General features: G+C 44.1%; 1 protein-coding gene across 1 annotated transcript; it reads left to right on the top strand.

Annotated features, from left to right (window-relative positions):
- Nucleotides 1-51,209: 51,209 nt before the first annotated feature.
- Nucleotides 51,210-70,891, top strand: LOC124605284 (vegetative cell wall protein gp1-like). The gene is made up of 3 exons (XM_047136861.1): nucleotides 51,210-51,339; nucleotides 54,403-54,788; nucleotides 70,856-70,891. The coding sequence occupies exons 1-3, from the start codon at nucleotides 51,210-51,212 to the stop codon at nucleotides 70,889-70,891; spliced, it is 552 nt and encodes a 183-aa protein (XP_046992817.1).
- Nucleotides 70,892-72,089: the final 1,198 nt, after the last annotated feature.

Here is a 72,089-nt window from a genome sequence, read left to right as displayed (position 1 = left end):
TGCTTGAACTTTCTCATGTTTAGGTATAAGTTATAGCATTTGTTGCTGCTGTTCGCCAGGCATAATGTTACTGAATTTGACTTTGTATTACTCTGTTAAGCCAGTTTTACTACGGATTTATTTTTCTTGTTTGCTGCACAGTGCCTTATATTAGTTGTAATATTGCAATTGCTTTGCCCATTTGTATTTTTTGTTGTCATTGCTATTTGTATTAATTGTTTTGTGCTGCTGCATTGCCTCGTCCCTTAGTTTATGCATCTGAGCTCAGTAGTTTTAAGTTAGCTTAAGAGGGGGTAGACTATATAAGCGAATGCATTGAGAAGTTATACGAGAAAAGTACAGAAAGCAGGTATAGATAGGACTTTTTGGGAATAATGATGAACGAAGGGAGATCTCCAAGGAAAAAAAAAAAGGTTTTGTTTGTAAAATACTGCAGTACCAAATGTTACACTGAAAACAAACCCTGTCCTTTCCCTCTGTGTTATTCTGCTATGTGTTTGTGTACTCTTGTATGTTTGTGTTTTTCCTGTCTTTATGTGTTTAGCTAATAAGATTTATGTTGTAGAATTTTTCTGATAATATGTTATTTACTTTGTAAAGATGTTTAGACATTATTTATTCTGTTTTGTTTTAATGCTCATGTGTGAAGTTGATGTTTCGAAAGTTATTCTGATCTTTTATACACTCCTGGAAATTGAAATAAGAACACCGTGAATTCATTGTCCCAGGAAGGGGAAACTTTATTGACACGTTCCTGGGGTCAGATACATCACATGATCACACTGACAGAACCACAGGCACATAGACACAGGCAACAGAGCATGCACAATGTCGGCACTAGTACAGTGTATATCCACCTTTCGCAGGCAATGCAGGCTGCTATTCTCCCATGGAGACGATCGTAGAGATGCTGGATGTAGTCCTGTGGAACGGCTTGCCATGCCATTTCCACCTGGCGCCTCAGTTGGACCAGCGTTCGTGCTGGACGTGCAGACCGCGTGAGACGACGCTTCATCCAGTCCCAAACATGCTCAATGGGGGACAGATCCGGAGATCTTGCTGGCCAGGCTAGTTGACTTACACCTTCTAGAGCACGTTGGTTGGCACAGGATACATGCGGACGTGCATTGTCCTGTTGGAACAGCAAGTTCCCTTGCCGGTCTAGGAATGGTAGAACGATGGGTTCGATGACGGTTTGGATGTACTGTGCACTATTCAGTGTCCCCTCGACGATCACCAGTGGTGTACGGCCAGTGTAGGAGATCGCTCCCCACACCATGATGCCGGGTGTTGGCCCTGTGTGCCTCGGTCGTATGCAGTCCTGATTGTGGCGCTCACCTGCACGGCGCCAAACACGCATACGACCATCATTGGCACCAAGGCAGAAGCGACTCTCATCGCTGAAGACGACACGTCTCCATTCGTCCCTCCATTCACGCCTGTCGCGACACCACTGGAGGCGGGCTGCACGATGTTGGGGCGTGAGCGGAAGACAGCCTAACGGTGTGCGGGACCGTAGCCCTGCTTCATGGAGACGGTTGCGAATGGTCCTCGCCGATACCCCAGGAGCAACAGTGTCCCTAATTTGCTGGGAAGTGGCGGTGCGGTCCCCTACGGCACTGCGTAGGATCCTACGGTCTTGGCGTGCATCCGTGCGTCGCTGCGGTCCAGTCCCAGGTCGACGGGCACGTGCACCTTCCGCCGACCACTGGCGACAACATCGATGTACTGTGGAGACCTCACGCCCCACGTGTTGAGCAATTCGGCGGTACGTCCACCCGGCCTCTCGCATGCCCACTATACGCCCTCGCTCAAAGTCCGTCAACTGCACTTCCGGTTCACGTCCACGCTGTCGCGGCATGCTACCAGTGTTAAAGACTGCGATGGAGCTCCGTATGCCACGGCAAACTGGCCGACACTGACGGCGGCGGCGCACAAATGCTGCGCAGCTAGCGCCATTCGACGGCCAACACCGCGGTTCCTGGTTTGTCCGCTGTGCCGTGCGTGTGATCATTGCTTGTACAGCCCTCTCGCAGTGTCCGGAGCAAGTATGGTGGGTCTGACACACCGGTGTCAATGTGTTCTTTTTTCCATTTCCAGGAGTGTATATCTACTGATGTTATAATTCCTGTAACACTGATGTATATGTTAGTTCAATTCTTTTGTAAAGCCTGTTTTACCACAAATGTTATCTGTATTGTTATGTTCTTTAATGATACATTTTGTACCTTTGTTATTGTATTCTCATGTTATAATATTGTAATTGACACCAGTTCAGCAAATTAAGTAACTTGTAAGAATTCATTTCACTGCACACGTTTCTGTTGGTCATAGTATATGGACAATATGTGAGAAGTAGGGACTGATAGTGTTTGCACGTGTGTTAATAATTCAGCAAGGGACTGGATAACAGCATTGCTGGTTCTAAGGACATTTCAAACAAATTTTTTGTGAGTGGACAAGTGGTGGTATACGGACTTGCTATATTCTCCGCAAGACTCTTCGATGGTGATTGTGCATCTGCACAGTCACAACAGATGGCTGCTGGCCATCTCTACAAGGACTATAGTGGGTCTGCTTCTTTGATGGCACTCCAATACCATAATCTCTACCAGGACTACAGTGGGTCTGCTCTGTGATGACCTACCTACCAATATCCTTCAAAACTTCAACTGACTCTGCGGTGGGTTTACTCTGTTGTGGCCCATTACCTGTCTGCATGTCAAGAGTCAGCACTGTCTTTCCGTTGGAAGGACAACATTACTTCTTCAAGACTGCGTGGAAATCCACTACTTCCGTGTGCTTTCTCTTTTACTGCTCAGACTCTGAAAAAAAAAAACACTGCAATTTTACTGTGATGAATGATCAGGACTGTCCTTATGGACTGTGACAAAATTTTAGCTTTTGACCAACATTGTATCAATAAGTGTGTGCATTTGATATCTTTGTTATTGTAATTACGAAAAATTTTATCAAATCATTATTGGCCACTGCCCAAAACAATTTGTAAAATTTTTTGTGGGGAGCATGGGGGCTATGTAAGTAGGCTATTTAGGTTTTCTTATTGGTAACGCCACGTAGCGCTCTGTATGAAAATCACTGGCTGTGCTGTGTGCAGTCTGTGGCTAGTTTGCATTGTTGTCTGCCATTGTAGTGCTGGGCAGCTGGATGTTAACAGCACGTAGCGTTGCGCGGTTGGAGGTGAGCCGCCAGCAGTGGTGGATGTGGGGAGAGAAATGGCGGAGTTTGGAAATGTGTAAGACTGCATGTCATGAACTGCTATGTATCTTATGATTTTTCAACACTATTAAGGTAAATACATTGTTTGTTTTCTATTAAAATCTTTCATTTGCTAACTATGCCTATCAGTAGTTAGTGCCTTCTGTAGTTTGAATCTTTTATTTAGCTGGCAGTAGTGGCGTTCGCTGTATTGCAGTAGTTCGAGTAACGAAGATTTTTGTGAGGTAAGTGATTTGTGAAAGGTATAGGTTCATGTTAGTCAGGGCCGTTCTTTTGTAGGGATTTTTGAAAGTCAGATTGCGTTGCGCTTAAAATATTGTGTGTCAGTTTAAGCACAGTCATGTATAATTGCTCAAAGGGGACGTTTCAGTCCCTCTGCTCACCTCTCCCACTCCACTAACTCCTACCTTCTACATTATTCCTAAAGTCCATAAATCTAATCACCCAGGACGCCCCATTGTGGCTGGTTACTGAGAGAATCGCTGCTCTCATAGACCAACACCTTCAATCTATTACCCCTAACCTACCTTCCTATGTAAAAGATACCAACCATTTCCTCCACCGACACCCCACAGTTCCTGACCCTTTACCACAAAGTGTCCTTCTCGGCACTATTGATGCCACCTCCCTGTACACTAACGTTCCTAATGCCCATGGCCTTACTGCTGTTGAACACTACCTTTCCCAAAGATCGACAGATTCCAAACCAGCAACCTCTTTCCTAGTCGCCAGACCAACTTTATCCATACCCACAATTACTTCTCCTTTGAAGGCATTACCTACAAACAAATCTGGGGTACGGCTATGGGCAAACTCATAGCACCATTTAATGCCAACCTATTCATGGGCCATATAAAGGAACCCTTCCTAAAAACGGAGAATCCTAAACCCCTCCCCTGGTTCAGATTCTCTGATGACATCTTTGCTGTCTGGATCAAAGATGAGGACACCCTGTCCACATTCCTCCAGAACCTCAACTACTACTCCCCCATTTGCTTCACCTGGTCCTACTCAACCCAACAAGCTACCTTCCTAGATGTTAACCTCCACCTCAAAGATGGTTACATCAGTACCTCCATCCATATCGAACCTACTAACCACCACCAATACCTCCACTTCGACAGCTGCCACCCATTCCATACCAAGAAGTCCCTATATTACAGCCTAGCCCCACTTGGTCGTCGCATCTGCAGTGATGAGCAGTCCCCCTCGAAATATCTCACTGAAGCCTTCACTGACCATAATTATCCTCCCAACCTTGTACAATAACAAATCTTGCGTGCCTTATCTTTCCAGTCTCCCACCACCTCCCAAAGTCTGGCCACAGAGGAGCATTCCCCTCGTAACTCAGTACCATCGGGACTGGAGCAACTGAATTACATTCTCCACCAGAGTTTCGATTACCTCTCGTCGTGCCCTGAAATGAGAAATGTCCTGCCCACTATCCTTCCCACCCCTCCTACTGTGGTATTCCGCCATCCACTGAACCTACACAACATACTCATCCATCCTTACACAACCGCCAATCCCTTACCTCATTGCTCATACCCCTGTGATAGACCTGTCTCATACATCCTCCTACCACCACCTACTCCAGTCTAGTCACTAACATCACCTATCCCATCAAAGGCAGGGCTACCTGTGAAACCAGTCATGTGATTTACAAGCTAAGCTGCATCCTCTGTGCTGCATTCTATGTAGGTATGACAACCAACAAGCTTTCTGTCTGCATGAACGGCCACCAACAAACTGTGGCCAAGAAACAAGTGGACTACCCTGTTGCTGAACACGCTGCCAAACATGATATCCCTCATCTTAATGACTGCTTCACAGCCTGTGCCATATGGATCCTTCCCACCAACACCAGCTTTTCTGAATTGCGCAGGTGGGAACTTTCCCTGCAATGCATCCTACATTCCTGTAACCCTCCTGGCCTCAACCTTCGTTAGTCACTGTCCTCAACCATCCAGGCCCCTACCTGTTCCCATTCCAACACTACACAGCCGTCATATCACCTCCACACCCAGTCTTTTACTAATTTCTTTTATTTCTCTCCCGCTACTTAGCCCCTCTCCCCTGCGCATCTTCTCTCCTGCCCTCCATCTAAACTGCAACACTTGACTGTCTGCCACTCCCACCATACTGTCCCTCCCCCTCCCCATCCCAGCCTCCTCCTTCCCCCACCCAGTCGCCACTGCCATCATGCACTGGTGCTGCTATTTGCAGTGTGGTCTCAGCTCTCTGAGACTGCAGATGTGTGTGCAAGTTGCGTTTATGTATGTATGTGTGAGTTTGTGTGTGTGTGTGTGTGTGTGTGTGTGTGTGTGTGTGTGTGTGTCTACTGCTGACAAAGGCCTTAATGGCCGAAAGCTTTAATTGCGTAAATCTTTTTATTGTGCCTATCACGACTCAGCATCTGTGCTATATGGTGAGTAGCAAGTTTCCTTCTCTGGCACTGTTACATTCCATCCTGGATTTTCCATTGTATAATTAAGTAAGCAATGTATATGTACATTTTTTGAATTTAAAAACATTATAAAAGCCTTGTCATTCAATTTGTTATTTGCAGTCTACAGTGTGTAAAATTACTACAGACAGCCTTAGATACACTATGTGATCAAAAGTATCCGGACACCCCCAAAAAGATACGTTTTTCATATTAGGTGCATTATGCTGCCACCTACTGCCCGGTACTCCACATCAACGACCTCAGTAGCCAATACACATCGTCAGAGAGCAGAATGATCCACTCTGCAGAACTCACGGACTTCGAACGTGATCAGGTTTTTAGGTGTCACTTGTGTCATCCGTCTGTACGCGACAATTACACACTCCTAAACATCCCTAGGTCCGCTGTTTCCGATGCGATAGTGAAGTGGAAACGTGAAGAGACACATACAGCAAAAAAGCGTACAGGGCCGACCTCATCTGTTGACTGACAGAGACCGCTGACAGTTGAAGAGGGTCGTAATGTGTAATAGCCAACATCTATCCACACCATCATACAGGAATTCCAAACTGCATGAGGATCCATTGAAAGTACTATAGCAGTTAGGTGAGAGGTGAGAAAACTTAGATTTCATGGTCGAGCAGCTGTTCGTAAGCCACACATAACGCTAGTAAATGCCAAACGACGCCTCACTCGGTGTAAGGAGCGTAAACATTGGACGACTGAACTGTGGAAAAACGTTGTGTGGAGTGACGAATCACGGTACACAATGTGGCGATCCGGTGGAAGGGTGTGGGTATGGCGAATGCCCGGTAAACCTCGTCTGGAAGTGTGTGTAGTGCCAACAGTAAAATTCAGAGGCGGTGTTTTGGTGTGGTGTTATGGTGTGGTCGTGTTTTTCGTGGAGGGTACTTGCACCCCTTGTTTCACGTGGCACTATCACAGCACAGGCCTACACTGATGTTTTAAGCACCTTCTTGCTTCCCACTGTTGAAGAGAAATTCGGGGATGGCGATTGCATCTTTCAACAAGTTCGAGCACCTGTGCATTAACTTTCGGAGGAAAAGGAGAAACTATGTTATCACTTGTTGCAATGGTGAACGCAACTTTATTCCTGTGCTACGCAATTTGAAAGGTAAAAGAAAGAGGACATCCCTGGGGCAGCGCAGGGACAGAGTGCAGATGGTGTGTATAAGAAGCTATAAAGTGTGATCATATTTTTCAGTTCTACATGCAATGTAGCTCCTAGTGGAAAACAGTGTGTAACTATGGGTATGGAAGGACATCATGACTGAGACTCACTTGTGAGGGTAGAAACTGAAAATGCATCGAAGGGTGTTAAAGTCCCTGTTTCTAAGTTCGACTGGGACGAAATACGTCATGTGGAGTGCTATGTCGAACAGCAGATGACCATAGAGTGTTATCCAATTTGTTCCCCATCGAACATACGCCTTACTGGAGTGACGCTATCCGTTACAACAGCTGAATGACTCTGCACTATGTGTGAAATCAGGTGACGTGTGTTTATCTACAGCACGCTACAGGTATGAACTTATACATGTGGATACTACACTATACCTTGCACTGGAGAGACTAAGTAACTGGTTGCCAAGTGTAGAACCCACATACAACGATGCTGTAAACTTTCTGCGTGTGCATAGCGTACATGTTGATGATTTGGAACAACACCTCAGATTCTGCGTAACACAGAACCGAAAGAGAAACAGTTTAAATCTACTTGTGATAAACCAGAGTATTGTGAGGTGCCCATCGGTTTAAAGGAGATATGAGCGGAATTAATTGCATATCAAAAAGCTTTATTAGGAAAATATTGTACAGGTGCCAAGAAGATAAAGAAAGACTCTGATGATTTTTTTTGAAATACTATGTTCAATGTACAGTATTGAAATAAATATTGTGTATATATATAATCTCAAACCATGCTTGTGTTTCATTTCACACCTCTCTCATTATAGTTCATGGCTGAATTCTCTGAGTAGCCATTGTAGCTCATTTGGTTAAGTGATGGAGCTATAGTGGCTACACGTATTATTATAAGTGTGTGCGTGTCTTTCTATATACCCTCACTACTTGCCAGTATATATCCTCACTACTTGCCCAGCATTTTCAAAAACACTGTTCCAGCACAAGTATCATCTATTATCGGAGATATTGTACTGCCTAAAAGACGTTACATACACGACATTCAGTGAAAGCAGTGATATCCCCCCCCCCTCCACCTGAAAAAGAAAAGTCAAACACTGTCTTCATATTTGACGATTTTGCTGTATAAAACCAAGATCAAATTCGAAAATATTTCTCTTTCCGTCGTTATGTGGTGTAACATCCACGAGATAAATTTTAGCTACAGTGAGACGAGAGGAAATTATGCCTCTAACAGATATAAACATTATCTATCCGACATATGAAAAAACAGTGAAAATGGTGATAAATATTAATTATTTATATAATATTTTATGATGTAATTGGACATATCGATGTGTATCATAAAAAGACAATGATAACTGTAAATACCTTTTATGATCTGCTTTGTCTTCTTTTGTTTTTACCTTTTCTTGGTTGGCTTTTGTAGGTTCAGGACGCAAGACGCATATCAAACCAAGGTCTGTTAAGAAATTGTAATTATTTGTTAATTATTACATGAGAATAGACTTCATTATTACAATAAATATGAGTGAATAATTATTGGTAACTTTAATTCCTCTCTCAGAAAGCATTATCTGTGTTAATTCTTTCTTTCGCTGCAAGGAGCGCAGCCATTGATGATAGCGATTTTTGTCGCGTTTTTTGTCTATGTTTTCCTTAGAAAAAAATCAAATGTTTGCTTGATGAAGTCTAAATAGTGCACAGTACAAAAGTAAAGCTTAATAAGCATTTCAAATACTTATCCTATTTGCTCTAACAATAGAAAGTCTCTACCAATTGTCTGCCGCCATCTTAACAATTATCTCAGCGGCAAATTCAAATTACGCAACTCTGCAGACATAAATGCCGAAGGTATTACAAATGTGTAAAAATAAATGTGCATCGGTGGTCCCGAACTCATTTTAATGAAAATAATTCGAATCAGATTGGTTCTTTAAAAACAGTGCTCATAGCACGATCCTTATAACAAACTTTTCTAGCTGATGTATGGAGCCTAAATTAATTAAGCACGAGTTACGAAGAATATTGTTTCAGGAAACATACGTCAGTGTTGTGGGCGGCTATTATTCGGTGGTTTTAATGATCATTTTGCTAAAGATAATTGTTTCCATCATAATCAATAGTTCTATAGAATCTGTTGTATGAACTGTGATTTAGTGACACTTACACAACTTACAGACAACACCTTAACACGACGTTAACTTGGAGTTCTTTAGCAACTTGACCAAATATTTAGCCGGGAGAAAAATTATTTAGTAATTACTCAATGTAATAAAATCAGATTATCATTTTCATTTACAAGTTAATAAAATACCAAACCACCGAATAACACAGCGAACGCCACAGTGGGTACTGATGTATTTCATCTAAGCCAAACACATTCCAGAATCGTGAAACAGTTGGTTAGGGATAATGCAAACCTCATTATAGCCTTCAAACAAGAGAATCTGAATTTAAAACACATTTATCAAGCACATGTAGGAACTGACATATCGTTCAATGATTTCGTAAACATGTGTGCTGACTGCTGGAATCATTCACAGTATGAGTTTCTCTTTTTGTTAAAACAAGGAAACTGAATTATGGTAGGTATAGTCGAAACTTCCAAGAGTTTTTGTACATACAGCCTGGTAAGAGAGATGAATACATCAGTATACGATGCACTACGAAACAATTCACGCACATGTGTGGCTCTCAACCCGAGAGAATGTGTGTACATAGACAGAATATTCGCCTGTACATGGGTTCGAAAATTCAGACTATCGTGCATAGCGTTGGAGGTATGGGCAAGGAGCTAGAGCCGTATTACCAGATTCTTCTGAGAATGATCAACCCATTAAATGAGTTAATCAGTGAAATCGGTAAGAAAGTAACCGACTTAACTGTGAAGGTTGAGGCTATTGTGGGAGAAAACAGATGTAGAGACCCTTGTTTTTGAGAATGGGGAGCAACCGCATAATAAGAAAAAGAAGAGCGGCTATATAAAGCCTCGCGCTGTAGAGAAGTCTGATTAGTATATAACGACATGTCGACGAAGCAGATAGTCATTCAGGCGCGGAAAGCCGTTCGAGAGAAATTACGGTCGCTAAGGCTAGGGAATATGGATCGACAACAAACACTGAGAGAGACCTCTACGCGTGTTACTGAATATCTCAGGCAGCTCTCAGCAAAAACAAAACCACACGATAACGATGGTGTTGCCATTGACGAATTCAAATGGTGCAAATGGCTCTAAGCACTATGGGACTTAACATCAGAGGTCATCAGTCCCCTAGAACTTAGAACTACTTAAAGCTAACTAACCTACGGACATCACAAACATCCATGCCAGAGGCAGGATTCGAACCTGCGACCGTAGCAGCCGCGTTGTTCCGGACTGAAGCGCCTAGAACCGCTCGAACACAGAGGCCGGCCATTGACGAATTCATTATCCGTCATGTCCCTGGACATAGGACATTCGATGTCAGCAGGGGAAGACCGTACATACTGAGCAAGCAGCCTATAAATGTAACTGATGACACAATACAGACTGGTGATAGGCAATTTGAGAGAACACCTGGCTTAATGAATCTTGTCTTCCTAAGAATCACGAAAAAAACCATAAATTATTCTGTTAACGATAGGGAAATGTACCGAGAAATACTGCATTTGACTGATGTACATAAGATCGCAAAAAGCACAGAGCAATAAGAAATTCAAAACAATTATAAAACCAATACTCGATGGTGAATACAGCTCATTCGAATGAGGTTGTTTCAGTTATCTCCGAGCTTAGCCAGAGATTTATCATCGAATACGCATGGAGACAGTAGTTCGAGAACTGCACAAATCAACACGCAAAACACATACTTATAGGCATGTTATGCTTTAAGGTTTGAATGACTTACGGCAGGCTGAACTTGTAGATATTAGGGAATATTCACATGAGAATAATGGATTCAAATAAATTTTAACGGTTATTGATACATACACCAAATCTACCCGGACATTACCTGTTAAAACAAAAACAGGGAGAAATGTCGTGGATATGTTTGAGGCTTTGTTGCAGACAGGGACGAAACGATGCCCAGACAACCGCCATACCGATCACGGTGGAGAGATTTACAATAGGTATACAAGACCATGATGCAGCAGTATAGAATACTTCATTACTCAACATTCATCCACCTGAAGGCTAGTGTTGTGGAATGTCGGAACAGAACAATAAAAGGTGAAATGTGGATGCGTTTTAATCTTCACGGCTCGTACAGATGGAGAGATATCTTCCCAGAAATAATTGCACAGTGTAATCGAACCGCCGGACAATGTGGCCTAGCGGTTCTAGGCGCTTCAGTCCGGAACCGCGCGACCGCTACGGTAGCAGGTTCGAATCCTGCCTCGGGCATGAATGTGTGTGATACCGTTAGGTTTGTTAGGTTTAAGTAGTTCTAAGTTCTAGGGGACTGATTACCCCAGATGTTAAGTCCCATAGTGCTCAGAGCCATTTTTTTTTGTAATCGAATCAAGCATTGCCCAATAAAAATGAGACCAAGCGATCTTCGTGATAATGGATTCAGGAAACGGTGTACCATCGTATTAAAATGTTTGATCCATGCAAACAGAAATTTTATGTTGGTGGTTTAGTATGTATCTCAAAATATAAGACAGAATTTGAGAAATTATATCTGTCAAACTGGTCAACAGAGACATTTACAGTTTCTAAGGTGCAAAGAACGAATCTTAGAACTTATATCTTGAAGGATAGCTAAGGCGAGGATTAGAGGTTGCTTCTACACTGAGGAGTTGCAGAAAAGCTCAGAACCGGATATGTTTCTCGTGGAGAGAGTCCTAAGACGTCGAGGAAATAGAGCGCTCGTCAAAGGGCTTGGTTTTCCTGTACCACAAAACATTTGAACCGATGCTAACGATGTAGTATATATATATATATATATATATATATATATATATATATATATATATATATATATATATATATATAATGGGCGGCGCACAATCCACAACTACCGCAGTAGCGTAACATGCATGCTAGGAGACGCATTAAAGGAGGTGGTGGTATTCTAAGCAAACTGCCAGTTGAATGACACATCCCGGGATATAACTACTGTGGACCTGGAACAAAATTCCAGAAACGCTTGGCACAAGGTGACAAGCAATACTCACGACGTCCGGTGGTTTTCTTCCATGCGTCATTCCAGCCCTCTCCACTCGATCGGCGGTATGGTCCCTCGCTTGAACAGTCAAAAACGAGAAAAACTCACAATCGCTGTTAGAAGAAGCAAGAAGATGTAACCGCATGAGGGAAGCCGCAGACATCGGAAAAGGACTGTACTTGAAACTGTACAGAAAAGGAATTGGTCTATTCATTAACAAAAATAGAAGCCCGTAAGCTGTCCTACCAGACAGGGCACTCACAAATGCTGATGCTTAAGTTCGTTAGAAAAAAGTTCAACACTATAAGATGTGTCTATGCGGGATACGTTACCGATGACTGCGTGGAAAAGTAGTGGTATTGTGAATTTGGACGTTGCGAGGAGCCCGGCAAACAATGGGTGTCATGTAATATGAAAAACGCGGATACCTTCTACTCTACTGCTTCGACTCATTTAGTGATCCGCAACCGCCAGAAGAATTACGATATTTCACTCGCAGAAAACATGTGTTCTACAGTTTTCGATGCTATCAGGACTTCAATACACGCGGGCATCTAAGCATCATATTTCTCTTTATATTTAAAAAGAAGAAGAATAATAATATAAGGAGGAGCTTTAAACATTCCCTCATCAGTCTAGGTTCAGATGCAATGTAGTACACTTTGACTTTAAAAGAACGATAATCTGTGTTACGTATAAATTACATCCCATCAATTGATTTGAGCATTAGTGAATGGAGTACTGCATTCACTGGACTGGAGACGTTCTGCAGCATCCCAAATAGCATCGAGGCTAACAACAAGCTGCAGCTGGCTATTAATGACGAAAAAGACATTGTGGAAATACAACCTAGTGTATACGATATCGACGATTTAAATAAAGTCTTAAAACAGTCTGGAAAAGGTGTTGAGCTACGTGTAAACACCAATACACTTAAATCTGAAATAAGGACTGTAAATGCAACGATTGACTTTAACCAGAAAGGTTTTGATGAAGCGTCCTAGTAAACTTTACAAGTCAATTCATACTGCGGACGACCTGCCTGTCAGCACCATCCGAGTCATGTCTGAACCACAGTCTGATTCATACCATTTACGTATTCTTCCCCTCAGTTGGAACAAGGTATAAAATTGTTGAGACTCCCACCAATGCAAAATACCTTCCAGTAACAGTTCAGACATTGGACTAACAGAGTTGCCTATTGTGTACCAGAATAATCAGCTTGCTGATTTTCGTGGTGAGGAAATCATTGTGCGATTACCTCTAAGGCAGGATGTGCGTACGGCATAAAACAAGTCCACTCAGTCCACAGCACGTCACTTCGCTGCCGAACCACAAAGTGATAACATGTGCAAACTTCTTAAATCAAATGGCTTGAAACCTCGCAATGACGTCCTCACTCAATAAAACCTGTCCAGTCAGGAAAACTTGCAAAAACCTTATACTTCAAATATATTTAACAAACATGGTGAAATTAGGATTGCCATCCAGTACCAAGACGCAGTGACGCTCCCACCCAAGAGTTTCATATATTTAGAGGGATCATTCAAAAAAACCGACGGCAGCGATACAGTGGGATCTAAGTTTACATGTAATGCTTTGGCATTCTTGTTCCAGGAAATGCGATTTAAGCTTAATGGGGTAAAAATTGATCTTACACATAATGTTGGCACAGCATCAACTGTTAAAACATATGACTCTCCGACACCCATGGATCTGAATGGTTTAGAAAATGCAGGTTGGTTCATAGACTATCCAGTGAATGGAACATTTGCAGAGCACCAACGATTTACTGCTTATAAGTATTGGTACTAGGCTTCTTCTACCCCAAATTACCGATATCCAAGATGGCGGCGATGACGTCATCCAAGTTGGAGGCTGTGACTTCCTCCAAGATGGCGGCTTTTGGCGGGAAAGGGCACTACGCCCTCCCCTTCCCTCCCCAGAAAAATGGCGGGAAGTTCAAATTCCAACAGGATAACATATCACACCAAGGTTATCTCTACTAACCTAAGAAAATCGCGGGGAGATAGGCCACATGGGCTACCTCCACTAACCTAAATCATCCAACTGCCACCTCTTCCTAGGAACTGGCACCAAGTTGGAATTTTGGTGGTACAGAAAGGTCAAGTCGCGTACTTCTACTAAGCTAAGAAAATGGCGCAAAAGAAAGGACACTTGGGTTACCTCCACTAACCTATGTCACATGAGCGCCACCTCCTCCTTGGAACCTGCACGAAGTTTGAACTTTAGTGGTAAAGAAAGGTCACTTGTGGTTTCCCTACCAACCTAAGACACCTAGCCGCCACTTCTTCCTGTGAGCTGGTATGACAAGGACTCACCCTGCACTGGGCTGGTGGAGAGAGAAAGGAGTGTACTTTATTTATTTTGGATGAAGTATATTTATCACAGTGATACAGAACATACCACACAGCAGACAGACCTGCAAACTACTCCTCCATTACTCATGTATAATGATCTACACAAACACTTGCTAATTGTAAACTGTCAAAATAACGCATTGCACAGCCTGCACACATGCAAACCACTCATAAATAATGCAATAAATTACGTCCGGAGAGCGAAACAATTCGTAAATTGTCTAAATAATAATCCATCTAAAAGATTGTGGAAACATGCATGTTGTTTGTCAACTGTCAAAATCATGCTCCAGTCTTTATTTAACCAATTAGAGGCGACACACCTATCAAGTGTGTTCACCAAGAGGTCAGCACTCCAACTGACCTAGTACACAGTAGCACCACCAGAGCGCGCTGTCATCCAAGATGGTGGGGAGGGGGGGGGGGGGGGGAATGAAGGGAAAACGACCCTGCCTGTGCTGGGCATGAGTCTTTATTTTGCAGGCAGTGTCTCCACCACGAGATCTAGACTCCAACTGACTTAGTACACAGTACTACCACCAGAGGGTGCTCAGATCCATCATGTGACATAATCCGAGATGATGGTCTGGGGGGGAAAATGACGCAAAAATGACGCGAAAATTACTCAGCTGCCGGGAAGAGTGAGGAAGGAGTGTACTCTATTTATTTTGGAACATTTTATTTAGGGGTGGAGTATATTTGTCATACTGATGCAAAACACACGCCCTGATGGGCTTGGGGTCACAATGAACAGTCTGCAGACGTGTAAACTACTTCTAAATAATGCTCTGCAGACAACAAACAACACCTAATTTACCGAAATAATTTCAGCACAGAGCTGCAAACTGCTCCTAAATAATGCAGTACACAGATGTGCAGACACGAAATCAACTGCTAAACTGTCCAAATAGCTCATAGCACAGCCTACAGGCCCACTCGCAAAATAATGCAACAGACACACAATCAACGCATGCAAGCAGCCCCCCCCCCAGCCCCTGTCCAGTAGAGCGCACAGGAGGCCAGCGACAGCCCCTGCAAAGTGATGCAACCATCAGCTGTTGAGCCACACACAGACGCCCATTAGGGGCCCACACACAAGAGGTGGTGGCATCCCTTTCATACTTGACACCTGAAAAATTCAGATTGGAAGATGTGTTCACCTATACACTGGTGCTGGGGTGGCTGGGAGAGAACGCAGACAATCCAGGGTCGCGCCATCACAGCTGCGAGCCACAGCTGTGCACAGGTGAAAGTTGCTTCTATTTTCAAGTATACTGTAAATGTTATACTGACGTCACAGAACTCCAAGGCACGCTCACGCAGACCCCATACACGAGACCCTTCTGGCCAACATGTGCCTTTACCGTTGATGAGAGAGTAACACAGGGCTCATGGTTCCTAGCGCAACATGAGACACACGTTATCCCTGCTTAACTGCCCAGCATGACTGAAGCAACGCCGCAAAGTGCACATGACTAGCAACAAACATTTGCAAGCCCATCTAACATCATTCTCAATCTTATACTGATGTCACGTGACTATGAAAAAAATAAGAACCGAGTCAACCTTGTGGAAATTGTATAATGTCCCAGAAATAGTTAATGCTCGCTTTCTTGATGTCCCAGCTTGTATGCACGAAAAATCTTGCCCTAATAGAACCTGTTTACAAACGGAACACAGAATAATGTCGAATGCAGTCTTCCTCGCAGACATAATGTGGTAGCCAGTAAATCATGTGTTACCCTTCATGCTTTCAACACACACACACACACACACACACACACACACACACACACACACACACACAAACGTTCCCTCCCATATGTGGAGGCTCATGTATCCCAGCACAAATGATGTGAATGAATCGAGTATTATGATTGGCTCTTATCGAATTTACCCGCCAAATTACTGATGCCATCAGTATCGAAGCACCATCTACCTGTTCTTTCTTTCTGCAGATGGGACTTTCAGTGGTAAAATTATTTTGCAGAAGTCGCTAAATTGCATTCACAGTTAAACTGGCAAAGTCGTCTACAGATCATCAAATACATACAAGACTCACAAGAATATTGGAAGCCAGGAACATATTTACCAGTGTAACTACAATTAAATATTACGATTGCTGCTACAGTTTGACACCGATCAATGTACAGGTGATGTCTCCTCTTGACGACTGTGCTTCTGGAACGAATCTCAGTATCCATAGGACACATTATTTTCCATGTAAAAAAATCTCCATCTTACCCATGCGGTTATCAATGTGCTAATCTATACATCCTTCACGATAGTACACACAGTCATCCTCTCTAGTCATGCCACAACATAAACATGGTAACTTTGCAATCCAATATATATATACACATTTTACACAATGTAAGCCACAGTAACTTTACAAGACAATATATGCACATTTATCACAAATATTACGGTTATCTTTTATATCTGTACAGCACTCAAAAAATTGTAGTATGCATGCACTCACTTTGGCTACATGTCATGATGCTCCTCAGTTCTAGGGAAGGACCGTCAGCCTTAACTTTCTTTCTACAGACATGACATTCAGCAGCAATAAACAATTTTACACTGATCACCATATTGCACCGACAACAAAACCTCGCAGACTGTCATACATATCGTCAAATATGGAAAGGCTCTTACTCAATGAACTGCTCTCCCACTGAGGACAGGAGCTTGAATATTAGATCTTGAAACCGATCTCCAACCCAGCAATAGATCACCACATACCGTGATGATGTAGTAAACATACATGTCCTCCACCATACAAAATCATCCCTTTTACATCAGAGCACCCTCAGTGGAGCAAAGTTGCTCTGAGAACTGTTCTGCAAATTGGGGATCTTTTCCCCTCGGCACAAACACATTACTGTTTCTGCTCCGAACCTACTTCCTTGCTTGCTCGCCTTTCTACGCACATGTATAGACTCGGGGATTACAAGAACGCACGTATTTTCGCGGTACTTCTCGATACCAAACACTAGGCAGCATCCTACCAATTGCTAGCACAACATAATTTCCAATGTATTGACTGTAGATTATTTCTCTACAAACCTCAAACTAGGTCTTTCCCATGTCTAGAGAACAGGCAAACGTGTCTTCCACATGATAGATGAACACAACACAATCGATCTTCTCTCAACTAAATAAAGGCGCGAAATGTGCGCAAGCAGCCAACCTAACAACTGGCATGGCAGGGAATAACGGTCCAGAGCAAATGCACCTCCAAATTTCCACTTGTTCTCGAAAGCCGCCCAACACATATTAAGTATTAGTTCGCTATTCGGTCGCCTAGACGGCGGCAAAGTTAACTCAGATACATTCCTACACTCCAACAGGCCTCTGCATTCAGGCGGCTGCTGCCGTTAATGGGAAATATGAATCATTTCCACCACAGGCCATGCATACACGGAATATTTCTTGAAAACTGGTCACAAATAAGATTTATCATTATACTTACAGTTAAATGTTACGATCGCCGTCGCAATTGAATGGCATTCGACAATGAGCAAAGTATCGAAAAATACACCCTGCTGAAGGCTGTGGCTCTGGAAATGGAGATATCTGTATCTTCCTTATGACTGGACATAGTCATCTCCTTTACACATGCAGGAACACAAACATATACATTATAAGACTGATGCTTAAATGCAAACATATCATGCACCCCTGACCACTACTACGGTCCAGAGTACAATACCTGACCAATAAATGATTCCACATGATGCAAAATAATACTGACCGAAAATCAACGATGGGTGGGCATGTCTATTAGGTTTTTCTTGCGACTGCTACCACTGTGTCTTAGAAAGAGAGATGTAATCGGCCAGATGTTAAGAAAACCAGATCACAACAACTACTGTATGTTACTGTCACAAGCGGTCTTGGTTCTACAGATGCACACAAGTATCCATGTTAAAAACTATACCCCCTCGAAGTTGTGGCAGAAAAACCAAATGTTTGGCATTGTACAAAAGCTTGTTAGAAAACAGCGTTTCAAACAACTAAACAGGACCAGAGGGAGCGTCTTTTGCGACTTAGTGTAGTCTGTGTCATACGATCAGTCGCCTAGAATATAGGCGATCAAACTTTACAGTGGCCTCTGCAGTGCCCGTATATTTAATAGACTCGTTCCACACAGGCAGCAGTAGCAGCAGTTTGATATGCAAATTCGGTGAGGGATGGGATATACCGTTAGGAATGCTTGGAGGGCTGCATGCTGGGCTATTCTGGGAGGCACTGCGACATCTATTTCTCTGCACTGGACTGCAGCGCAGCTTTGCGTCGTTGCGCCACCATCGGTGCCTAGGTGACTTCTATATTGGATGAAGTTAATGGACCTCTGATAGCACGTAATTTTTCGCTGTTGGGGGGTAGAGAATAACGATGATACCATGTTGGGCTGATCGGTTTGAATGGATGCGTATCTGCTTCGGACTGTTGTATCTCTGTATCTAGTTTGGATGCATACCACATTGCGCGCATTTCAGCCGAATGGTCAAAACACGGTCCTGTTGCACTAACTCAGGTTCTTCTGTTTCTACACGGGTTGCAGAAGGTGGTGGATATGCCTTCCTCCGACCTCTGTTCAGCTCCAACTTAAATTGCGATGATCATATGTGGAAAGCTGTAGAAATGGGATCAGTTGCAAGATGCGTAGGGGGTGACTAAAACCACATTGGAATTTTACTGTAGCAGCTAGGCTCGGGAAAGGTGACTCGTTTCGAGATGTGGGAGTGCCAGAATTATGATCGAGTAGTGGTTGTTATCATTAAGGGTATTGTCAATAGGATCCAACGCAGGCGTGTGCTTGGATGGAATGACCTGTTTCCAAATCCCAGACATCAGATAACGTAACACTAGAGATCTGAGAAGCTAGTTTACGTTTTCTCCCGACCTCAATCAGCACATCATCTACTACTACTGCTTGTGTTCCTTCTCAATCAGTCATCGCCTATAACTCAGTGGATATATCACGAAATCTCTGATACGGTATCGTAACATAATGCATAACAAATACTATAGATTTATCTGGCTTTGGTGGTGCAGTGAATCGCAAATACCACTTACAGACCATGTTCCTTAGCCGAATCACTTTCAAAATGCGGTAAATTTATCACAAGGGCTTGCATTGTGTGCTATGTGTTGGTCTGATAATACACATTCCTACGATCACCGTCACAGTTTTTGTCTGGAAGAAAACCACCGCATTCAGAGGTAATGTCGTACCTCGATTTGTAAAGTGGGTATAGTTTTTAACATGGATACTTGTGTGCACCTGTAGAACCAAGACCGCTTGTGACAGTAAGATACAGTAGTTGTTACAATATGGTTTTTTTAACATTGGTTTTTTTTAGCACTCGCATGCAAAACCTAAGAGACATGGCAACCCATCATTGACTTTCGATTAGTATTATTTTGCATTGTGTTTAATCATTTATTGGTCAAGTATTATACTTAGTAGATGTAGTGAGGGGTGCGTGATATGGTCACATCTGAGCATCAGGCTTATAATGTATGTGTTTGTGTTCCTACATGTGTAAAGGAGATGATTATGTCCAGTCATAAGGGATGTACAGATATTTCCATTTCCAGAGCCACAGCCTTCAGCAGGGTGTATTTTTCGATACTTCGCTCATTGTCTAATGCCATTCAATTGCGACCACAATAATAACATTTAATTGTAAGTATAAAGATAAAACATATTTATGACCGGTTTTCTAGAATGATTCCGTGTATGCATGGCCTGTGGGGGGAATGATTTACATTTCCCGCTAACGGCAGCAGCCGTCCGAATGCAGAGGCCTGTTGGAGTATAGGAACGTATCTAACTTTGCTGTTGTCTAGACGACCGAATAGGGAACTAATACTTAGTATGTGTTGGACAGCTTTCGTGATCATGTGGAAATTTGTGAAGATAGTGTATAGAGGTGCGTTTGCTCTGGACCGTTATTCCCTTCCATGACTGCTTCTGCACATTTCGTGCCTTTATTTACTTGAGAGAAGATCGATTGTGTTGTGTGCATCTATCATGTGGAAGACACATTTGCCTGTTCTCCAGACATGGCAAAGAACTGAATTGGCTTGTAAATTATAGGGATGGTTTGGAATCTGTTACATCAGCGACGTTGGTGTTCGAGAGTGGAAATATCAGTTTCCTCTATTTTCTTTTAGTTACTCAGTGGTTTCCAGCACGCTGCACCTCGCAAAGGTTTGAAGTATGCAGAGAAATGATGTCCAGTCTATATCGTGGAAGTTATGTTGCTCTAGCGATCGGTAAGATACCTCCTAGTGCTTGATATCGTGAAGTACCGAGAAAACGGTGTAATATTATTGCGAATCATGCAAAACTACATGTGTTCTTGGAATCCCTGAGTCTTGAGATGTGCGTAGAAAAGCGAACAAGCAAGGACACAGGTTCGGAGCAGAAACAGTAACGCGTTTCTGCTGAGGGGAAACGATCCCGAATTTGTAGAACAGTACTGAAAGCGAATTCGGTCCACTCATGGTGCTAGGATGTTAAAGGGATGATTTTGTATTGTGGAGGATATGAATTGTACGTTTAGTACAACGAGACGGCACACGGTGATATATTGGTGGGTTGTAGATCGATTTCACACTCTAATATTCAAACTACTGTGCTCAGTGGGGGAACAGTGTAATTTAGTAAGAGTCTTTTCGCATTTGACGATGTGTATGGCACTTTGCGTGGTTTAGTTGTCAGTGCAATGTGGTGATCAGTGTAAAATTGTTTATCGCTGCTGATTGTCACGTCTGTAGAAAGAAAGTTAAGGCTGTCGGTCCTTCCCTAGGACTGAAGAGCATCGTGACATGTAGCCAGGGTGAGTGTAAGCATACTATAATTTTTGGAGTGCTGTACAGATATAAAAGATAACCGTAATATTTGTGATAAATGTGCGTATATTGTCTTGTAAAGTTACTGTGGCTTACATTGTGTAAAATGTGTATATATATATTGGATTGCAAAGTTACCATGTTTTATGTTGTGGCATGACTAGAGAGGATGACTGTGTGTACTATCGTGAAGGATGTATAGATTAGCACATCGATAACCGCAAGGGTAAGATGGAGATTTTTCTACATGGAAAATAATGTGTCCTATGGATACTGAGATTCGTTCCAGAAGCACAGTCGTCAAGAGGAGACATCACCTGTACATTGATCGGTGTCAAACTGTAGCAGCAATCGTAATATTTAATTGTAGTTACACTGGTAAATATGTTCCTGGCTTCCAATTTTCTTGTGAGTCTTGTATGTATTTGATGATCTGTAGACGACTTTGCCAGTTTAACTGTGAATGCAATTTAGCGACTTCTGCAAAATAATTTTGCCACTGAAAGTCCCATCTGCAGAAAGAAAGAACAGGTGGATGGTGCTTCGATACTGATGGCATCAGTAATTTGGCGGGTAAATTCGATAAGAGCCAATCATAATGCTCAATTCATTCACATCCTTTGTGCTGGGATACATGAGCCTCCACATAGCGGAGGGAACGTTTGTGTGTGTGTGTGTGTGTGTGTGTGTGTGTGTGTGTGTGTGTGTGTGTGTGTTGAAAGCATGAAGGGTAACACATGATTGACTAGCTACCACATTATGTCTGCGAGGAAGACTGCATTCGACATTATTCTGTGTTCCGTTTGTAAACAGGTTCTATTAGGGCAAGATTTTTCGTGTGTACCAGTTGGGACATCAAGAAAGCGAGCATTAACTATTTCTGGGACATTATACAATTTCCGCGAGGTCAACTCGGTTCTTATTTGTTATATAGCCACGTGACATCAATAAAAGATTGAGAATGTTGTTAGATGCACGTGCATAGGTTTGAAGCTACTCGCGTGGCCTTCGCGGCAGCGAGTGAGTCACGCTGGGTGGTTAAGCAGTGTTAGACGTGTGACTCATGGCGCGCTAGTAACAATGAGCCCTCTCTCTGTCATCAACGGTAAAGACACATGCGGCCTGGAGGCGTCTCCAGCATTGGGTCAGCATGAGTGCGCCTTGGAGTTCTGTGATGTCAATACAACAGTGACTGTATACTCGAAAATATATACAACTTTCACCAGCGTCCGATGGCGGCCCACGGCTCTGATGGCGTGCCCCTGGAGTGTCTGCGCTCTGGTGTCTAGGTGATCACGTATTTCGATCGGAATTTTTCAGGTGTCAAGTATGAAAGGGATGCTGCCGCCTCATGTGTGCGGGGCCCTAATGGGCATCTCTGCGTGGTTTGACAGCTGATGGTGACGTCACTTGGAAGGGGCTGTCACTAGCCTCCTGTGCGCTCTACTGGACAGGAGGTGGGTGGGTGTTGCTTGCGCATGTTGATTGTGTGTCCGTTGCATTGTTTTGTGAGCAGGCTTGTAGGTTGTGCTATGCGCTATTTGGACAGTTTACGAGTTGATTTTGTGACTGCACATCTGTGAACTGCATTACGTAGAAACAGTTTGCAGCTCTGTACTGAAATTATTTCGGTAAATTAGTTGTTTAGGTCTCTGGAGAGCGTTACTTAGAAGTAGTTTACAGGTCTGCAGACTGTGTATTGTGACCCCAAGCACATCGGGGCGTGTGTTTTGCTTCAGTGTGATAAATATACTCCACCCATAAATAACATGTTACTAAATAAATGGAGTACACTCCTTCCTCACTCTCCCCAGCAGCTCAGCGCAGGCTGTCATTTTCGCGCCATTTTCCCCCTCCAGACCACCATCTCATATTACATCACAGGATGGATGTGAACACCCTCTCGTGCCAGTACTGCGTACTGGGTCAGTTGGTGTGCGGACATCATGGTGAACACTCTTGATGGTGGGGCTGCCTCTAATTGTTTAAATAAAGACTGGTGCAAGATTTTGACAGTTGATGATTAGCATGCACATTTGCAGAGTCGTTTAGGTGGATTATTATTTTGACAATTTAGGTGTTGTTTGGCTCTCCAGACGTAAATATATTGCATTTTTGCGAGTGGTTTGAATGTCTGTAGGCTGTGCAATGCGTTATTTTGACAGTTTACAATTAGCAAGTGTTTGTGTGGATCATTATACATGAGTTATGTAGGAGTACTTTGCAGATCTGTCTGCTGTGTGGTATGTTCTGTATCACTGTGATAAATATACTTCGTCCCTAAGTAAATTGTTCGAAAATAAATAAAGTACACTGCTTCCTTTCTCTACCAGCCCAGTGCAGGCTGAGTTCTTTTCCCACCAGCCCCTAGGAAGAAGTGGCGGCCAGGTGACTTAGGTTAGTGGAGGTGAGCTTTGTTTCCCGCAATTTTCTTAGGTTGGTTGGGAAACCACAAGTGCCCTTTCTTTACTGCCAAAATTCAAACTTGATGCCAGTTCCTAGGAAGAGGTGGTAGTCGGATGATTTAGGTTAGTGGAGGTAGCCTAAGTCTACATCTACATTTATACTCCGCAAGCCACCCAACGTAGTGTGGCGGAGGGCACTTTACGCGCCACTGTCATTACCTCCCTTTCCTGTTCCAGTCGCGTATGGTTCGCGGGAAGAACGACTGTCTGAAAGCCTCTGTGCGCGCTCGAATCTCTCTAATTTTAAATTCGTGATCTCCTCGGGAGGTATAAGTAGGCGGAAGCAATATATTCGATACCTCATCCAGAAACACACCCTCTCGAAACTTGGACAGCAAGCTACACCGCGATGCAGAGCGCCTCTCTTGCAGAGTCTGCCACTTGAGTTTATTAAACATCTCCGTAACGCTATCACGGTTACCAAATAACCCTGTGACGAAACGCGCCGCTCTTCTTTGGATCTTCTCTATCTCCTCCGTCAACCCGATCTGGTACGGATCCCACACTGATGAGCAATACTCAAGTATAGGTCGAACGAGTGTTTTGTAAGCCACCTCCTTTGTTGATGGACTACATTTTTTAATGACTCTCCCAATGAATCTCAACCTGGCACCCGCCTTACCAATAATTAATTTTATATGGTCATTCCACTTCAAATCGTTCCGTACCCATACTCAAAGATATTTTACAGAAGTAACTGCTACTAGTGTTTGTTCCGCTATCATATAATCATACAATAAAGGATCCTTCTTTCTATGTATTCGCAATACATTAGATTTGTCTATGTTAAGGGACAGTTGCCACTCCCTGCACCAAGTGCCTATCCGCTGCAGATCGTCCCGCATTTCGCTACAATTTTCTAATGCTGCAACTTCTCTGTATACTACAGCATCATCCGCGAAAAGCCGCATGGAACTTCCGACACTATCTACTAGGTCATTTATATATATTGTGAAAAGCAATGGTCCCATAACACTCCCCTGTGGCACGCCAGAGGTTACTTTAACGTCTGTAGACGTCTCTCCATTGATAACAACATGCTGTGTTCTGTTTGCTAAAAACTCTTCAATCCAGCCACACAGCTGGTCTGATATTCCGTAGGCTCTTACTTTGTTTATCAGGCGACAGTGTGGAACTGTACCGAACACCTTCCGGAAGTCAAGAAAAATAGCATCTTCCTGGGAGCCTGTATCTAATATTTTCTGGATCTCATGAACAAATAAAGCGAGTTGGGTCTCACACGATCGCTGTTTCCGGAATCCATGTTGATTCCTACATAGTAGATTCTGGGTTTCCAAAAACGACATGATACTCGAGCAAAAAACATGTTCTAAAATTCTACAACAGATCAACGTCAGAGATATAGGTCTATAGTTTTGCGCATCTGCTCGACGACCCTTCTTGAAGACTGGGACTACCTGTGCTCTTTTCGAATCATTTGGAACCCTCCGTTCCTCTAGAGACTTGCGGTACACGGCTGTTAGAAGTGGGGCAAGTTCTTTCGCGTACTCTGTGTAGAATCGAATTGGTATCCCGTCAGGTCCAGTGGACTTTCCTCTGTTGAGTGATTCCAGTTGCTTTTCTATTCCTTGGACACTTATTTCGATGTCAGCCATTTTTTCGTCTGTGCGAGGATTTAGAGAAGGAACTGCAGTGCGGTCTTCCTTTGTGAAACAGATTTGGAAAAAGGTGTTTAGTATTTCAGCTTTACGCGGGTCATCCTCTGTTTCAATGCCATCATCATCCCGGAGTGTCTGGATATGCTGTTTCGAGCCACTTACTGATTTAACGTAAGACCAGAACTTCCTAGGATTTCCTGTCAAGTCGGTACATAGAATTTTACTTTCGAATTCACTGAACGCTTCACGCATAGCCCTCCTTACGCTAACTTTGACATCGTTTAGCTTCTGTTTGTCTGAGAGGTTTTGGCTGCGTTTAAACTTGGAGTGAAGCTCTCTTTGCTTTCGCAGTAGTTTCCTAACTTTGTTGTTGTACCACGGTGGGTTTTTCCCGTCTCTCACAGTTTTACTCGGCACGTACCTGTCTAAAACGCATTTTACGATTGCCTTGAACTTCTTCCATAAACACTCAACATTGTCAGTGTCGGAACAGAAATTTTCGTTTTGATCTGTTAGCTAGTCTGAAATCTGCCTTCTATTACTCTTGCTAAACAGATAAACCTTCCTCCCTTTTTTTATATTCCTATTAACTTCCATATTCAGGGATGCTGGAACGGCCTTATGATCACTGATTCCCTGTTCTGCACATGCAGAGTCGAAAAGTTCGGGTCTGTTTGTTATCAGTAGGTTCAAGATGTTATCTCCACGAGTCGGTTCTCTGTTTAATTGCTCGAGGTAATTTTCGTATAGTGCACTCAGCATAATGTCACTCGATGCTCTGTCCCTACCACCCGTCCTAAACATCTGAGTGTCCCAGTCTATATCTGGTAAATTAAAATCTCCGCCTAAGACTATAACATGCTGAGAAAATTTATGTGAAATGTATTCCAAATTTTCTCTCAGTTGTTCTGCCACTAACGCTGCTGAGTCGGGAGATCGGTAAAAGGAGCCAATTATTGAGCTAGCTCGGTTGTTGAGTGTAACCTCCACCCCTAATAATTCACAGGAACTATCCACTTCTACTTCACTATAGGATAAACTACTACTAACAGCGACGAACACTCCACCACCGGTTGCATGCAATCTATCCTTTCTAAACACCGTCTGTACCTTTGTAAAAATTTCGGCAGAATTTATCTCTGGCTTCAGCCAGCTTTCCGTACCTATAACGATTTCAGCTTCGGTGCTTTCTATCAGCGCCTGAAGTTCCGGTACTTTACCAACGCAGCTTCGACAGTTGACAATTACAATACCGATTGTTGCCTGGTCCCCGCATGTCCTGACTTTGCCCCGCACCCATTGAGCATTGAGGCTGTTGCCCTTTCTGTACTTGCCCAAGGCCATCTAACCTAAAAAACCGCCCAGCCCACGCCACACAACCCCTGCTACCCGTGTAGCCGCTTGTTGCGTGTAGTGGATTCCCGACCCATCCGGCGGAACCCGAAACCCCACCACCCTATGGCGCAAGTCGAGGAATCTGCAGCCCACATGGTCGCAGAACCGTCTCAGCCTCTGATTCAGACCCTCTACTCGGCTCTGTACCAAAGGTCCGCAGTCAGTCCTGTCGACGATGCTGCAGATGGTGAGCTCTGCTTTCATCCCGCTAGCGAGACTGGCAGTCTTCACCAAATCAGATAGCCGCCGGAAGCCAGAGAGGATTTCCTCCGATCCATAGCGACACACATCATTGGTGCCGACATGAGCGACCACCTGCAGATGGTTGCACCCTGTACCCTTCATGGCATCCGGAAGGACCCTTTCCACATCTGGAATGACTTCCCCCGGTATGCACACGGAGTGCACATTGGTTTTCTTCCCCTCTCTTGCTGCCATTTCCCTAAGTGGCCCCATTACGCGCCTGACGTTGGAGCTCCCAACTACCAGTAAGCCCACCCTCTGCGACCGCCCGGATCTTGCAGACTGAGGGGCAACCTCTGGAACAGGACAAGCAGCCATGTCAGACCGAAGGTCAGTATCAGCCTGAGACAGAGCCTGAAACCGGTTCGTCAGACAAACTGGAGAGGCCTTCCGTTCAGCCCTCCGGAATGTCTTTCGCCCCCTGCCACACCTTGAGACGACCTCCCACTCTACCACAGGTGAGGGATCAGCCTCAATGCGGGCAGTATCCCGGGCAACCACAGTCGTAGTCCGATCGGGGGATGCGTGGGACGAGCTGGCCGTCCCCGACAAACCCCCATCCGGACCCCCAAAGTGACGCCCATTGGCAACAGCCTCAAGCTGTGTGACCGAAACCAACACTGCCTGAAGCTGGGAGCGAAGGGATGCCAACTCAGCCTGCATCCGAACACAGCAGTTGCAGTCCCTATCCATGCTAAAAACTGATGTGCAAAGAACGTCGGAACTAATCTACAGAGAGCGCAAACATATCGACAAAATTTACACGGTTATTAAAATACAAGATTGCCTAGTAAATGCAGTAATGCTGCTACGTGCGCACTGCTGACACACTGCTCGGCGGCGGAAGGAGACTACGCGATTTTACACTATTCAGGTACTAAAACGCGATGCTACAACTCTCAAATACTATAATACGCCCGAAATTTATGAATTAAACAATGCAAGTACCAAAAACACCCAAAGAAATTAAGAATTAAACTATGTAACAAATGAGTGAGCTAGGAGTATACGACTTGCTGCTGCAGCTGCTTATCCAACGGCGGCAGGGAGCACACTGTGACCTATGTTCCCACGATTTTCTTAGGTTAGTAGAGATAATCTTGGTTTGATGCATTATCCTGATGGAATTTGAACTTCCCGCCATTTTCCTGGGGTGGGGGGGAGGGGGGGGGAGGGGCTCGTGGCACTTTCCCGGAAAAAGTCGCCATCTTGGATGACTTCATGGCTTCCATCTTAGATGACGTCATCGCCACCATGTTGGATAACAGTGCTTTGGGGTACAACTGGCCTAGTACCAATACTCATATATACCTCCAGAAATGCCTGTGGGGTACTTTGAGGACAAGAAACAGGTTATTATGAATGCTAAATAGGAACTCATGTCAGTAAAGAGTGCGAGGGATAATAACTCATACATTCAAGGAGCCCAAGAGGAGAGTATGATCACAGTCAGAAATATAATATGGAAAATGCCTCACATCATGTATCAGATGGCATCCAGAAAAATATGTACTATTAGAATCTGTGTCCTAGTGTAGACGACAAGATTCATCATACTTGCATTTCAGACTGCTAGATGGGGTAATATAGCAGCTGCTTCCTTTATATTCGACAACTGCAAGTTAACTAATGTCAGAATCTTCCTAAATTAAGATTTCTACCCATATTGCAGTTTACTTCTTCAATGGGATCAAAATGTTTCTATGAAAGTGCTAAAGAAGAAGGAGGACAGTATCTACTCGGTCCAAAGACATTCAAGGAGCTATCACCGATCATAGTGATAGACTGCTCAAAACTGAACGAGATAATTAAATATGGACATATAGATGTACGAACTGAATTTGAATCTTCAGTTAATTTCCCGGAACACACTACAGCGTATGCTCTAGTTCTACATGACCGTGTGCTTAACTACTGCCCCCTCACCAGTGTTATGCAACGAGCTGTATAAATGAGCAAGCACTGTGCCATACCCAGAGCATTCCAAAACGTTATTGCAAGATGTCAACATGATTCATATTTAAACATGTTGCATTCGTATCATATACAGAAGCTGCTGGGATAATAGAGACATTCTCAGCAAACATTGCACCTCCGAGTTCATTATTATTACGCAGAGCCTGTGAAGGATTACATTGGAGATGGCGAAGCTGGTCGAACGTTCACGTGCTACTGTCGTGAGCATTTCAGCGTCTATAGAAAGAAGTAGGACAGGGGAACTACCAATAGGTGCTAAATGATTGGACGTCCACTACTCTTCACGAAACTTGAGGTTCGGAGGCTTGCCTGCTCTATACAGTGGTTAGATGGTGATATGTGGCATCTCTGCCGAATGAGCACAATGCTGGCGCACACACAAGTGTTTCGGAGCACACCGTTCATTCTACATTGTTGAATATGGAGCTCTGCAGCAGATCACCGCCTGACGATCCGGCGACATAGTCAATTACGATTGCAGTGGATATGGGATCGTCCGAATTCGACCGTCGATCAATGGAAACGTGTCGGCTCTTTGAGTGAATCACATTGTTGCTAACTAGGTCGATGGTCGTCGCGACAAACGCCGTCATCGACGTGAACGGCTCTCGAAAGGCGCTGAGCACCATGGACGCAGGCTGGTCTGAGCAGTATTATGCTATGGGAGACATTCTCCTGCTCTTGCCTGGGACTGTGATAGTAATCGAAGACACTGACAGCTGCGATCCACCTGCACCCCTTCGCGGTGATGCATCTTTCAGCAGTATAATTGTACGTGTCTCGTAGCCACAATCGTCCTACAGTGCTTTGAGGAGCAATATAGCGAACTCACATTCATGTCTTGGCGACCAAACTCTCCTGATGTAAATCCTATGGAATCAGAATGGGTCGCTATCGGGGGCCATTACCGTGTACGCGAATCAGCGACCCATTATTTACATGACTGGTGCGTAGACACCTAACGCCACATACCTCGACAAACCTGCCAACAAACTGAAGGATCCCTCATACACAGAATCGGTGATGTATTTCGTTCCGAAGACGGACAAACAAGCCGAAACACTATGGCCACCAGCTTAGTAGGTGGCCATAGTGTTTCGGCTGATCAGTGTACTCCATGACAGGAAAGAAGAAATCGATAAGCAACAAGCAACAGCGCGATTTCTAAACAGCGAAAATAGAGGTTGTCCCAGGAGGAATGGTCAGTATTCAAGGATATGACAGGAACGATCATTGGAAGGAAGAAGTGTGTCAATGTGGGCTAAAAATGATACCTTAAGAGCTGAGCAGTTGTTCAGTGGAAGAGCAAAGATGGACAAGTATTAATAGCTCTTAATGTATGCATTTTAGAGCCACAGATTATCAGACTAGTTAGCTTCGAGTCGTCTCTCACCATGCGGGTCTTTTTAGAATTAATCTGCTTACAAGCCTGTCTAATATTTGCGAAAAATAACTTTCTATTGTTGTCTGGCTTTGGTTGGACAAGAATAAAACAAGAATTGTAACAGCGAATATCACCTCTGAAAAGTTACTTAAAATCACTTCTACATTTACCAGGGAGAACATAATTTACATCATATAAATTCCTATCAGTAGTACAGTTACTGGTAACAGTAAACTTGTTGTTTCATTTAATGTCAATAACAGTCACGTTAAAGCATAACCTAAAATGTTCGCAATTAAAATTAATCTGCCCAGTCACTCAATCGAGGCTATTTTCGAGCACAAAAGCACCGCAGAAAATCTCACAATGACGACACAGCATATTCACTTCAACAGAAATTGTCTCAAAAATAACGTCATTACAAATTGACAAATTAAACACAACTGCAAAGAAAACAATGGGAAACGCACGAAAACTCTGAGTGAAAAACGAACTGAAATAAATTTATATTGAAAACAAATGTTCAACACACAGCTTTATAATGCAGAATTACAGCTGGGCAAGTTGCTTCACAGACTAGAATACGATTGCGTAACCAAAAAAAGGCAGAAAGTACACCGAGTTCATCGTGCAGAAAGCCAAAGCCACACAGAAGAAAAACTAGCCAATCTCATAAAACAACGGATACCTCACAAAACGAAAAAAAAAAAAAATATCAAGAAAACCCGCATTCTACACACCTTTCCTCAGCAACACCAACATAATAGTCACTGCAGAAGAAGAGGGATTATTCCGCAAAGGATCAAAAAACAATGTTAAAATTCCAGTGGACCAAAAGAACCAAGAGAAGCTCATCCCTAGTATCACACAGATTTCAACCATCGCCTTTGTTGTTGTTGTGGTCTTCAGTCCTGAGACTGGTTTGATGCTCTCCATGCTACTCTATCCTGTGGAAGCTGCTTCATCTCTCAGTACCTACTGCAACCTACATCCTTTGAATCCGCTTGGTGTATTCATCTCTTGGTCTCCCTCTACGATTTTTACCCCCAACGCTGCCCTCCAATGCTAAAATGGTGATCCCTTGATGCCTCAGAACATGTCCCACCAACTGATCCCTTCTTCTAGTCAAGTTGTACCACAAACTCCTCTTCTCCCCAATTCTATTCAACACTTCCTCATTAGTTATGTGATCTACCCACCTAATCTTCAGCATTCTTCTGTAGCACCACATTTCGAAAGCTTCTATTCTCTTCTTGTCCAAACTATTTACCGTCCATGTTTCACTTCCATACATGGCTACACTCCATACAAATACTTTCAGAAATGACTTCCTGACACTTGAATCTATACTCGATGTTAACAAATTTCTCTTCTTCAGAAACGCTTTCCTTGCCATTGCCAGTCTACATATTATATCCTCTCTACTTCGACCATCATCAGTTATTTTGCTCCCCAAATAGCAAAACTCCTTTACTACTTTAAGTCATTTCCTGATCTAACATCCTCAGCATCTCCCGACTTAATTCGACTACATTCCATTATCCTCGTTTTGCTTTTGTTGATGTTCACCTTATATCCTCCTTTCAAGACACTATCGATTCCATTCAACTGCTCTTCCAAGTCCTTTGATGTCTCTAGAATTACTATGTCATCGGTGAACCTCACAGTTTTTATTTCTTCTCCCTGGATTTTAATACCTGCTCCGAATTTTTCTTTTGTTTCCTTTACTGCTTGCTCAATATACAGATTGAATAACATCGGGGAGAGGCTACAACCATGTCTCACTCCCTTCCCAGCCACTGCTTCCCTTTCATGCCCCTCAACTCTTATAACTGCCATCTGGTTTCTGTACAAATTGTAAATAGCCTTTCGCTCCCTGTATTTTACCCCTGCCACCTTCAGAATTTGAGAGAGTATTACAGTCCACATTGTCAAAAGCTTTCTCTAAGTCTACAAATGCTAGAAACGTAGGTTTACCTTTCCTTAACCTAGCTTCCAAGATAAGTCTTAGGGTCAGTATTGCCTCACGTGTTCCAATATTTCTACGGAATCCAAACTGATCTTCCCCGAGGTCGGCTCCTACTAGTTTTTCCACTCGTCTGTAAAGAATTCGCGTTAGTATTTTGCAGCTGTGGCTTATTAAACTTATTGTTCGGTAGTTTTCACATCTGGTGATACCTGCTTTCTTTGGGATTGGAATTATTATATTCTTCTTGAAGTCTGAGGGTATTTCGCCTGTCTCATACATCTTGCTCACCAGATGGTAGAGTTTTGTCAGGATTGGCTCTCCCAAGGCCGTCAGTAGTTCTAATGGAATGTTGTATACTCCCGGGGCCTTGTTTCGACTCAGGTCTTTCAGTGCTCTGTCAAACTTTTCACATACATCTTGCTCACCAGATGGTAGAGTTTTGTCAGGATTGGCTCTCCCAAGGCCGTCAGTAGTTCTAATTGAATGTTGTATACTCCCGGGGCCTTGTTTCGACTCAGGTCTTTCAGTGCTCTGTCAAACTTTTCACGCAGTATCATATCACGCATTTCATCTTCATCTACCTCCTTTTCCATTTCCATAATATTGTCCTCAAGAACATCGCCTCTGTATAGCTCCTCTATATACTCCTTCCACCTTTCTGCTTTCCCTTCTTTGCTTAGAACTGAGTTTCCATCTGAGCTCTTGATATTCATGCAAGTGGTTCTCCTTTCTCCAAAGGTCTCTTTAATTTTCCTGTACGCATAATCTATCTTACCCCTAGTGAGTTAAGCCCCTACATCGTTACATTTGTCCTCTAGCCATCCCTGCTTAGCCATTTTGCACTTCCTGTCGATCTCATTTTTGAGACGTTTGTATTCCTTTTTGCCTGCTTCATTTACTGAATTTTTATATTTTCTCCTTTCATCAATTAAATTCAATATTTCTTCTGTTACCCAAGGATTTCTACTAGCGCTCGTCTTTTTACCTACTTTATCCTCTGCTGCCTTCACTATTTCATCCCTCAAAGCTATCTTCTTCTACTGTATTTCTTTCCCCCATTCCTGCCATTTGTTCCCTTACGCTCTCACTGAAACTCAGTACAACCTCTGGATCTTTCAGTTTATCCAGGTCCCATCTCCTTAAATTCCCACCTTTTTGCAGTTTATTCAGTTTTAATCTACAGTTCATAACCAATAGATTGTGGTCAGATTCCACATCTGCCCCTGGAAATGTCTTACAATTTAAAACCTGGCTCCTAAATCTCTGTCTTACCATTATATAATCTATCTGAAATCTGCCAGTATCTCCAGGCTTCTTCCATGTATACAACAGTATACACTTGACATACAAAAGCTTTATTCATCTGTGCCAATAGATCCCACGCTACAGATAATTAATGCCCACCTACAAAAGCACAAAAAAGGCTTCAACCCACATTACTGAAGTAATGGACTTTCTCGAATTTACACTTTCGCAAAACTATTTTAAATTTATGAATAAAATCTACAAACAAACGGATGGCCTCACAGTGAGCTCAAACCTATCTGGATTGTTAGTTGAAGTATTTATAAGTCATTTAGAAGACAAAATCCTGAATTCTAGTCACTACCTCCTCAAAACCATCATCTACTACTACATATATGTAGACGATATCATCATTTTAATCAGTACAACAAGAGATGGGATGATAGAGTTGTGCCAGTTATTCAACAATTCCCCCGAAAACACAGAATTCTCAGTTGAATACGAAGCAAATGACAGCATAAATTATTTATATCTTACCATTAGAATAAAGAAAAACAGACATCAGTTTGAAATATATGGGAAGCCTATCGCAACACATACTACAATCCATAGCTCCTATTGTCACCCCACAGCCCACAAATTGGCGGCATTCCGGTACATTATCAATGGAGCTATCCAATTACCACACTCTCAAGACAAATATGAAAAAGAAATTGAAATAACAAAACAAACAGCTGTAGCAAATGGTTTTAACGATTCCACAGTAGACACCTTGAAACACTCAATAGTAGCAAAGCAATCACATCACAAAAATCGAAAAGAAAACAATGTGTTCCATACAGTTCCCTTTCTAGGTAACATTTCATATCAGTTTGCCAATGTCTTCAAACGAAAAGGCATAAACATATCCTTTACCGCAGAAAACAAGACTGGACAGAAGTTAACCCACAACATCAGCACAGAAAACCTACTTCATCACACAGGTATGTACAAAATTGATTGGTTGGATTGTGACTGCTTCTACATAGGCCAGACATGCAGATCATTTGAGACTGGGTTCAAAGAACACATGGCAGCACTAAAAAACAAAAAATATAACACATCAGCAGTAGTCACCCACCATGTTAACAACACAAGTATCAGCATCCTACACAGCCAACCTAAAGGCAAAAAACTAGACATCCTCAAAACGCTCCAAATATACAAACACCAACAAAACAATCTGAATCCATCTTAAATGACAGTATTTATAATAGTAGCATCTCCATTTTCAGCAACTGCCTACATCACTGAATTTACAATGCACACACACACAGATACAGACACACACACACACACACACACACACACACACACACACACACACACACACACACACACACACACCTTACTATTTACCATAAATATTTAGTTATGTAACAATGACATCGCCCAAGTGTACAAGCGATTGACCTCATTTACAAATATATCATCACACCAACAGCTTGAAGCTATATGTACATCAGCTTATGGCACGAACTGTAGATCAACGTGCCTTTTTTAATGCATTAATCAATGTATTGTCTCAACTTTCAGGCGGTTATTAGATGTAGCAGACATAATCCTAAGAACCCCTGCTGTGGATAGTTTTTCCTCACCCAATCAATCCTTCCACCCCCTCTCTCCCTCTCAGTTTGTCTTCCTCTCACTTTGCATCCAGCCTTTCATTTCTATCTGTGAATCCCAACCAAAATTGATATTTGTGTATAAATTTACCATTGTAACCAACATAATTGGTGTACTTAAGGTTGCATTATGTCACCTTATTATATAAATGAATATGAAGTTTAAGCCATATTAACTTGACAGAATCGGATTTATATACCACCTGAAATATTTGTTCCATAACTTGTATTCAACACCTAAAAACTAAGATCTCCAAAATCGTTTAAAATGTATTCTGTAGTAAGGGTGTTAAGTGTATATTCTTTGTACTTTGAGATAATGTTTCTCTTCTGCTATATGATCTTTGCACCTAATACTTTCCTGACTCCATATTTATTTATAAAATATGACAGTATACATGTGATGTGTTATGACAGTCAAAGCAATCTGTTACCAATGGAGCTACTCTATTTTATTTATTTTATTTTTTACAGTTAGATATATGTTTAGTTTTTGTCAAAAGAAACTCAAAATCATGTCCTGAAATAGTGTTTTGTTCCTCCAAAAAGTCGTAACACACACACACACACACACACACACACACACACACACACACACACACGTCACACTAACAAATGTAAATCCACGTAGTGATGGAAGTTTAAAACTTTGAAACGCGTCTTGGAGATAAATATACAGTAAATGTGACCGAAAATTGTCTTGAAGAAAGAAATGCATGACATTTATATTATATGGGCTGCACAACTTCAGGCGAAATCTCTCACCAGATCCACATACTTGATGGGAGACAATGTTGTTTCGGGAATATCTACGCGATCACTTTGCGCTCTGAACTGAAAAGAGCGACGTGAAGCGAGTGACAGGCACACTAAAGACACTGCCCAACACATCTGTGCAAAGTTCCATCGGATTTTCACAGTAGCTTCCATTTAGTCGGGAGGACGACGGTTCAATCCCGTCTCCAGCCATCCTGATTTAGGTTTTCCGTGATTTCCCTAAATCGTTTCAGGCAAATGTCGGGATGGTTCCTATGAACGGGCACGGCCGATTTCCTTCCCCATCCTTCCCTAACCCGAGCTTGCGCTCCATCCCTAATGACCTCGTTGTCGACGGGACGTTAAACAACACTAACCTAACCTAACCATCCATTTAGTCGGACCTTTCTTCCGAATGTGCCTCCTATATTGTTTAAACTCTTATCACTAGTACAGGCCAAAGTTGCTGTTCGTAACTCTGATATAAAAAACTGTAAAGACTGAGAAAAACCTGAAAAATATCTTGATGCCCTGATATAAATCCTCAAGTGAAATAATTCTAGTTTCCTGCTATTACCGAAAAAAAAAACTAAAAGCAATATCTGAGGAAATTTGAATTTGCTCCGTAATGGCGGTGGATTGTCGTCCATCGGAGATTCTTTGTTAACTGGCGGCGCTGCAGTTAGAAAACGCTAGAAAGGCTGAAATAATTAGAACCATGAGATGGGGGATGCAAGTTTTCTATAAATGATAACTGAATTAATATCTGAAACATTTATTCAAAACACCGTTTTTTCTCAGTTCCCAAACATGTTTCGGCACCACTGTGCCATCATCAGTGGGTTTTCGTTTTTATTCTGCAATGTGAACATTTTTGTTAAATGATTATAAAATTATGTGCATCTTTAGTTTGTCGCGATGTTACATTCCAGAAAATAGGTTAACTCCCAGCAAAAATTTTCTCATCAACATCGTTTGGTTGCAGATGACCAGCTACCTGTAGTAATTAACACACAAGTGATCCAGAAAATTCATGCACACCAAATGTAAAGGTATTTACAATAAAACGATCTGTTGTTTGAACTAAAGATGCACATAATTTTATAATCATTTAACAAAAATGTTCATACTGCAGAATGAATAAAAACGAAAACCCTCTGATGATGGCACAGTGGTGCCGAAACATGTTTGGGTACAGAGAAAAACGGTGTTTGCATAACCGGCGGACCTCACATCCAACAATTTTAACTGCAAACACGGCCAATACAAGGAGCTGCAAAACAAAATGATGAATGTTCGGTACACAATGTAACACCCTAGTCTCACTTCGTTATGTACAGCGACTGAATTCGACACGAAACAGAACCTAAGAGAGAGATGGCGGTTACTGATTCCTCTTCTTTATAGCAAAAAGGAAAAGACAGTATTACATAATACCCTTTAGAGGTATAAAACTAGTTATAAAAAGTTAAAATGTTCAATGCAAAGCCCATTTACTCAGATTTGACTGTTATTCGGTTTTGTATTCAGATTTCGCTTTGCTGCGAAACAAGGAAAGAAATCGTGGAAGATTGGAAATAAATTATGCCACTGGAATTCATAGTAACATATCCTGTCCTTTCGATTGGGAACGCTGTATAAGCATGGGCTTTTTAAATGCATGCCTTAAGTACTATGAGCCCTTGTTCTGTAGAAGAGATGTGTCTTACGGTAGCGAAGATGAACACTCATCGTGTGAAACCCAGCTCGACCTATTCATCCACGAGACTCAGAGGGCCATAGACACGGGTTCCCAGGTAAATGACGTGTTTCTTGACTTCCGCAAGAAGTTTGATACAGTTCCTCAAAGTCGTTTAATGAACGAAGTAAGAGCATATGGACTATCAGACCAATTGTGTGATTGTATTGGAGAGTTCCTAGATAACAGAACGCAGCACGTCATTCTCAATGGAGAGAACTCTTCCGAAGTAAGAGTGATTTCAGGTGTGCCGCAGGGGAGTGTCGTAGGACCGTTGCTGTTCACAATGTACATAAATGACCTTGTGGATAACATCGGAAGTTCACTGAGGCTTTTTGTGGATGATGCTGTAGTATACCGAGAGGTTGTAACAATGGAAAATTGTACTGAAATGCAGGAGGATCTGCAGCGAATTGAAGCATGGTGCAGGGAATGGCAATTGAATCTCAAGTGTAATGTGCTGCGAATACACAGAAAGAGAGATCCTTTATCATTTACCTACAATATAGCAGGTCATCAACTGGAAGCAGTTAATTCCATAAATTATCTGGGAGTAGGCATTAGGAGTGATTTAAAATGGAATAAGCATGTAAAGTTGATCGTCGGTAAAGCAGATGCCAGACTGAGATTCATTAGAAGAATCCTAAGGATATGCAGTCCGAAAACAAAGGAAGTAGGTTACTGTACACTTGTTCGCCCACTGCTTGAATACTGCTCACTGGTGTGGGATCCGTACCAGAGAGGGTTGATAGAAGAGATAGAGAAGATCAAACGGAGAGCAGCATGCTTCGTTACAGGATCATTTAGTAATCGCGAAAGCGTTACGGGGATGGTAGAAAAACTTCAGTGGAATACTCTTCAAGAGAGACGCTCAGTAGCTCGGTACGGGCTTTTGTTGAAGTCCCGAGAACATACCTTCGCCTAGGACTCAAGCAGTATATTGCACCCTCCTACGTATATGTGGCGAAGAGACCATTAGGATACAATGAGAGAGATTAAAGCCTGCACAGATGCATACGGACAATCTTCCTTTCCACGAACAATACGAGACTGGTATAGAAGGGAGAACCGATAGAGGTACTCAAAGTACTCTCCGCCACACACCATCACGTGGCTTGCGGAGTATGGATGTAGATGTAGATATCTCCTAAGGTATGCATTTTAGAGCCCGTGGTTAGTACACTTTTTAGCTTCACATGTTCGTTCTTGTCATAGCCGTAACTACTGAATCATTCCTCCTGGTATACTCTATGTATGGGAAGATTTGCGTCATTGGAGAGGAGGCGATATTTCACAAGCATCGTGTCAGCACTCAGCAGGCTAATACGTAATTACGTGACGGCAGTGTCCTCACACGTGGCTGAGGATTTCTTTATCACATTAAAGAGACTGCAGCTGAGACTGAGGCATAGAAACCTGCTCTACATCTACATCTACATCTACATCTACATTTATACTCCGCAAGCCACCCAGCGGCGAGTGGCGGAGGACACTTTACGTGCCACTGTCATTACCTCCCTTTCCTGTTCCAGTCGCGTATGGTTCGCGGGAAGAACGACTGTCTGAAAGCCTCCGTGCGCACTCGAATCTTTCTAATTTTACATTAGTGATCTCCTCGGGAGGTATAAGTAGGGGGAAGCAATATATTTGATACCTCATCCAGAAACACACCCTCTCGAAACCTGGACATCAAGCTACACCGCGATGCAGAGCGCCTCTCTTGCACAATCTGCCACTCGAGTCTGCTAAACATCTCCGTAACGCTATCACGCTTACCTAATAGCCCTGTGACGAAACGCGCCGCTCTTCTTTGGATCTTCTCTATCTCCTCTGTCAACCCAACCTGGTACGGATCCCACAATGATGAGCAATACTCAAGTATAGGTCAAACGAGTGTTTTGTAAGCCACCTCCTTTGTTGATGGACTACATTTTCTAATGACTCTCCCAATGAATCTCAACCTGGCACCCGCCTTACCAATAATTAATTTTATATGGTCATTCCACTTCAAATCGTTCCGTACCCATACTCCCAGATATTTTACAGAAGTAACTGCTACTAGTGTTTTTCCCGCTATCATATAATCATACAATAAAGGATCCTTCTTTCTATGTATTCGCAATACATTACATTTGTCTATGTTAAGGGTCAGTTGTCACTCCCTGCACCAAGTGCGTATCCGCTGCAGATCTTCATGCATTTCAGTGCAATTTTCTAATGCTGCAACTACTCTGTATACTACATCCGCCAAAAAGCCGCATGTAACTTCCGACACTATCTACTAGGTCACTTATATATATATTGCGAAAAGCAATGGTCCCATAACACTCCCCTCTGGCACGCCAGAGGTTACTTTAACGTCTGTAGACGTCTCTCCATTGAGAACAACATGCTGTGTTCTGTTTGCCAAAACCTCTACAATCCAGCCACACAGCTGGTCTGATATTCCGTAGGCTCTTACTTTGTTTATCAGGCGACAGTGAGGAACTGTATCGAACGCCTTCCGGAAGTCAAAGAAAATGGCATCTACCTGGGAGCCTGTATCTAATATTTTCTGGGTCTCATGAACAAATAAAGCGAGTTGGGTCTCAGATGATCGCTGTTTCCGGAACCCATGTTGATTCCCACAGAGTAGATTCTGGGTTTCCAGAAATGACATGATACGCGAGCAAAAAACATGTTCTTAAATTATACAACAGATCGATGTCAGAGATATAAGCCTATAGTTTTGCGCATCTGCTCGACGACCCTTCTTGAAAACTAGAACTATCTGTGATCTTTTCCAATCATTTGTAACTTTCCGTTCCTCTAGAGAGTTGCTATACACGGCTGTCAGAAGGGGTTCTTTCGCGTACTCTGTGTAGAATCGAATTGGTATCCCATCAGGTCCAGTGGACTTTCCTCTGTTGAGTGCTTTCAGTTGCTTTTCTATTCCTTGGACACTTATTTCGATGTCAGCCATTTTTTCGTTCGTACGAGGATTTAGAGAAGGAACTTCAGTGCCGTCTTCCTTTGTGAAACAGCTTTGGAAAATGGTGTTTAGTATTTCAGCTTTACGCGTGTCATCCTCTGTTTCAATGCCATTTCATCCTAAAGTGTCTGGATATGCTGTTTCGATCCAATTACTGATTTAACGTAAGACCAAAACTCCCTAGGATTTTCTGTCAAGTCGGTATATTGAATTTTAATTTCGCATTCACTGAACGCTTCAAGCATAGCCCTTCTTACGCTAACTTTGACATCGTTTAGCTTCTGTTTGTCTGAGAGGTTTTGGCTGCGTTAAAATTTGCAGTGAAGCTCTCTTTGCTTTCGCAGTAGTTTCCTAACTTTGTTGTTGAACCGCGGTGGGTTTTTCCCGTCTCTCACAGTTTTACTCAGCACGTACCTGCCTAAAACACATTTTACGATTGCCTTGAACTTCTTCCATAAAGACTCAACATTGTCAGTTCCGGAACAGAAGCCGGCCGCTGGTGGCCGAGCGGTTCTGGCGCTACAGTCTGGAACCGCGCGACCGCTACGGTCGCAGGTTCGAATCCTGCCTCGGGCATGGATGTGTGTGTTGTCCTTAGGTTAGTTAGGTTTAAGTAGTTCTTAGTTCTAGGGGACTTATGACCTCAGCAGTTGAGTCCCATAGTGCTCAGAGCCATTTGAACCATTTGATTCGGAACAGAAATTTTCGTTTTGATCTGTTAAGTAGACTGAAATCTGCCTCCTATTACTCTTGCAAAACAGATAAACCTTCCTCCCTTTTTTCATATTCCTATTTACTTCCATATTCAGGGATGCTCCAGCGGAGTTTTGATCACTGATTCCCTGTTCTGCGCTTACAGAGTCGAAAAGTTCGGGTCCGTTTGTTATCAGTAAGTCCAAGATGTTATCTCCACGAGTCGGTTCTCTGTTTAATTATTCGTGGTAATTTTCGGATAGTGCACTCAGTATAATATCACTCGATGCTCTGTCCCTACCACCCGTCCTAAACATCTGAGTGTCCCAGTCTATATCTAGTAAATTGAAATCTCCACCTAAGACTATAACATGCTGAGGAAATTTATGTGAAATGTATTCCAGATTTTCTCTCAGTTGTTCTGCCACTAATGCTGCTGAGTCGGGACGTCCGTAAAAGGAGCCAATTATTAACCTAGCTCGGTTTCTGAGTATGACCTCCACCCACAACAATTCACAGGAACTATCCACTTCTATTTCACTACAGGATAAACTACTACTAACAGCGACAAATACGCCACCACCGGTTGCATGCAATCAATCCTTTCTAAACACCGTCCGTGCCTTTGTAAAATTTTCGGCAGAATTTATCTCTGGCTTCAGCCAGCTTTCCGTACCTATAACGATTTCAGCTTCGGTGCTTTCTATCAGCGCCTGAAGTTCCGGTACTTTACCAACGCAGCTTCGACAGTTTACAATTACAATACCGATTGCTGCTTGGTCCCCAAGTGTCCTGACTTTGCCCACGCCCTTTGAGGCTGTTGCCTTTTCTGTATTTGCCCGAGGCCATCTAACCTAAAAAACCGGCCAGTCCACGCCACACAACCCCTGCTACCCATGTAGCCGCCTGCTGTGTGTAGTGGACTCCTGACCTATCCAGCGGAACCCGAAACCCCACCACCCTATGGCGCAAGTCGAGGAATCTGCAACCCACACGGTCGCAGAACCGTCTCAGCCTCTGATTCAGACCCTCTACTCGGCTCTGTACCATACGTCCGCAGTCCGTCCTGTCGACGATGCTGCAGATGGTGAGCTCTGCTTTCATCCCGCTAGCGAGACTGGCAGTCTTCTCCAAATCAGATAGCCGCCGGAAGCCAGAGAGGATTTCCTCCGATCCATAGCAACACAAATCATTGGTGCCGACATGAGCGACCACGTGCAGATGGTTGCACCCTGTACCCTTCATGGCATCCGGAAGGACCGTTTCCACATCTGGAATGACTCCCCCCAGTATGCATTGGTTTTCTTCCCCTCTCTTGCGCCATATGCCTAAGGGGCTCCATTACGCGCCTGACGTTGGAGCCCCCAACTACCAGTAGGCCCACCCTCTGCGACCGCCCGGATCTTGGAGACTGAGGGGGAACCTCTGGAACAGGACAAGCAGCCATGTCCGGCCGAAGATCAGTACCAGCCAGAGACAGAGCCTGTATCCGGTTCGTCAGACAAACTGGAGAGGCATTCCGTTCAGCCCCCTGGAATTTCTTTTGGCCCCTGTCACACCTCGAGACGACCTACCACTCTACCACGGGTGAGGGGTCAGCCTCAATGTGGGCAGTATCCCGGGCAGCCACAGCCGTAGTCCGATCGGGGGATGCGTGGGACGAGCTGGCCGTCCCCGACAAACCCCAGTACGTTTCAAAGACAGACAAACTAATTATTGTTCAAATGTGTGTGAAATCTTATGGGACTTAACTGCTAAGGTCATCAGTCCCTAAGCGTACTCACTACTTAATCTAAATTATCCTAAGGACAAACATACACAGCCATGCCCGAGGGAGGACTCGAACCTCCGCCGGGACCAGCCGCACAGTCCGTGACTGCAGCGCCTGAGACCGCTCGACTAATCCCGCGCGGCCCCACAGTGATGCCCATTGGCAACAGCCTGAAGCTGTGTGACTGAAGCCAACACTCCCTGAAGCTGGGAGCGAAGGGATGGCAACGCAGCCAGCATCCTAACACAGCAGTCGCAGTCGCTATCCACGCTAAATACTGTTGTGCAAAGATCGTCTGAACTAATCTACAGAGAGCACAAACAGTTCGACACGAAATTTAAACGGTTATTAAAATACAAGACTGCCTAGTAAATGCAGTAATGCTGCTACTTGCGCAGTGCTGACACACTGTTCCGTGACAGAAGGCTAACTGTACTGTCAGTAACGTACAAAGACGATTTGAAAGAAATAAACAAATGACAGACGACTACGCGACTTTTCACGTCACAGATATTAATATGCAAATCTGCCCCTGCTAAATACGAAACTACACAATGATTTGGCGGATTTAACTAAATATGTGCGTTAAGAACACTCAAACAAATTTTCAGCTTGACTATAACACTTACATGAACGCTAAATAAGCCACTTGCTGCTACTTGCGCACTGCTGACACACTGCTCGGCGGAACGACGATACGTCACTGTGGAGCGATAGTGGGTACTGCAACAGCAACTCAGCTAGTCGACATGCGTGCAGACGAGGGAGCGACGGTCCGTTGGCTGTAACAGTGTTTATTGCGACGTATCGGGCAGCGCCGGGTGTTCACCGTATTTTACGAGCTTCATTAGAATCGCGGTGTAGCATCGACGTTCGCTGGTCGCATTATGTCAACGTTCACCATACATCCGCTGCTGCGTTCGGCCGAAAGAGAAACAACGGCGCTGATTGAAACCGTGTGACCTCTGTTTCGATTGAGTGATCACACACCTGCGCGCCGGTTCCATCGCAGAGTGTTGTCGGCGCAGTGTAAAGCGACGGCTGTCTCCGAACTGACAGCTGCAGCGCTGTATTCCTGACAACGTGCAGCACAGCTGTGCAGGTACTTCAGCGGTGGTTAGGAGCTGACAGCGCGTCTTAAACAAAGACGGGCGCGCGGAAATGCAGACACCGAGACAGCATCTCACCTTTGCTTACCTCTGATCTTGAGGGTTGGGTACACTACAGCCAAAACATAAATAAAATCCAGATAATATATCGTGTATGGGGAATGGCTTCACATGACAAACACATTTCGTCCACAAATCGCAACTGCGATGTCTTTATAGGAAAGGAGCACACTTCACAACGTGTCTCACAGTCCTCCACCCAGTCCATGTGATGGGGAAGTTTGTATTGACATAATCGTGCACTTCATGATGGTAGCGAGCATGGGTTTCACCCTGATTCACCATCAACCATCTCACCAGTTCATATCTATGGCTAATCAAAGTAAACCTCAGCATTGGCTGTACTGTTAAGAAATAATGACCCCATAGTGGTATTCTTTATCGCACTTTAACTGCAGATATGTCCATGTGCGTTTCCACAACACTATTTTGATTCCCTGAGCAACCCGATAGGCGACATTGTCTACGTATATTCAAACGGTTATAAATTGTGAACGTAGTACAACCCTGACTCGTTACATAATTTCTGTGAATTACACGGTATATGCCTGAGAACCGTAGTAACACTGTTAATCTGTCACTGAAACTGATATGAAGGAAAGCCTAATGGGCGGCAAACTGTCTTGTCAATAGACAACACTCGAAGTGCTAACACGGAACCTGCTGCTGTCCCACCAACAAAATGCAGTGCCAAACAAATGCTTTCACAACGACAAATACGTGGGTAGCCTCACTTCTGCTCTTGCCTATGACAGAGTGACTTAATCCCACACATGCAGACATACAGACACACTTTCACGAAACAGGTACATACAGGGTGCTACAAAAAGGTACGGCCAAACTTTCAGGAAACATTCCTCACACACAAAGAAAGAAAATATGTTATGTGGACATGTGTCCGGAAACGCTTACTTTACATGTCAGAGCTCATTTTATTACTTCTCTTCAAATCATATTAATGATGGAATGGAAACATACAGCAACAGAACGTACCAGCGTGACTTCAAACACTTTGTTACAGGAAATGTTCAAAATGTCCTCCGTTAGCGAGAATACATGCATCCACCCTCCGTCGCATTGAATCCCTGATGCGCTGATGCAGCCCTGGAGAATGGCGTATTGTATCACAGCCGTCCACAATACGAGCACGAAGAGTCTCTACATTTGGTACCTGGGTTGCGTAGACAAGAGCTTTCAAATGCCCCCATAAATGAAAGTCAAGAGGGTTGAGGCCAGGAGAGCGTGGAGGCCATGGAATTGGTCCGCCTCTACCGATCCATCGGTCACCGAATGTGTTGTTGAGAAGCGTACGAACACTTCGACTGAAATGTGCTTGATGCTAGTACTGTAGAGCAATGAGTCGCATGTCAACACACGCACCGAAGTCAACATTACCTTCCTTCAATTGGGCCAACTGGCGGTGAATCGAGAAAGTACAGTACATACTGACGAAACTAAAATGATCTCTAACATGGAAATTAAGCGTTTCCGGACACATGTCCACATAACATCTTTTCTTTATTTGTGTGTGAGGTATGTTTCCTGAAAGTTTGGCCGTACCTTTTTGTAACACCCTGTATATATAAAATCACGATAGTATTTATATAACTATTTACAGCTATAATTTGGTCCTTTGTTTTGACTGAAAGGTTCTCTATCAACGTAGTAATAGTGGATTTCCTACTGTAAAATTAATATTATTTAAAGTGTTCTGAATATATTGAATCTATTACCTGTAAGTATAAACAGTAATCAGACTGAAAATGCACCATGAAATATCTACCATTAGATTACTGCTGCGATGTATGGAATCGCGACTGCTACGGTCGCAGGTTCGAATCCTGCCTCTGGCCTTAGGTTAGTTAGGTTTAAGTAGTTGTAAGTTATAGGGGACTGATGACCTTTGAAGATAAGTCCCATAGTGCTCAGAGCCATTTGAACCATTTTGTATGGAATCGTGTTTACCAAGTTCAATTGCCGTGATATAGGTTGATGTGAACCGATAGAAATGAATGGATCTCTATAAAGGAGATTTAAATTGAAAAGTTCGTGCAGGCAAAGGAAACAAGAAACGACTTTCGAACACGTAAGTATGATTTTACTGCTCATGACTCCGAGAAAATTCTACGTTTGAACACAAAACAGAATGTATATGAATATTTTACTACTGCTGTGAAATAACTTATTCGGTTTGACGAGTGAGGACTGTCATGGAAACGTCAATGATATTTTGGTTTCCTCCAACTACAAAAAAACTTCAGAAGGATCCGATTAGTAAGATTTTAGAAATGACCAATCAGCTGGTGAAAGTGTCTTCATTCTTCTCCGACGATAAGAAGCTACTTTGAAAAAACAAAAGCGTACTCACCTACACGCTATGGATTACCCAAAGTGCATAAACCTGAGGTTCCTATGAGGTCAATTGTCAGTGCTGTAGGCGGTCCCACACACGAGTTAGCTAGAAACCTTGCCTCATTGCTGCAACCTTACGTTGGAAGGACTGACAGTCATATTAGAAATTCAGCTCAATTTATTGACAAGGAAATGAATGTGGGCCTGCATGATATCCTCGTCTGTTTAAAAAAAAAAAATGGTTGCAATGGCTCTGAGCACTATGGGACAGAACAGCTGAGGATATCAGTCCCCTAGAACTTAGAACTACTTAAACCTAACTAACCTACGGACATCACACACATCCATGCCCGAGGCAGGATTCGAACCTGCGACCGTAGCGGTCGCGCGGTTCCAGACTCAAGTGCCTAGAACCGCTCGGCCACACTGACCGGCGGCTCTCAACAAAGGTAGTGTCCACGCGTCTCGGAGTGAACCAAAGCGATGTTGTTAAGACGTAGAGGAGACACAGAGAGATAGGAACTGTCGATGACATGCCTCGTTCAGGCCCCCCAAGAGCTAAAACTGAATTGGATGACCGCTACCTACGGATTATGGCTCAGAGGAACCTAACAGCGACGCCATCATGTTGCATAATCCTTTTCGTGCAGCCACAGGGCGTGATGTTACGACTCAAACTGTGCGCAATCCTCTGAATGATGCATAACTTCACTCCCAACGTCCATGCCGAGGACCATTTTTGCAACCACGACACCATGCAGGGCGGTACAGATTGGCCCAACAACATGCCCAATGGACCGCTCAGGATTGGCATCACGTTCTCTTCACCGATGAGTGTCGCATATGCCTTCAACCAGACAATCGTCGCAGATGTGTTTGGAGGGAACCCGGTCAGGCTAAACGCCTTAGACATACTCTCCAACGAGTGCAGGAAGGTGGAGGTTCCCTGCTTTCTTGCGGTGGCATTATGTGGGGCCCATGTACAAAGCTGTTGGTCATGGAAGGCGCCGTAATGGCTGTACGATTCGTGAATGCCATCCTCCGACCGATAATGCAACCATATCGGCAGCATATTGGCGAGGCATTCGTCTTCATAGACGACAATTCGCGCCCCCATCGTGCACATCTTGTGAATGACTTCCTTCAGGATAACGACATCACTCGACTAGAGTGGTCAGCATATTCTCCAGACACGAACCCATAGTGCTCAGAGCCATTTCATCCATTTTTTTGTTGAGAGTCCTTCCTGGCAGAAAGTAACAATGCGGATGCGATCGAAGCGCCGCATTGACCATCTAGGCATGGTTGAACTACAGACAACACGAGCCGTATACCTTCTTCATGATGGAATGACTGGAACTGATAGGCTGTTGGACCCGAAAACGCCTCCCTTCCTGGACTTGAATCTTTCGTCGACAGAGATGTCATCGCCTACAAGATTTGGCATTGTGGAATTGACCCGAAGACTCATAGTAGACCTAGTTATGTTTATAGTAGTATGCCATTTACATTGTATAGTCGTTCTTGTAGAAAAGTTAGTAATGATGAAAAAATACACGTATGGATGAAAGGCATTTCTCATGCATGGTTGTTTACATCTTTGGGTGGGTTTAGCGACATCTCTGAACAGTAAAATGGACTGTGTCTGTGTTACAATATCGACAGTCAACGTCTATCTTCAGGAGTTTTGGTAACTGGGGTGATGTAAGACTTTTTATGATGTGTGTATATCGACCACGGCCTATCAGCCCAGAAGTTATAAGTGAAGACAATACCAGCTGTGAAAGCCTACATTGTATGATCAACTTTATTTAACAGTCACAGCAGATACATATAACAAAATAGTTTGCAGCATGTTACAGTTCACAAAAAGTATTGTTAATCAGAGATATTAATGTCCCGATGACTTCAGTTCCCAACATCCTCCCCACCCTGGTCAACCTTTAGCTGAAATGGACGTGCTACATGCTGTCCTTCAGGCGTGCACAGTATTATAACCCCTATTTCATTGTACTTCCTCTGTACACATATTTCTATTTTCTCTTTCTTCCACATATGTACTGGCCATCCTTCCTCTTGATCAAAACCAGATCACCAGGTCGGAAGTCAATAAATCTAGCAGATGTGCCTCTAACTTCGTGAGAGCTTCTAAGCTCCATGAGATACTCCTTGGTCCATCTGTTCCTAAAGTCTCTGCTAGTTTTTGCCGTAGTTTGAATTCTTTGGCCAGACAGGGTGTGACAGTTGGCTCTGGTCCTGTGGGCACGTTTAACAGGCCTTCACTAATCAGAAAGTGTGCTGGTGTCAGAGGTTCTGCGTCATTTCCTGGTGAGATTGGCCTTGAGTTTACTTTACTGCAGCTTCGATGCTGACCAAAATCGTATAGAGTTGCTCTCTAGCTAGACTTGGCCGTTCCAACACATTCCATAAGCATCACTTGACAGTGCCCACAGTCCTCGCCCACCATCCTCCCCACCAAGACGCCTGTTGTGCAGTGAATTTCCAAATGATTCGTTTTTGGCGAGAAAGGTATGGGTTTCTGAGGTGGTTAGTGAGTTCCATAGTTCCAATAATTCTTTGTTAGCGACGTGGAAGGTCTTTGGATTGTCTGTGTAGATGGTGTGCGGCAATCCACGTCTACTAGCGAATCTCTGTAAAGCCATCAAAAATATGTTGGTATTCATATTGGAACAGAGCTCTAAATGTACTGCGCGTGTTGTTGCGCAAGTGAAGCGAGTTATACAGGCCTTTTCCATGGTCAGGGACAGCAAAGTCTATGCCATTCACTGTAAAAGGCTTAGATAGTCTCATTTGATCTGTGAGTGGGGGCGCTTTAGTTTGTTGTCGTTTTGAAGTCTCCATGATTTTGCATGGTAAACATGTATGCAGGGCTATTTTAATGATTTGACTGTATAACACAATTCAGACACCAGGATGATGAAGATAAATGTGTTTGGAATAGGAGGAGTCACGTGAAGCGATTAGAATTGTTATATCCTAGCCAGTAATGCCACCCGAGCCCGCTGCCAAAAGGTTGGCAGCATCAAAGTCCGGACGCCGTCCGCATAAGCAGCGCCAGCGAGACAGGAAATCGCCGCAAGTCTGCGCGCGCCACCGCTGGCCTCTGGGTTCCTAAGCGCTGGAGTCGCGAGCGCTAGGACAGTCCTGTATTCGCCGCTCAGTTGTATACTCGCCACCGAATTGTGTACTTGCTAGTCAGTTGTGTGTTCATCGCAGCAGAGTTGTTGTTTGTCGTCAGCCGACGCTGACCTAGCCGCTCCGACTCGAACTAGACAGATTTCTGTAGACACGGAGTTCACTACTGTGTTGCTGTATCTTCGTTAATAAAGATAAGTACCGACTTTTATTTAATCAGAGTGTTTGGGTTTTCATCTTTCTGTTCACTGTTCCAGCGGACCGGTCGGCCCGCTATTAAAAGTGTGGCGGTGACTTCGTAAGCCGTTTCTACAGCGAATTGCTTGTCGCTACGAACGCCGCCACAAAAGCTGGCGACGAGGACTTCCGAACTCGTGTGCAGGGCTGGTTCAACTTGTTTCTGGTTATACTAATTATAGCGATAAAATTTTTGGGGGCTGTTTTAATTTTTGTTCACTATGTCTGCCGACTTACAACAGTTGATCTTGTTACAGAGTCAGCAAATACAAAGTCTGGTGGAAGCAATCGCCAAACAAGCGGCTAATCCTCCACCACAAAAGGAACAAGCACAGGCAGCACCACCTTTCCGTGCTTTTGATGCATCACGAGAAGAATGGCGAGAATATTTCGCGCAGTTGCAGGCGCATATGACAGTCTACAAAATCACAGGTACTGAGCGGCAGCTTTATTTAATTTCCACTGCAGGCGTGGAAGTCTATCGACTACTTTGTAAGTTGTTCCCGGAATCCCAGCCAGAAGCTTCAGACTATGACGTTGTTGTTAACAAGCTTGCTGAGTATTTAGAGTCGCGAGTTCATGTGGCAGCAGCCAGATTCAAGTTCTTCAGATTAAAGAAACTGCCACATCAATCTAATAAACAGTGGTTAACAGATTTACGGGGCCTCACCCGTCAGTGCCGCTTTAATTGTGTGTGTGGAGCTTCCTACAGTGATGTCATGTTACGAGACGCTATTACTCAAAACATTGCAGATTCTCGTATTCGTGCTGCTATCTTAAAGTTGCCTGACCCGTCATTAGAGACTGTGATCAACATCATTGAAGCCCAAGATACTTTTGACTATGCTGAGTGTGAGTTAGATCAGCCATGTATTTCTCAAATTGCCTGTGCTAAGCAAGTTATGTCACGCCCGCGGCCCCACCGGCAGAGTCAGACTGTAAACACTAGCCGGCCGCGTCATGTTAAACACATTCGTCAGCCGCGTGTGCAAAATGATAGAGTTAAGTCTTGCCCTAAGTGTGTTCTTGCTCATCCTCGTGAACGTTGCCCGTTAAGACACGCGGTTTGTCACTTTTGTCAAAGGAAAGGACACATCCAGACTGTTTGTTTGCGTAAACGCAAGAACAATTCTAGTGCTGCCCAGCCCATGGATATTCATGTTCTTCAAAGCCTGCCCGCCCAGAAGGTCGCGTTTAAAGACTCTTCCACGGTTCGTGTGGGTAATAAACTTGTTCGCAATAAGCCACCCACTCAGCCCTCTGCTATGCGACCCAAGCGTAATTCAAACGCTGTAAAAAGTAATGCACAGACTGCAAGTGAAGCGGGAGTTGTTGTTCCACCCGCCCAACCCACGAGTTGTCGTAAACAGCGAACACGCGCTAAACGCGCTGATTTTGTGTCTTCCGCCTCCACTGCGCCGATCCAGAGACAGTGTAATAAACTATTTGTGAAGCTACGCATCCAGGATAAGACCTTCAATTTTCAATTAGGCACTGGTGCGTCTGTGACTCTCATAAATAGTGCTACGTATGCGGCTATCGGCCGCCCTAAACTTTTAGCGGCAAAACATTCTTTGGCTACTTATAGTGGAGAACAAATTCCTGTGTTAGGTGTATGTAGCGTGCCAGCCACATTCCGTGGCAATACAAAAACAGTTTCATTCACAGTGCTCCGCGCTACAGACAGTGTAAACATTTTCGGATTAGACTGTTTTGACTTGTTTGGCCTGTCTATCCAAGACAATGTGTTGCAAATTAATTCTGTTGTTGTTCCTCAAGACAGCATAACCGAGTTGTGTAAACGATACAGTGACATATTTAAAGACGAACTAGGCTGTGCTGCGAACTTTGCCGCTCATATTACGTTAAAAGATAATGCTCAGCCTCGATTTTTTCGTGCTCGTCCAGTGCCTCACGCCCTCCGGGCACCTGTAGAAGATGAACTTCGTCGTTGGCAAAACAACGGTGTTATTCAACCCGTTTCAGCGAGCCAGTGGGCTTCTCCCTTAGTTATTATAAAGAAACCGTCTGGCAAGTTACGTTTGTGTGCTGATTTTAAGTCGACAGTTAATCCTCAGACTGTCATTGATTCTTTTCCTTTGCCTAGACCGGACGAGCTGATGGATAAGTTAGGGGAAGCTCGTTTCTTTTCCAAAATTGATCTCCGTGAAGCATATTTGCAATTGCCCCTCGACGAGCAATCACAACAGTATTTTGTCATAAACACGTCGTTGGGGTTGTTCCGTTTTCTGCGTTTGCCTTTTGGTTGTGCGTCAGCTCCAGCTGTTTTTCAGCGTTTTTTGTCACAACTTCTGGCTAATGTGCCATCGTGTTGCAACTATTTAGACGATATTGTTGTGTCCGGTCGGACGCCTGCTGAACATTTCCGTAATTTGGAGTGTTTGTTTAAAGTGTTGTCTCAGGCAGGCCTACGTTGCAACATCGATAAATGTTCATTTTTCCTTACGGAGATGGAGTATCTGGGACATGTTATTAATGCTCAAGGCATTCATCCCTCCCAGTCACATTTAGCAGCTATTCGTGATTTGCCCGCCCCTCGCAATCTGCAGGAATTGCAAGCAGTTCTTGGCAAATTGACATATTATATTAGGTTTATACCTAATGCATCACAGATTGCTGCACCGTTGCATCGTCTCCGCCGTAAGAATGTTCCGTTTGTGTGGTCAGCTGATTGCCAATCAGCCTTTCAGCAGCTTAAAGAGGCTTTATTGAATGATCGTTGTCTGGTCCATTACGACCCTAACAAGCCTCTGGTGTTAGCTTGTGATGCCTCTTCTTTCGGCCTCGGTGCTGTGTTGTCTCACCGAGTCGGTAACACTGAACGTCCTATTGCGTTCGCATCTAAATTGCTAAACAAAGCTCAGTGTAATTATAGCCAATTGGACAAGGAAGCGTTGGCTATTGTGTTCGGTGTCACAAAATTCCATCACTACCTCTATGGTAGACCATTCTATTTAGTAACAGATCACAAGCCCCTGACGTCACTGTTTCATCCGTCTAAACCAGTTCCTCAGCGGACAGCTCAGAGACTACAACGTTGGGCTCTTTTGTTATCACAATACCAGTATGAGATACTGTATCGCCCTACAGCTCAGCATGCAAACGCTGACGCGCTTTCTAGATTGCCGATTGCTGCGGATGATGTCTTCGATTCCTCTGACGACTCTTGCCATCAGATTGACGCCGATGAGCAACAATCCCTCCGGGATTTTCCGATTGATTATCGTCAGGTGGCACGTGAGACAGCTACGGATCCTCATCTGAGTTTACTATTACGTTTTGTTCAACGTGGTTGGCCGTCCAAGGCAAAGGACATATCGGATCCTGTGGTTCGTCGCTATTATCCGCAACGTCATCTGTTGTCTGTTTCGCACGGAGTTTTGCTGTTACGCACCGCGAATGACCAGCTTCGTGTAGTGGTTCCCCAAGTGCTCCAATCCAAGGTCCTCGACTTGTTGTATCAAGGTCATTGGGGAGTGGTCCGCACCAAGCAGCTTGCCCGCCGTCATTGTACATGGATCGGCATTGATAAGCAGATTACGCAGATGTCTACAGATTGTTCGACGTGTGCCGAACACCAAGCTGCTCCGCCTCAACGCTATTTTGAGTGGGCACGCCCTGCCGGTCCCTGGCAGCGAGTACATATTGATTTCGCTGGTCCATATTGGAATTCTCGTTGGCTCATCGTGATCGATGCATTTAGTAATTTTCCGTTTGTTGTGCCCATGCAGTCTACAACGTCTGCACAAACTATACAGGCGTTGACTTCAATTTTTTGTATTGAGGGTCTTCCAGAAGTTTTAGTGTCTGACAATGGTCCACAATTTACCTCTGCTGAATTTGAAAATTTTTGTTCTGCCAATGGCATTCGCCATGTTCTTACTCCGCCGTTCCACCCTCAATCGAATGGTGCAGCGGAACGTTTTGTACGTACATTCAAGGATCATATGGACCGCCTTCGTGCTACGCACTCTCGTCAGCAGGCCCTCATCACGTTCCTGTCGTCGTACCGGACCACGCCACGCGACGGCCCTTCGCCTGCGGAGCTTCTCCACGGCCGTCGTCATCGCACCCTACTACGGTTGTTGCACCCCCCGGATCGACCCGCCGCTTCTGAGCATCGCACGCGTTTTCAGCGCAACGACGCCGTTTTTTTCAGAGTTTATCACGGTCGCCGTCGTTGGGAACGTGGTACCGTGATAAGTGTCCAGGGTCGCGGATTTTATACTGTTCAAGGTGCTACTGGGGTGCACAGGAGGCATCAGAACCAGTTGCGCCGCGCTGGCCGCCCGGATTCTGCCGCTCGTTCTTTGTCCACAGATTTGGTCCGCGGCGGGTTCCAGCAGCGCCTTCCGACTTCGCTGCCGCCCCCAGGGCAGCAGCAGCAGCCGTCGCCGCTACCACGCCGACAGCCCGTCCCGTTGATGCCTCCCGCGCAGCTTCGTCCGGGAGCGCCCCAGGTGGTCGCTCCGGCGCCTGCGGTCCCTCTTCAGTCGCCACCGCCTTCGAAGCTGATGGACGTTGACCCCTCAGCCGGGCCGCCTTCCCAAGCGGTGGCTGTGCAGCCTGTCCTGCAGCCGCTTTCTTTGGGCACCCCCAAGGAGTCTGACACCGCAGCGCCTTGTCCGGCGCCCACTCAGCAGCCGTCGACGCAGCGTCAGGAGACGCTGCCTCTCTTCGTGGGTCCCGACGCCCCGTTGCGTCCAGTACCTGAAGCTGCGCCCGTGGTCACAGGCGTGCACCCTGACCTCGGTTTTCAGTCGGTGTTTCCCGAGGCCCCGCGCAGCTAATGCTGGGGTGCGGACCGGGGACTGCCATCGACAACAGTCTCCGCCCCGGTCTCTTCTGCTACGCCTGCGGCCAGACCCCTCCCCCGCCGTCGACACTCGCCACGTCATTATTCAACGACGGTGCGGCGATTTGGGGGGGAGGAGTGTTATATCCTAGCCAGTAATGCCACCCGAGCCCGCTGCCAAAAGGTTGGCAGCATCAAAGTCCGGACGCCGTCCGCATAAGCAGCGCCAGCGAGACAGGAAATCGCCGCAAATCTGCGCGCGCCACCGCTGGCCTCTGGGTTCCTAAGCGCTGGAGTCGCGAGCGCTAGGACAGTTCTGTATTCGCCGCTCAGTTGTATACTCGCCACCGAATTGTGTACTTGCTAGTCAGTTGTGTGTTCATCGCAGCAGAGTTGTTGTTTGTCGTCAGCCGACGCTGACCTAGCCGCTCCGACTCGAACTAGACAGATTTCTGTAGACACGGAGTTCACTACTGTGTTGCTGTATCTTCGTTAATAAAGATAAGTACCGACTTTTATTTAATCAGAGTGTTTGGGTTTTCATCTTTCTGTTCACTGTTCCAGCGGACCGGTCGGCCCGCTATTAAAAGTGTGGCGGTGACTTCGTAAGCCGTTTCTACAGCGAATTGCTTGTCGCTACGAACGCCGCCACAAAAAGAACCATCTAGAAGTAATGGATGTCGTTCCTCACTGGTGAGTTCTACAAACTGTAGTCTACTTCCCAGACGAATGAGGCCGCCTTCAGGGAATGGATGAATGCGTCCAATTTCAGAGTCTTGCAAGATTGTTTTACCGTTCTGGAGTGGGTGAATTTCCGGGTGAAGGTCTGACGTTGGACTATTTTCATCGAGTAAATGCGTGCATTTGCGAGCTCGATTGCTGTCAGCTGTGCAGCAAGTTTATCTTTGTGGTGACTCTTACGTTTGAAGTGAAGGATCCAGCGAGTTGTACGAATTAGTTTCCAGTAGGAACTGAATTTGGAAATGTCTGTGATGCTCGGAGGTATAGCAACTGCCATCACGTGTTTTACATTCCTGCTTTCTTTTGGATGGTCAAGCCTCATATTTCGAGTGCCAGAAGGCCAACATTCTCCTTGGAGTGTAAACCGCGGCGGTCGTTCCCACCAAACACCTGCAGATTGGATTTGATTGCCAAGAAGTCTGGGTGTTAGGTGATCCACTGGGTTATCATTTCCACGACAATGTCTCCACTGACTAGGGGACGTACATGTATGAATTTCCGTCACCCTATCACAGATGAAAGTCTCCCATCGATTCGGATCACTGCGTATCCAGGCTAAGGTCCCTGCAGCGTCCGTCCACAATATTGAATGAGTAGTATCGTATCCTGCAGGTGTGCAGAAATCACTTAGTAATTGTGATCCCACAAGTTCATCTTGAATTTCGAGACGTGGCAGTGTTATTCTTTCGACAGATGCAAGTCTGTTCTTCCTACAGGACAAGTGAATCACTGTGTCGCCTTGTAAAACACTGCGGATGTACAGAGCTGAGCCATACGCTCGTTCTGAAGCATTACAAAATATATGAATCTGAACGTCGCGGTCCTTGGTAGTTGCTACCCATCGTGGGACACTAATGGAAGACAATAGAGGTAAAGTGGACACGCAAGTTTTACACCGTGTTGCCCGACTGTTGGGTAACAATTCATTCCAGTCAATTCCCGTGCACCAGGTTTCTTGGAATAATAGTTTTGCCAGGATTGTCACAGGCGAGAATAATCCTAGTGGACCATAAAATTTAGCTACAGTTTCATTTTGATAGTGGTTTCATCAGATAATTTTTGTGTGACATCATCTGTGTTAACATGAAAGCTGTCCGGTGCTGTGTTCCAGTATGCGCCTAAAACTTGAGTAGAATTAGTCATCTCTCGTCCTTCGTGTCTCCGTATGTCCTGCAATAATCTGAAGTAGTGGCCCGTTTCGCTAATCGGAAGTTCAATAGTTTCGTAAGTGCCGTTAGTTCGTAGTACATAGCGATAGCTTCATTGTTGTCATCTACAATAAACAAAAAGTCATCCATGAAAACATTGTTGGCCAGTGCCTGTGCGGCGGCGGGAGATGCGGTATGATGTCTAGAAGCGTGTTCTTTCAGCATTGCCGAAAGCGGGAACGGACTGCATGTCAGGCCGGATGGAAGTCTAGTGAAATGGTAAATCATTACTTCGTTCAATAAAAACAGTACCAATCGCCGTTATGTAGGTTATTTCCAGGCAACCAGTTTCGACGTTACACTACGTCATCTTCAGGCCAAAACTGCTCCATTCCAGTACCCTTCGTGTTACAAATATAGCAGTGCCTTGTTTTTATTGAACGTTGAACAGCCGTAGTCTCATACTCCACCAGAAGATGGAGTTACATTCATTACTTCGTTCGTCGTATGACAGTTTCCGAGACTGTTTTGAAAAACTTTGTGCCATAGAAATTTTATCAAGCTCCTGTCGTCTTCGTGCAAGATAAGTTGCAGAAATGCTTGCGTAATATTGCTAATAATAGCCATGCAGTGTATTCGGAACCGCATCAGAGTAGCATTTATTTCTGGCAGAAGATTTGGTCCCGTCTATGGAGTGTTGTTGAGAGAGGGTGCGTTGATCTCTTGAGAAGACTCAATAAAAACGGTAGTTCAGTTTACTTTACCAAGTTTCTCCTTCCCAAGTGCATGATGTGGAAGGTAGGATATGGAGTTATTTGGGTCTTCATGAGTTCTACACGGTTCTTTGTAATGTACTTCAATGTTAGATGGTGGTAAGCGTTCTTTAAGGAATCGTTGCTAAGAAGTCTTTTATATAAACTTCGAAATCTAATTTCTGTGTTCAATCGGTTAGTAGAATATAGAATAATATTTCTTAGGAAGACGAACGTCTCGTCGATGATCCTGAAAAAGATAAGATGCCTGAAATTCTTGAAGGAGTGCAGATTCTTTATTACTCTTTACCGCATCATTACGCGCAGTTACACCAATAGTATTTAGATCCTAGAGTTGTCTCAATTCGTCATCTGTGGACATTTGAGTCTGAAGTACAAAGTTAATAACAGCTAAATCGCAAGATGGCAGATGTGCAGCCACTGAGGATCCAACCAAATAAGGTGGGGAACAGAACAATGGATTTAGAAATACGGATCGGTAAATCGTCGGTGGCAATCTTCCAGTAATGATCACTAACGCTTAAAAGCTAAATGGGCATATATTCTTGGGAGACTGTCTGTGGATCAGCAGCTGAGTGTTCAGACATGTGTTACATTCTTAATACCTGGGCTGTGGGATGAGGTAGCGGTCACTTTCGTAAGTGTTGATGTAAGTCCTAGAATTAGTCCACACTCCTGGAATTTCGAAATTTACAAGGCTACACAATCATGAGGAGCTAGTATGAGATTCGAACGTGAACATAGTAAGCTGGTCCAGAGCAGGCAATTTCAAATCTTCTATTAATGACTTTGCTGTGAGGATGCTTAGCTTCCATTGTGTAGCACACATCGAGTGAGTTTACTTGGTCCTATTGGTTCTACAATGCGCACCTGAGCGGTTTGCAAGAAGATAAAGGTGGGTGTAGTTGCGTCTATTTCACTGACAGAAGTGTCGTTGCTCTATGCTGCTTTCAAACACGTCATACCCTCGACGCACATCGACTTGCGATGTGGTTTTCTTGTAGTTAGAACAAAGTGTCCTATCCTTCTACCCGTAATCTGACATTTTAAGCCCTCTGTTTAGGCACAGAAAACATCGGTGAGTACTTTTCAGTTTCTGTTTTCTTACAGTGAGATCAGTATATTACATTCTTGGGCTCAATGGGCAGGTTCCTCGCAAAAGACGCAAAATGGACCGTAGTTTTTATTGCCCCTGGGTTATGTTTGTTTCTTATTAACGCGGACATGAAGGGCTGCGGCTGTGGGGATGTAGTCAACGTTTTGTTGTCACAGCGGATCTTCTGTGCACCAAGCGCTGCGTCTACTTCCGTGCCAATAAATTGCATCAGCTGAAGTATGTCCGCTTCTGAAAGAGCGGTTTGCTTCACATGAATGAGCCAGTGTCGGCAGATATCTTCAGGAAAAATCTTGAGAATTTTTGTTGCTAGTACGCAACCATATGCATTTACGTCTTCACCGAGCGCACGCAAAGCTTGGAAGCGGCGGTTGCACTCGATAAATGTAGAAACAAGGGATTCTGGATTCGGAAACTGAATGGGTTTAATAGATTCTGAATAATTCATGTGAGATTGTATAATAATATTTTCATCCCCATGGTGTGCTGTGAGGATTCTCTTGGTTTCTCCGTGATCACTGCAACACCATCAACTAAATACTCTGGTTTCCTTTGTAAGCAGACGCGCAGAAATACGTGTTTGCGAATGGTGAATAGTGGGATCTTGATAAATCGATTGCTGTAATTGTTTCCAAAAACGAGCCCAGTTCTCTACGTTCCCAGAAAACGTCTCAAGTTCTACAGTGGGCAGTCTGATATTAGGTGGTGGGCGGCCCTTGTGGCCGAGCGGTTCTAGGCGCTTCAGTCTGGAACGCGCGACCGCTACGGTCGCAGGTTCGAATCCTGCCCTGGGCATGGATGTGTGTGATGTCCTTAGGTTAGTTAGGTGTAAGTAGTTCTAAGTTCTAGGGGAGTGATGACCTCAAATGTTAAAGTCCCATAGTGCTCAGAGCCATTTGAACCATTAGGTGGTGGAATAGCTGAAGTAACGATCGTAGCAGGTTGTTTATCACTAATGGTAATGTGAGCCATGGAATTCGTAAGTTCCCTTCTATTCTCCGTGACGGGGGTACAATAGCGTGCTTGACTGCGTCTTTGTATCCGTCACATTTGAGCACATCAGCGTGTAATAGTCAGCATCATCGAGAAGATCGTGTATTTTGTTATCAAGGTCTGTTGGTGTACGCAATAGTTCCTGCAATCGATGTTGGGAATATTCATAATCTTCAACGGTAGTTTTGTCATTAAAATCGTGTTGTTCGTTTAAAATACGTGTAGTATTAGCTCTTGCTCTCGCCCGTACTCTTTTCAAGTGTTGGAACTGTTACTAGAGACGTTTTCCGTGTCAGACATCGTGAAGTGATTGCAATTGGCTAAGCGGATCAAGGTAGTACGTAGTTTAGTGAAGAGCTAACAGATGACAGCACCAGTCATAAACAATCACAGGCGTAGCGTAAGATCTATTAATCCAATAAAGTGCCAATCGAACATCTACAATAGCAGGAACTTGTTACTGCTTGTTACACGTACAAGGGGCGAAATCAACAAATGTGTATAAAGCGCATTTGTACATTTATTGGAACTTACTGAAACACGTCATAGTTTGAATGATATCAACTATTGATACATACACAAAAAAAGTTTTGCATCACTCTGGTTCCCAGAACTCCTGAAGATAGACGTTGACTGTGGATCTTGTATCATAGATAGAGTCCCTCTGACTGCTCAGAGATGTCACTAAACACACCCACAGATGTAAACAACCATTCATGAGAAGCGTCTGTTTGACAGAGGGGGCCCGACAGCTGATTAGTTCCACTCAACCAGGAAGGAAGTACACGGCTCGTGTTGTCTGTAGTTCAACCATGCCTAGACTGTCAATACCGCGGTTCGATCACATCTGAAGTGTTACTTTTGCCAGGAAGGGCTCTCAACAAAGGAAGTATCCACGCGTCTCGGAGTGAACCAAAGCGATGTTGTTCAGGCTTGGAGGGGATACAGAGAGATAGGAACTGTCGATGACATGCCTCGCTCAGGCCGCCCAAGGGCTACAACTGCAGTGGATGACCGCTACCTACGGATTATGGCTCGTAGGAACCTGACAGCAACGCCACCATGTTGAATAATGCTTTTTGTGCAGCCACAGGACGTGGTGTTACCACTCAAACTGTGCGCAATAGGCTGCATGATGCGCAACTTCACTCCCGACGTCCATGGCGAGTTCCATCTCTGCAACCACGACACCATGCAGCGCAGTACAGATGGGCCGAACAACATGCCCAATGGACCGCTCAGGATTGGCATCACGTTCTCTTCACCGATGAGTGTCGCATATGCCTTCAGCCAGACATTCGTTGGAGATGTATTTGGAGGGTACCCGGTGAGGCTGAACCCCTTAGACACACTGCCCAGCGAGTGCAGCAAGGTGGAGGTTCCCTGCTTTCTTGGGGTGGCATTATGTGGGGCTGACGTACGCCGCTGGTGGTCATGGAAGGCGCTGTAACGGATGTACGATACGTGAATGCCATCCTCCGACCGATAGTGCAACCATATGGGCAACATATTGCCTAAGCATTCGTCTTCATGGACAACAATTCGCGCCCCCATAGTGCACGTGTTGTGAATTACTTCCTTCAGGATGACGACATCGGTCGACTAGAATGGCCAGCATGTTCTCCAGACATGAACCCTGTCGAAAATGACTGAGATAGATTGGAAAGGGCTGTTTATGGACTACGTGACCCACCAACCACTCTGAGTGATCTACGGCGAATCACCGTTAAGGAGTGGGACATTCTAGACCAACAGTACCTTGATGAACTTGTGGATAGTATACAACGACGAATACAGGCATGCACCAATGCAAGAGGACATGGTACTGGGTATTCGAGGTACCGGTGTGTACAGCAGTGTGGAGCACCACCTCTGAAGGTCTCGCTGTATGGTGGTACAACATCCAATGTGTGGTTTTCATGATCAATAAAAAGGGCGGAAATGATGTTTATGTTTACCTGTGTTCCAATTTTTTGTACAGGTTCCGGAACTCTCGGAATTGAGGTGATGCAAAACTTTTTTTAATATGTGTGTATTCCCCACTTATAGTAATGTCATTTGATTTTTTCACACAGATTTAACTGGCTGCTTTCGATGTGAATGCATGATACCAGAGTGACGAACGTCCTCCTATTAAAGTTCACTGCAGTGATGGTGAAAAGAAAGCGTAAATAAGTAAATGATTTTCATCTTAATGTACTTTTTCTTAAAGAAATTATATGTATAGGCACCACAGCTTAATGAGTAGGTTGGATTTTTGATAATGGGAACATAGTTCTGTTTAGGAACCAAACATCAATCACTAAATCATGTTGACAACATCTTCTCGTTAACTCTTAGTTCATACTTGAATACTGACTACTACTTGCAGAGAAGGAGGAAGCAGTGCATCTCTGTGTGTGCGTGTGTGTGTTTCTTTGACTGTTACGAATGTACGCACATGTGGGCAGCTTATTGGGCTGGTGGGTCTCTATGAAGGAATGGCTGAGTGAGCGGTGGTGGGAATCAGCTTTGGAGGTAGCAGAAAGCGGCAGTGGCGGTGGCAGATCGACCAAACACCTACTTGTTGTAGGTTGTATTCGTGTGAATGCTTATTCTTTGAATAATATACACCGACGGGAAAAAATCTCAACAAAAAGGATGAGTTGTGTGACAGATACGGAAGTTGGTAGGCGTATTACTGCTTGTGATACTTACATCTATTCATATTTCGTACCTGTCACATGAAAATAGCGCTAGTAGCGCCACTATGGGGATGCAGATCAGTCTGCTTTAAATACACACTGTAGTGGTCGTGAGCGATAGTTAGCCGTGGGAGTGGACGCAGTGAGTTGACGTCAGTCAAGAATGCCTTTAAAGTGCTAAAGACGCCATTATCAGCAGCCCACTGAGTTTGAACGAGATCGATTTATAGGGTTACCAGAAGCTGGATGTTCCCTCTGCGGTAATGCAGAATGACTTGGCAGCAAAATGGCGACTGTACGTGACTGATGGCAGTGATGGTCGCAACAGTATACGGTCACAAGGAAACTGGGCTTCAGACGCCCACGTGGCACTACCCAGCGGGAAGACCATTCTGTTCGGCACGTGTCTCTGGCACATCGTGCGGCATCTCCAGCAGCAGTTGGCACTACAGTGACACAACAAACTATTACAAATCGGTTACTTCACGGACAGCTCCTGCCTTCCACTGACCTCAAACCACCGTCATTTGCGACTTCAGTGGTGTCAAGCGACAGCTCACTGGAGGGCAGTGTGGAGGCGTGTCGTGTTTTGTGGTGATAGCTGGTCCTACCTCAGTGCCAGTGATGGCTGCGTGTTGGTTGGCAGGAAGACAGTTGAGCGCCTGCAAACAACCTATCTGCGTGGAAGACACACTGGACCGACAACTTGAGCTTCGATTGCAGGGCACTCTCGTGTTATCCCATGCACCCTGGCTGCGAATCTGTGTGTCAGTCTGGTGATTCGGCCTGTTGTGCGGCATTTTGAACAGCATTCCAGGAAGTGGGCAACACTCGCCCACATACTTCAATTGTAGCCCAACATGCTCTACAGAGTGTCGACATACTCCCTTGGCCAGATCTGTCTCGAATCGAGCTCATATGGGACATCATTGGACAACAACTCCATCATCCACAAATGGCTCAAAAATGGCTCTGAGCAGTATGGGACTTAACTGCTGAGGTCATCAGTCCCCTAAAACTTAGAACCACTTAAACCTAACTAACCTCAGGGCAACACACACATCCTTGCCCGAGGCAGGATTCGAACCTGCGACCGTAGCGGTCGCCCGGTTCCAGACTGTAGCGCCTAGAACCGCTCGGCCACTCTGGCCGGCCCACAAATGGCATTAACCATCCCTGTATTCACTGACCAAGGGCAACGAGCATGGAACTCCATCTTGTAAAATGACATCCGGCTCTGTCATAATGCGTGCACGTTTTCGTGCTAGCAATCAACATTCTGGTGCTTACACCAGATATTAATGACGGCCGCGCGGGATTAGCCGAGCGGTCTCGGGCGCTGCAGTCATGGACTGCGCGGCTGGTCCCGGCCGAGGTTCGAGTCTTCCTTCTGGCATGTGTGTGTGTGTTTGTCTGTAGGATAATTTAGGTTAAGTAGTGTGTAAGCTTAGGGACTGATGCCCTTAGCAGTTAAGTCCCGTAAGATTTCACACACTTTAGAACTTTTTTTTTTATTAATGACCAGCATTTCACATTTGCAATGGCATATCTCATCCTTACATTAATCTGCGATCTTGCAATGTTAGTCACTGAAACACGTGACTTATAGGGGAAAGAAGGATAAAGAGGTCAGGTTGGAAAAAGCTGTCATTGGGCATTTGATGTCTTCAACAGTGCCGCTTCCCACCGATAGGTGGCCGAACTAGCTGTAAGCGACACCATTACAGTGGAGAGCAGCTACGAAGGCGGGTGAGGGTCGCGTTCTGCGCAGAGAGACAGGGAAGGTACGTTGCGGCGCTGCCAGTTTCCTTCCGTCAGTTCACGCACTCAGACAGCGGACGGTGCGCTAGCATACACATCGTTCCACAGTGAACTTTAAGAACTGCATTCTTAGCAACGATAATCCTTACCGTGCACACACACAACCTTCCACATAGAATTAATAAATATTGAACTCAATCACAGCATTCCCAATCGCATAAAATATCGAGATAAATGGTTTCTCTACATTAAATTCTAAAAGACTGAAGACGTTGTTGTTGTTGTGGTCTTCAGTCCTGAGACTGGTTTGATGCAGCTCTCCATGATACTCTATCCTGTGCAGGCTTCTTCATCTCCCAGTACCTACTGTGACCTACATCCTTCTGAATCTGCTTGGTGTATTCATCTCTTGGTCACCCTCTAAGATTTTTACCCTCTACGCTGCCCTCCAATACTAAATTGGTGATCCCTTGATGCCTCAGAACATGTCCTACCAACCGATCCCTTCTTCTAGTCAAGTTGTGCCACAAACTCCTCCGCAATTCTATTCAATACCTCCTCATTCGTTATGTGATCTACCCATCTAATCTTCAGCATTCTTCTGTAGCACCACACCTCAAAAGCCTCTAGTCTCTTCCTGTCTAAACTATTTATCGTCCATGTTTCACTTCCATACATGGCTACACTCCATACAAATACTTTCAGAAACGACTTCGTAACACTTAAATCAATACTCGATGTTAGCAAATTTCTCTTCTTCAGAAACGCTTTCCTTGCCATTGCCAGTCTACACTTTACATCCTCTCTACTTCGACCATCATCAGTTATTTTTCCCCCCAAATAGCAAAACTCCTTTACTACTTTAAGTGTCTCATTTCCTAATCTAATTCCCTCAGCATCACCCGACTTAATTCGACTACATTCCATTATCCCCATTTTGCCATTCCGTTCAACTGCTCTTCTAAGTCCTTTGCTGTCTCTGACAGAATTACAACGTCATCGGCGAACCTCCAAGTTCTCATTTCTTCTCCATGGATTTTAATACCTACTCCGAATTTTTCTTTTGTTTCCTTCACTGTTTGTTCAATATACAGATTGAATAACATCGGGGAGAGGCTACAACCTTGTCTCACTCCCTTCCCAACCACTGCTTCCCTTTCATGCCCCTCAAACTCTTATAACTGCCATTTGGTTTCTATACAAATTGTAAATAGCCTTTCGCTCCCTATATTTTACCCCTGCCACCTTCAGAATTTGAAAGAGAGTATTGCAGACAACATTGTCAAAAGCTTTCTCTAAGTCTACAAATGCTAGAAACGTAGGTTTGCCTTCCTTAATCTAGCTTCTAAGATAAGCCGTAGGGTCAGTATTGCCTCACGTGTTCCAATATTTCTACGGAATCCAAACTGATCTTCCCCAAGGTCGGGTTCTACTAGTTTTTCCATTCGTCTGTAAAGAATTCGCATTAGTATTTTGCAGTATTGAAGACGACAGACTCTGAAAGTAAAAGAGCTGCAAAGAAAATTATTGAAAAACCAGGAAAAGCACTGCATGTGGTAACAAGGTATATATGCAAATCTTTATGCTGTTTTCAGATATGTAAAAACTGTCGTAAAAACTCTAATTTCTATATATGAAAGTAATAACGAATATTTTTCCTATTGTTTAACAGAAAGAAAATGAAAACCCAGCAACGATGGTGAAACCTCAACGAAACTGATACGTCGTGGTATTGGAAAACTTAACCGAAACGTAAGGCAAGCAGAACTCAAAGGCTGCAGGGAGTGAAAGCGCAGACTTAAATGAGGTTACAGTTTCAAACACAATTTAATTTTATTAAACATTAAGAAACACTTGTTCACTGGTACATATATATATCACAAAACACAATAAAATTTTTTAAACTCCAGGCCTGTAGGGCCGCTGAACATTCACAACTGTAATGTCAGAATGACAACCTTAAGAGTCAACGTAAGAAGATAATCACGGTTTGAACGACCCAACACTTTTGATTAATTATTGACCAATACAATAAGTTACTGCAAGGAATGACTTTAATCATTCGGCCAGAAGGGCCAATCAAAAATAACCACAAATGCTGTTTTGATAATGTTACAAGAAAGCAAAACCAACAGTTAATTTACTTCGTCCAAAGGAGCAGTAAAGACCAAAAGACAAATTCATATACCAAAGGTTTTTTTTTAATGAAACAAGCTAACAAGATAAAATTAATAACCAATAAGGGGTTCAAATGGCTCTGAGCACTATGGGACTCAACTGCTGAGGTCATTAGTCCCCTAGGACTTAGAACTAGTTAAACCTAACTAACCTAAGAACATCACAAACATCCATGCCCGAGGCAGGATTCGAACCTGCGACCGTAGCGATCTTGCGGTTCCAGACTGCAGCGCCTTTAACCGCACGGCCACTTCGGCCGGCTAACCAAAAAGGGGCAGTGACGTCGCCACTCGGCCTGAAGTGTCTGAATATCAGTAGTAATAAATATTTGAGAATGGCTGAAGTTAGTGAGTTAGCTCTTAAAACCAGCCCGTACTCCTCACCACTAGGAAAAATTTACAATCAGCTGTGTTAGGACTGCCTGCTTTAGCAATATGGCACACACCAGCAGAACAACTAGAAACTTCACCAACGTGGCGAATCGTCCACATAGGGCATGACAGCAACTCTCTATAACACATAACATAAAAATTACTAAACATTCAAACACATGGTTCAAAATATAACGCCTATCTAGGCAGGAACTGTTAATGACACCCACTGGCCTTCGTAAATTTTCGACTTAATAAATGTGACGGCCAGTACTAAATAATAATACCACTCAACAAATTGTTAAATATAAGATCGTTATTGCACTTGGGTCAGAATAAAATTTCAACCACAGATAATATTTTAGGTTCAGTTATTAAGGCACAGAGAGTTAATACTCTCTTCTAGTGATAGTTAAACTTGAGAATATAACAGTAGATCATTGAATTGGGATTTCGGGCACGCCTGAGCCTACTAAAATTGCGAAACACCACGGCACACGACCTTAGAGCAAACACACCCGACGACACGGGCAGAAATTGAGTGAGGCAAATCAAGTCAAGAAATTCTCACCGTTAGTCCAGAAGGCAGACAAGCATTCGGCGACAGATTGCAACCAGCACCGACTCGAGTTACGTCAATCGCCCCAGTTCCGCCATAGCAACGCGGACACGCCGCGTCAACAGTTGCCACGCCGAGCTTCCTTATCGCACAGCCCGTCCAGAACGACTGCCGCCGTCCTTAGTACACACACTCGTAGCAATCACGTGCGTTTACAGGAAGTTATACCACCTTTCCCGCAACATTGCGCTGCCACACAACCGGAAACTAAACTCCCCGTCTCACTCCGGCAGCAGCACTCGATACTCTCGTCGTCAGCAGGTCTCTCCCCAGAACGCAGCGCCCTCCGAAATTTAAAAGCAAACGCACCAATCGCGGCAGAGCGAAGCCAGGGCTCTGGAAGACGACACACCACACCTAGGCGAAGACGAAGATGATACGGTTCAGAAACGTCTCTGGGTGATTGCACAAAAAGAAACAATTGTGTTTTGCTCAAGGCGGGTCCCTTCCAAAAGTACAGTTTATTTGTAAAGCAAACAGACGGAAGAGCTTCAACCTCAAGACGATACACACGCCATTTTGTCAGTAATCACGATGTAGCTTCATTCTTTCTTTAAATACTGTCAGTGTTTAATGTTCTGTCTTTTGAACGACAAGGATTGCTTTACTTGCATTAGGCACGCACAGTGATGGAATGCATTTAAAGCATTTTCAAGATTTAATAATTTGTGACCGTAAGGATATCACAAACAAATCGTTTAATGTGTTACTGAAAGCTAATTTTCTTTCATTGTGCAACCTGCTACGGCGTTATAGTATGTGTACTTAATTGAACGAAATATGTTTTATGACGACAACGGCATCGTTACGAGGTCAAAGATGGAACTTGAGCTACTAATAATTTTTTATGCTGTCTCAGGCACAGCCATACAAAGTCATAAGTAGCAGTAATTGCTACTTACATACTTCGCAGCAAGAAATCCACTCCATCGTCTTCGCTGTCCGACGTAGATGAAACAGACTCAGCAAGAGTTATGACGAATGGTTGGTTCCATAGCCGTGTCCCTGCCAATTTCCCTGTTGTAATCCTCATCTCGCAGTTTTTCTGCCTGTCCTACGCAAGCTGCCCATGCAGATGTTGAGATGCTGTCTATTGCCTCAAGTGAAAGTCTCTCAGCGTCTGCAATCTTGAATGTATTGTTCTTTTCCGTAATATACGCCCTCATCTGAGCCCATACCGGCTCGATGGGGTTGTAATGGCAATAGTATGGGGGTAATCTAACGTTACGGTGTCCATACTGCTTTTCAGATTTCGTCTACCTCATAAACTCTGTGTTCAGGCTTGTGATGATTGACAAGAAGCAGCAATTCAGCTCTGGTATGCGACAAGTTATGAGGTATTCCGTTAGATGGCCGCCATGCAATAATGTCTGCCTTTTTGAAGTTCGTATTTGGAGCTTTGTTCACTTGCACTGAGTGGATGGTCGCATCGTCCATGACTATAACTGAAGACGCAGGAATATGTGGCAATAATTGTTGTGTAAACCACATTTTGAAGACACTGTGCGTCATATCAGAGTGGTAACCTTCAGAATTCTTAGCTTTAGACGCCTTAAAAATCACCTTACCCTGGGGAATAAATCCAGCATCTGCTGATCAGACATGAAGCACTATAATTCTGTCACCCTAAACAACAGGAGCTTTTAATCCACCTGCGGCAGGTCGGGGTTTAATTTCTCATGTCTATTCGTCATTGTCCCTGTGCAGACTGCAAATTAAAATTCACCTACCTCAGAACGGCGTCTGCTCAATCTCCCTCCACTCGGCAACGTAGACACTTACAAGATGATGTAAAAGCAGCGTTGATAAAAAGCACCACCTAATATCTACAGTTACTGAGACCGTGCAACTCAAGTTATGAAAGAAAGTTCTGTAGAAATACAGTCACCCAATAATATCGGGCAGTAAGAAAATGGATTGGATTCTGGAAAATAATGTCCGAAATTTCCACACAATAATGTCCTTGATAACCAAAGAAAAGGTACTATTCAGTCCACATTTAAACTATTGGCTGTTTCCTTCCAGTTCACGATTCATACACACATTTCACATGCACAGCAGCCAGAAATCTGTCCAAACCCGACCCAAATTAAACAACGTTTTCAGTCATTAATTTCACCACTAATATGAGTTAATACATTCGGTCCTTCTTGTGGTTTTCTAAAAAATAAACTGCTTGCCAAAAATGCTCAGAAGTGGAATACTGAAACATGCCACTCGGATTCTATGAAGGCCAATATTTCACACGTGAATATCTGTCCAACACATGTAGTCAAAACCTCTGAAATTTCGCCAATCAGTCCTCGACAACAACTGCTATCGACTTAGCTCACCAATAATTCAAAATACTAAGTAATTATTCATCTTACACATTATTTTTGCTGGCACTGGTAACATGACCGTCCGCGTTCAAAGCTAGCGAGCAACTTCCTTTTTCCAGTCTCATTCCCAGTATAACTATCAGGCAACGAGCAGGAACCGTCTCAATTCTATTTGGCTGACCATAGTGACTGCGAATCAGAATACTCGCTCGTGATCATACTTGCGCCAAAGCTGGTCTGCACCAATCCATACACACAGACGCAGTTGTGTCAACCTGACATATAAATATTATTGTAATGTTTAATAAACGAAAAAGACAATAATTCTGGAAATGTTCTTTAGATACAGATTTTACTCCAGCTCACTTTCTGACTGCTCTGTTCCCATAGCAGTTACACCTAGACATACGTCATCAGCAAAGTGGGTAAATCCTCTAGGATCATTTTCCCACGACAGGCTAGTGTAACTCTTGCATGTTACTTAAGATGGTATACCATACAATATTGAAATTTGACGAATGTCTCACATACACACTCTCATTTAATCACGGGCTCACATAACACAAAATAAATATCGATTTTAATAGTTCTTTCTGAAGTTCAAGTTTGTTTGTGTGGCCATCCTCCGCAGCAAGCATATAAATACTTGTTTTGTAAATAAAACTGCCTTTTCCTGCTGCTAGTTACTTTATTTATCCCATACGCGTTTCGCCTTCTACTGTTCTAAGGCATCATCAGTGGGATCTACAACGATACAGGTTTGATAGTTCCAGATTATTAAACACCTCACTTCGCGTTTTTTTTGTAATAAAACTAATTACTTACGATTTGCTGATCTGCGTTTCCTCACATCTGGTCTGGAGGTCGCACTACCACTTTCATCACTGCCATATAATCTGATATCATAAACGCTTCCAATTTGAAACCTCAGTGGAGTAAAGTGCATCGATGCGACTTTCCCACCAAGTATCGCTCAGTGGGTTCAGCGACAGGTTAGGGAGATACTTCTTCAAGGCATCCCAACGGCGAAGGGAGGACGAGAAGAAGTCATACAAGCTTTTCACGGTCGAAAGCATGGAAACAGCATATTTAGATGACATAGCGGCACCGTTTACAACAAGATTCAATGAGTGACTGCTATATGGCACATAAAATGCTCTCTTGCTCATATCTGAAATTCTTTTCTGGAAATCAGACTTCTTTCCTTTCATGTTTGCTCCATTGTCGTATCCTTGCCCTCTCATATTACACATATAGGATTTTTTAATCTTCCAGGAACTTGAGTACGACCTGCGTCACAGTGGAGCTTGAGGAATCGGGCACTGGAAGACATCCCAGGAAACGCTCCCGAATTCGGACATCGTATACCCCGTCGGGTCTTGTCTCCTGGACCAAACGTACCACTACTGTCATCTGCTCAACTTTTGAAATATCTGGTGTGCAGTCCAGAATTATACTGTAATACTTTGCGGATTTCATCATTAATAGAATGTTGTTGGTTATAGATGATCTAATAGGATGAATTATTTCATTCTGTGTTTCTTTTCCAAGATAATGATGACCCTTGTTCTCACCTTGCTTTGTACTGTGCAGGTGCTCCATCATCACAGTGTCGAACTTTCCGAATAATTCAACGTGTTTCAAGAAGTTTCCGTTATCAGGCTGAAAGAGTGTATCTGTACGTCCTCTCAAAGGCAGACTTTGCCGACCCAGGAAATGAACTATTGCTATTAAGCGCTCAAGAACATTTTTCCAATATTCGCTTTCAGTATTCGGAAGCCTTTGATGATAGGCGTGACATTTTCAGTCCCTCGGGAAACACGATCCACTTTTTATGTGAATTCAAATGCTCTGTAGAAATGTTCAAATGTGTGTGGAACTTAGCTGCTAAGGTCATCAGTCCCTAAGCTTACACACTACTTAACCTAAATTATCCTAAGGACAAACACACACACCCATGCCCGAGGGAGGACTCGAACCTCCGCCGGGACCAGCCGCACAGTCCATGACTGCAGCGCCTAAGACCGCTCGGTTAGTCCCGCGCGGCTGCTCGGTAGACTTCTCGTGACTTTCGAGGTACGAAGGAAGGTGCCGCCATTCACTTATATCGTTCTTTGCAATTTTTACTGTAGATGACGAAAAAAGTTTGCAACAAAAGCAGAACACAGCATCCTTGTTCTTTGAGTACACCAACCAGTGTCTATCTGTTTCTTCTAAATTCTTCAGAGAATGCTGTAGCGCACAGGGCTGAAACGCCGGTTGTCCGCGTTTATAGGATATTATTCAGCTTTCTTAATGCGCTCGGGAGGTCCTCGCATGACCAAAGTCGTTCGAATACGATCGGTAATAATTTCCGGCCATCTTCCGGGGTCTGAGTCAATTGTGTCTTCCAGTTTAGGCTCGCCTTCGATCCGTTCTCCGGTGGTGAGTACCTCGGCTGATGTTCCTCCGGTCTTTTCCGAATCGGATCGCCCAATTTCAGTTCTTCCTGATGTTTGAATCTCGGAGC

The sequence above is a fragment of the Schistocerca americana genome, chromosome 3 (assembly GCF_021461395.2).
Source record: "Schistocerca americana isolate TAMUIC-IGC-003095 chromosome 3, iqSchAmer2.1, whole genome shotgun sequence".
Classification (NCBI taxonomy): Eukaryota; Metazoa; Arthropoda; class Insecta; order Orthoptera; family Acrididae; genus Schistocerca; species Schistocerca americana.
Note: the sequence above shows the minus strand (reverse complement) of the source record. Positions and strands in the feature narration are given on the sequence as shown.

Excerpts from the sequence above, each read along its gene's own strand:
- LOC124605284 (XM_047136861.1), top strand. The coding sequence starts at position 51,210 with ATGGATATTCATGTTCTTCAAAGCCTGCCCGCCCAGAAGGTCGCGTTT. Across the intron at positions 51,340-54,402 it reads CTCTGCTATGCGACCCAAGC|ATTTGGTCCGCGGCGGGTTC; the intron begins GTAATTCAAACG and ends CTTTGTCCACAG. Across the intron at positions 54,789-70,855 it reads CCGACGCCCCGTTGCGTCCA|GAACTTGAGTACGACCTGCG; the intron begins GTACCTGAAGCT and ends TTAATCTTCCAG.